The sequence below is a fragment of the Daphnia pulex genome, chromosome 7, assembly GCF_021134715.1.
Source record: "Daphnia pulex isolate KAP4 chromosome 7, ASM2113471v1".
In the NCBI taxonomy this organism is placed as follows: Eukaryota; Metazoa; Arthropoda; class Branchiopoda; order Diplostraca; family Daphniidae; genus Daphnia; species Daphnia pulex.
The window spans coordinates 6,606,214-6,676,763 of record NC_060023.1 but is presented as its reverse complement, the minus strand read 5'-3'; the positions used below and the strand labels follow the sequence as shown (position 1 = coordinate 6,676,763).

At 39.2% G+C, this 70,550-nt stretch overlaps 8 protein-coding genes across 8 annotated transcripts; 6 read left to right on the top strand and 2 right to left on the bottom strand.

Annotated features, from left to right (window-relative positions):
* The first annotated feature begins 26,108 nt into the window (after window positions 1-26,108).
* LOC124196671 (germinal-center associated nuclear protein-like) lies at window positions 26,109-27,633 on the top strand. Its single transcript, XM_046591827.1, has 5 exons — window positions 26,109-26,335; window positions 26,387-26,451; window positions 26,521-26,676; window positions 26,739-26,921; window positions 26,985-27,633. Exons 2-5 carry the CDS (start codon window positions 26,387-26,389, stop codon window positions 27,631-27,633), a joined length of 1,053 nt encoding a protein of 350 aa, XP_046447783.1. The 5' UTR covers window positions 26,109-26,335.
* LOC124196673 (tRNA-specific adenosine deaminase 2-like) lies at window positions 27,553-28,278 on the top strand. The gene is made up of 2 exons (XM_046591829.1): window positions 27,553-27,695; window positions 27,795-28,278. The coding sequence occupies exons 1-2, from the start codon at window positions 27,593-27,595 to the stop codon at window positions 28,205-28,207; spliced, it is 516 nt and encodes a 171-aa protein (XP_046447785.1). The 5' UTR covers window positions 27,553-27,592; the 3' UTR covers window positions 28,208-28,278.
* Window positions 28,279-28,345: 67 nt separating this feature from the next.
* LOC124196672 (39S ribosomal protein L19, mitochondrial-like) lies at window positions 28,346-29,635 on the top strand. Its single transcript, XM_046591828.1, has 5 exons — window positions 28,346-28,453; window positions 28,518-28,808; window positions 28,879-29,201; window positions 29,267-29,415; window positions 29,477-29,635. The coding sequence occupies exons 1-5, from the start codon at window positions 28,417-28,419 to the stop codon at window positions 29,592-29,594; spliced, it is 918 nt and encodes a 305-aa protein (XP_046447784.1). The 5' UTR covers window positions 28,346-28,416; the 3' UTR covers window positions 29,595-29,635.
* Window positions 29,636-29,965: 330 nt separating this feature from the next.
* On the bottom strand, window positions 29,966-31,142 carry LOC124196674 (60S ribosomal protein L12-like). Its single transcript, XM_046591830.1, has 6 exons — window positions 30,959-31,142; window positions 30,759-30,832; window positions 30,514-30,694; window positions 30,340-30,458; window positions 30,168-30,280; window positions 29,966-29,993 (listed from the first exon to the last, which is right to left on the bottom strand). Exons 1-5 carry the CDS (start codon window positions 30,993-30,995, stop codon window positions 30,194-30,196), a joined length of 498 nt encoding a protein of 165 aa, XP_046447786.1. The 5' UTR covers window positions 30,996-31,142; the 3' UTR covers window positions 29,966-29,993; window positions 30,168-30,193.
* Window positions 31,143-33,627: 2,485 nt separating this feature from the next.
* Window positions 33,628-34,773, top strand: LOC124197387. Its single transcript, XM_046592827.1, has 2 exons — window positions 33,628-33,810; window positions 33,936-34,773. Exons 1-2 carry the CDS (start codon window positions 33,733-33,735, stop codon window positions 34,593-34,595), a joined length of 738 nt encoding a protein of 245 aa, XP_046448783.1. The 5' UTR covers window positions 33,628-33,732; the 3' UTR covers window positions 34,596-34,773.
* A 290-nt stretch (window positions 34,774-35,063) lies between these two features.
* LOC124197388 lies at window positions 35,064-36,334 on the top strand. The gene is made up of 3 exons (XM_046592828.1): window positions 35,064-35,276; window positions 35,353-35,473; window positions 35,545-36,334. The coding sequence occupies exons 2-3, from the start codon at window positions 35,363-35,365 to the stop codon at window positions 36,151-36,153; spliced, it is 720 nt and encodes a 239-aa protein (XP_046448784.1). The 5' UTR covers window positions 35,064-35,276; window positions 35,353-35,362; the 3' UTR covers window positions 36,154-36,334.
* Window positions 36,335-36,808: 474 nt separating this feature from the next.
* Window positions 36,809-38,064, top strand: LOC124197781 (integumentary mucin C.1-like). Its single transcript, XM_046593326.1, has 2 exons — window positions 36,809-36,946; window positions 37,020-38,064. Exon 2 carries the CDS (start codon window positions 37,065-37,067, stop codon window positions 37,911-37,913), a length of 849 nt encoding a protein of 282 aa, XP_046449282.1. The 5' UTR covers window positions 36,809-36,946; window positions 37,020-37,064; the 3' UTR covers window positions 37,914-38,064.
* A 28,274-nt stretch (window positions 38,065-66,338) lies between these two features.
* On the bottom strand, window positions 66,339-67,241 carry LOC124198379. Its single transcript, XM_046594211.1, has one exon. It carries the CDS (start codon window positions 67,239-67,241, stop codon window positions 66,339-66,341), a length of 903 nt encoding a protein of 300 aa, XP_046450167.1.
* Window positions 67,242-70,550: the final 3,309 nt, after the last annotated feature.

Here is a 70,550-nt window from a genome sequence, read left to right as displayed (position 1 = left end):
TTCCTGAATCATGTCTGACCAAGAATTTTCTGGTACCAGCGAAATTTCTCTATTGAAAAAAACTGGTCAAGTAACTTACGATATACTTGAAAGTTAAAAATATTTTCATCTTTTCTTAGAATTGAACCTCCGATCTTTTGACTGCTGTGCAAGAGCCTTACCACTGAGCTATAACAAAAACATATTTAACCCTAGCTCAGCTAGTTTTTTAACTAAGTCACAACGGTTTGGGAGTATGAATACATTTCCACCTTCTGAAAGTGGTAAGTAGATTTTTTAATTTTTTAATATTCCTATTGTAAACTATTCCTTAATTTTTGGTTAAAGACCCACCCTTCAGTCGTGTTGGATCTAGTACAGCTGCTACCCTAAATGTGCCCAATGTTCTTACACCTGGCGTAAGAATTGTTTGTTTTTTGTATATTTGTCTAACTTAATAATTGTTAACTTATACATTGCAGATGACAAGATCCCGCTCATTCATTTCCATGATCCCGACCAGGGTGATCCCGACGGGGCTGTCTGATCAGGTATGCTTTTTATCCCTGCGTATGAATCCACAAGCTTGATTGTCATTTTCCATTTTCCTTCTAGGTGCACACTCAATGCAATAAAAAGCTCGCAGACCTGGAAAAGAAGCTTCGAGAAGAAACATCGAGGCAAAAAAAATTTCGTATTGTCACCCCCTAATTCTTTCCCTAAAAAATGATTTGAAATTCCACCGTGATTCAATCGACTCCACCCCTCGAGGCGAGATAGAGTTGACTTTGCCGATTTCGGTTCAGACAGCTACAACCTCCATCAAACATAATGGTGTTATATCAGATGACGGAACTATGATTCTGGTTGCCCACTTAATGGCATATCAGAACTCATACACAGTCAAACAAAAATGTACAACAGTTGAATTTAAGAACAGTTAGTTTTTTTTGTTTGTATTCTTTTGTTTCGTTTCTTTGACTGGGGCTTTTGGGGTGTATTACACACTTTTTTTTCATTTCTTTTATTGCCATTAATTAATTTACTTTTCATCAAAATGTGGTTTTTACAGCAGCTCCCAGAGTTGAAAGATTATTATAAGATGATGAATTCCATACAAAAATATCTGAGGAAGTTTCTCCATATATGCCGTACTTAATTTTCAATTATATCCATTTTTAATTCCATATTTCACAGGGTCTTCAGTTTGACATCCATAAACTCGTTGTATCTCGAGGGGGAAACATACTTCTGCACTCCACACCAATGAAGAATGGCAGAGGATGGGGGAGCGAGTTCGTGAGTTGGAGGAAGAAGTTCGTTTTTAGCGGATTAAAAATGAAGGTATCTATAAAGGAAAATCATTTTGTATGAATTTCAAGGAAAGACATGTAACACGGAAAAAATGCATTTCAATCTATCACAAAGAAAACCTCAAAGTGGTATTCCGTGCCCTGTCTACATGAGCCATCACTTCCCACGAACTCTTCTACTTCGATTTCTGGTAAAAGTTAAAATGATATGATGTAATTTTTATTTGAAGCGTAACATGGAAAAACAAAAAAAAAGAAAATAATTCGGACTCACATACTGCACAAACGAAAACTCTAGTTACGTTAGGGTTTTCCTCGCTTTTCTTCTCCAACATTGCACACGTGTTCTGGACAATGTCGCAAATACACGCCGATCTGACCAGACTGATGACGTTGAGTGATTGGCGATTATGCAGACGTCGTCGTCGTCGTTTTCTAGGCGGTTTCCGTCCTAGCCGTCACCCCAACGACCGAAAAGAAACCAGAATCCAACAGTATATCAAGTCGCAGATGGCGTTGTTCGCATTCATTGGGAATTTTCGTCGACGGCCAATTCAAACGGCATCTTTGAGGACGTGTTCTACGTGAACTGTTTTCCGGTCGATATTGAAAATGCCACCACACTCTTTTTTCCGGCGTTCAAACCCTGATCTTCACTTTCACAACTATTTCCGTTTGACGTGCTCTGCCTCGTCGGTTGGTGCGGAACGAGCCGTTCCCAATGTCATACCGCGCACCGTCTCACTGGAGATGGGAGGCCAACAGCTGCTCGACATACGCCCCATGGTCACCGGACAAGTTGGGGGTTTGTCGCCTGCCCTTCAAGGACTTTTTTAGGTAATTTGTAGTAAGCAGAATACAAAACATGCAATGCTATTTTTTATTTATGATCTACGAATGAAATAAAGCAGGCACATAAGCTGAAAGATTGCTCAGCTATAATTTTTTCTTGTCGACAAAAAATAAAATGTTATTTTACTATACGAGGCAAAGGATTTTCACAAAAAATTAATGAGAAAATAATAATCCTTCATGGCGATTACAATTTCACCAGTTATCCCTATATATTACTTTGAATGTTTCTATTTTCCCCCTATTATTCCTTCAGATATTGATTTTAGTGCAAATATTTTAAGTTTTAAATATTTGTGAAGTTTCATAAGCAGTAGTAACACATGCGTATGAGTAGACCCGAAAGGTAAATATATAAAGAGTACATAAGATATTTTTGACATCTTTTCCTCTGAAGTTATTTCTGATTATCTTATTTAATAAAAAGCAAATAAGTTAAACGGATCTTGTTCCCGTCGCCATTTGAGTTCTCTTACTTTCGTCAACAAGAAATGAAAAGAAAACGGCACTACTCAATCTCAAAGGAGGGAAAAAGCGACGTTGCCAAGTTAAAACAATGCCCAAAACGAATTGGGCTTCTAGCAATTTCACAAAGTCGTCAGTAAGCCTATTCCGATTTTTGTTTACTTGCCACCGTTGCTCCAAGTGATTTCCACCCTGAATTTCAAAAATATTTCAAATTAATTGTTTCTTTATTACCTTCAATAGCATTTGCTTACATTATGTAAACAAATGTAAATTACATCACGCTGAGCAGAGGTGCGTTAAATTATAAAACCTTATTTGCCAAAAGTCACTTGACTCAGCTTATTGACCAATGAAAACTTCTTTTGAATACGCCAGAATGAACTTACTTTTTTTGGAATAAGTAGATAAATCGAAATGACTTATTTAAACAATTCGCAACGTGTTCTCCTTTGTCTTGTTTTCCTTGGTTGGAGGGATATCGTCTTTGTTCTAGTAGGAGATATTTACTCGTCCTCCAAAAGAAAAAGAAGGATAAATCTGAACAACCCACGGGATGGGAAAGAAGGGGGAATGGTAAAAAAAATAATCTCAAATAATTAATTAATTATTTAAAAAGGATCTCCAAAATTTATTTATCTCCTTTCCTGAATACTTTTAATATAATAACCGTTTATCACTGGGGAAGTTGTGGGACTTAATTATTAGGACGATTTAAAAGATATTGCAAAACAAAACAAAATCATCATCATCGTGAATTATCGCTGATGATTTCAATGAAATTTTAAAATATATAATTAAGGCCCAATAAAGTGAGCCTGACGCGGACCTGGATGACTTGGCCTAAACGTCGCTCATCCTCTCCTTCAAACATTTAGACCAAAATCCTCGTGACGGATTGAATCCTATAATTGATTTCATTTACATTTTCTATGGTCAAACTTTAATCTTAATCATGTAGTATAAAGCATTGTTTGCCCATCTTTCTGACGGAAACATCTCTAGATTAATGAAAAACTGAGAAACTTTACCATCGGTCTCGTTGGAACAGAACTTTTTAAGAACATCAATCGTTTGAATTATCTAAGTACATCATTTGCGGCCTTTTAAGTGAAGTTAAAAACTTAAGCAGTTCTAGCAGAGTATAATAATTTGTGTCCAATAAACTGCTGTCACAAGTCTAGTCTAGTCAAAAGTTTTATTCAGTAATTTGTTTTTCTTTATCAATTGTCTCTTGTATTACTTCTTGCTTTATCAGCATCTTTCACATGTCCTAATCGACATTCTATTTTTTAAAATACTTGGGCCATTATAATCCTTAAACCTGAAATTAGGGTTCCCACGCGACCAAAACCGATTGAAAAATGGACCAATCAATTGGAAAATTTTGTAAAAAAATCCTAATTGATTCCCAATCGGCTAAAATATTTTACCATAGATTATAATAATTTGATTAATTTTTGTTAACAATTATAATCGATTTAAATCGATTTAAAGAAATTTTAAAAAAAGTGTTAAAATTCGATTATAATCGATCACAATCGATTAAAATCGACTTAAATCGATAAAATCGTGATAAAAAAAATGAATTTATTTCTTATAACAATTGATCTAGGATTAGCTATTTTTCATATATTTTGAATCTTTTTTTTCAAAACTTCATGAAAGCTGCCAATATAGACAACTTCTATCTTATCCCGGGAAAAATTATGGAAAACGATGTCAATGAAATTTTAAATGACGCTGAGGCTACTACTGAGACTAATATCTTAAAAATAGTGAAAAACGTAACAATCTACTTTATTCAATTTTACATGATATGTCCTTTTTTTGTGTAGCTTCGTAACCTGATAAATTTCATTCGAGGCTCAGGGTAACGTCGCGAGTTTTTCTAAAACATGTTTGGCGATTTAAATGTTCCCCACTCGGAGCTTATTATTGATGTCGTTACTCGCTGGAATTCGTCGTTTGGAATTAAAGAAAGCAAATGAATTGCAAATGAGAAAGGTCAGAATCAGTTCAAAGAGTTACAGTTAGTCAGTTGAATGAATTTATTAATTTCCAGTAATTTTATAAGGTAATTAATCTATTTATGCAGAAAACATCCAACAGGACTGTCAAAATCTTAAATCTGTCAGAATTTGAATGGGAATTCCTGGTGGAAATGAATGAACTATTAAATGTATCTAAATAATAGTTTAGAACTTATTTTATTGAACAGGATTTCAAAATGGCCAGGAGACGACAATTGCACTGTCCGTTTTATTCGCTCATTCAACGCCTAAATGGCTATTTAGATATAAAAAATCTAGATAAAATCCCATATTTCAACGAATTGGAAAAACAAGGAAAATCCATTTGTCACTAAAAAGATGGCATGGTTAGAAAAAAAAGGTTTTTAAAGAATTTTTACCTTTCGACCTTTCGCCATTCATTCACTCGCCACAAGTATAAGATACATGACATATACAGTGGGTACCTAAAGTATCCGTACGGCTGAGAGGAGCAGTACGGAAAACGCGTTTTTCAAAACGCTCCCATAAATTGAATTCTCGTTGGAATGCAATAAAATTTTTTTGTAAGGTTAAGATTAGGGTGGGGTTTCATCTGATTTTTTTTGGGAATTTTTCATCACCAGTGTTGCCATATCAAAAAATATTTACCCTTTCTCTTTCTCCCTCTTCCGTCCAAGGGAAGAAAGAGATTTTGGGATATGGCAACACTGGTGATGGGGAATCGAGGGGAAGAAAACGGAAAACTTATAATTCGTGTTTTCATTTTTGATTTCATTACTATAAATGAAACTTAAAAAATGTGATCTTATGACCACATATAGAGCTAATGCAGCTCTTTTTTTAAGAACTTTCCCACCCTTTAATGTTACTTATTTACCGAATAAGAGGCCTCCAAAGTAAGCCCATTTCCCTACTAGGCCTCTCGGCCGTACGGATACTTTCGCAACGCGATAAAAACCACATATCGCGTTGTTGAAAAATTCCCAAAAAAAATCAGATGAAACCCCACCCTAATCTTAACCTTACAAAAAAATTTTATTGCATTCCAACGAGAATTCAATTTATGGGAGCGTTTTGAAAAACGCGTTTTCCGTACTGCTCCTCTCAGCCGTACGGATACTTTAGGTACCCACTGTATAAAATATGTATTGTATACGTAAAATTTCTTTATTTATAGTGTTCGACCCGCGTTGTAAGCTCCAATAATTCAAACAAGCTGAGTGCCTGTCAGTCATGTTGACAAATTAAACGTAAAGCCACCACAGCCAGAATCCTCTTTAGTCGTTGATATGCTTTGGTCCGTTTTCTCATCAGCATCACAGTCAGCCAACGTAAATGAAATTTTTTACATAGACGAATTTCAATTATTATTAGAAAAACCATTGGTTCTCAAAAGCAATCTAAATTTCTCCCTTCCAGAACGGTGGAAGGAGAAAGAAGAAAAATCCCCATGTTTGTCGGACATGGCAAATGATATTATCGCTTTCCCTGCAACATTGGTTGACATTGGTTCCCAGTAGAGCGATCATTTTCTGGAATGGTTGACATTGTAACACCTGTTCAAGTCTCATTACATGCCAAGAAAATTCAAATGTTGCGTGAGGTGGAAGAATATTTTAAATTGGCGGGGGGGGGGGGGGGATTGCAGGAACTCATTTTGAATCAATGATTTAAAAATTCAAAGAAATAAATTCAAAATCCATTTCATACAGTACCTACCAGAAGTTTGGAAACGCGCGAGAGGAGCGGAGAGAAGCTTATGTAAAAAACCGATTTTCGCCGCGTTCCCAAAAAATCGGGTTTTTTACGGAGGGTGTTTAAATTTTTTTTTAAGTAGCCATAATAGTTGGCTACTTCCTGAATTTTTTTCAGATTTTTATATCTAAGGAGAGGGCAGCTTAGCTGTCAGCGCAAGTCACGCGCTGCCCTGACTCCGTTCCCGTTTCAACGGCAATGCCGTAAAAAAAAGAGGAACAGCCATCACAGGGCCGTCCATCGGGTGGAGTACTAGGGAAAAATTTTTTACAACTCTTGTAAAGAGTGTTGGACAGCGCATGTCACGCGCTGCCCCCACTCCGCTCCCGTTTCAACGGCAATGCCGTAAAAAAAACAGCCATCACAGGACCGTCCATCGGGCTGAGTACTAGGGAAAAAATGTTCACCACTCTTATAAAGAGTGTCGGACAGTACAAGTCACGCGCTGCCCCGACTCTGCTCCCGTTTCAAACGCAATGCCTTTCAAGTCCATTTACTTGAAACTTGAAACTTGATCGAGATCGTGAAACAAAATTATCCACAGTATTTACTTGAGGAAGCGGTCTTTGGTGATTTTCGCGATTGCTTCAGGTGATCAGGGAAACCACAAAGAGTGATTGAACACAAGTTTCCAGTACCCAAAAATGCTAAAAATGTCGTGTTGACATGTTTATAACTATCAGCCAGAAACAAACATTACCAATTCAACATCATTTATTCTCACATTTGGTTTTCTTTTTGCTTTTATACCTCATTAAAAAAATTTTGCTCGGTAAACACTTCGAACAGTCCAAGGATTCTGCATAAGTCATGTTAGCCTTGAAAGAACGTTTGAAAGTTGGATTTTTAACCGAACAGTTTACGAACAAAAACAAGTGATGCTTCACCATGTCAATGTCAACTTGCAAGCAGTTCTTGTTCTCCCTCTTTTTTTTCTTATTCTGCTTTTGAAATGTTTCAGAATACGTGATTTTACCATTTTGGTCACATAAGTCACATGACGGCCGCCTTGGGTTGTTGCAAACTTATTGACAAAGGAGACTTGCTTAAAACCTGTGTGTATAGCAACTACCACTATCTCCCAGCTATCACTGTCTGACTCAAACACACATTTTAGCTGGCCACCATTGATGTCTTCTGAACCCTAAATTGAAAAAAAATAGTTTATTTCGTTTTATAATAGATTAGATGGAAAATGATTCAAAACTACCCTCAGACAGACTTTGAAAGTATTGATGGGCACAAGATTTCAATTTAGGTAAACGTTCACCCCACGAGTAGTGGCAGGAAGATAAAATGCACGGCGGTTTAAACGAGCTACAATGTCGCTATCCAATTAATTGTTGACATGTTCATAACTATTAGCCAGAAACAAACATTACAAAAACAACATAATCTATACTCACATTTTAATTTCTTCATTCTAAACTAAAGCTCAGCCTTAAATGAAAGGTGTAAAAAACTTTGATTGCACATATTGCAAAGGCAGATAATTTGTCTTAGCTTTTTTTGTGTTAGTTGTTTGGTGTCACTTTCATCACCTCGGATTCCCCTCTGAAATTGAAAATATTAAGGACAAAGAAACTTTTTAGCCAATTGTTTATTTAATTTATCGTTATTTTATCCCTTCTTCCTTATTGACTTACGTTGGACTCCTTTTATCTTCTACCGTTCCGACATATTTTTGAAAACAGTTGGTAACAACTTTTCGCACTATATGAGGCCCTGTTCAGTAGATTCAAAATTGATTATAAGTGAGATAAGCATAAGCTGGATAACACACGAATTTTAGCTATGTGAACAAACCTAAGCGTCCAGACACTCAGGGAATAAGCGATTACCTTCACCCAGGGAGGAATTCTGATACGGTTGTTGGAATCTTTCCCAGACGGACAATCAGGAAACCACAAGGGTCTTCCAGCACAACGTGCGAAACATGGTCGGGATGTTGTATAGCATAATCCTAGGCGATAAAACCTTACAAACTATACAGTGAAATACAATTAATATAGTACTATTTGATTGAATTACTGCATCAATATTGATTTATACCTATGACCAAGCAGAACAAATTTTTACAATCCTACTTGCTCTCTCCACTCTTCAATGATGGATTTTACAACTGTTTTCAGTGTTTCATTTCCTGTACTGTTTTCAGTTTTTTCGTCGGCGCGGGTGCTAAAATTAATTTATTTTTTATTTTTTTTTTACATAACGTATTTTTTTAAGTTACACACAAGATATCCTAAGCGTCCCCCGCAAAATAAAAAAAAATGTAAAATGAAACAGCCTAGGGTAACACCTATAGTTAATCTTGCATAAAAACCATGTTCGAATGAATTTCTTGATAACCAATCGATAGTTCAAGAAAACTATGGACGCTCTTCAATGACATCAAACGACATCATCCGATTGCCCTTTTCTCTACAAATTCCGTATTTGATACACTGCTGATTCGGCAGAACAATTACCTATGAAATTTAAAAAAATTATAATTAAAAGAAAAAATACAATTTTAATTTACACATACCGTACTGCATTTCAAACAACACAAATGAGAACAAGGCAATCGTTTGCTTCGTTAAGAGTCACCGTCAAATGGTAATTAACACACAGGACACAAAGTTGTCAAAAATGATTTTATTTCTTTTCTTTCAATTCTTTCTTCCCACGCTGTATTTCTCCCTTTCTGCTGACTCAGACCTTTTTTTACATCTTCATTTCTTTCTCACCTACAACTACCACATTTCATCACCATGATGTCTTTTTTTGCTCACCCTCTTTCTCCAACTTCATTGTCTCAATTTCACCTTCACTCATTTTACCAATACAAAATCTTCCAATTTCTATAGCCAAATCAAGCTCTTCCAACCTTCCCAAGTTCGATTTTCCAGAATTTGACAGCAGTGTTCTTCATTATTGGCGTGCCTTTTGGGACTAAATTGAATTTGAGGTTCTCAAAACGCTACCTTTACTGGAGCCACGGAATTCAACTTCCTTAACTCTCGACAGAAGGGCGCACCCAAAGCAGCCCTGTCAGGCCTCACTCTAAAACAACGAAAGATTGATTCGGTCAAAATAAGAGGATCAGAGCTACCCACACGCGAGAGATTTAAAACATGGTGAAGCTTTAACTGTTTGTGCAAGTTTACACATCTTTGCTGACCAGTTGGAATCGCACATCAGAGGCTTAGATGCTCTTGGCAAAACGGCTGACTCATTTGGTTATATTCTCGTTTGTATTCTCTTTAATAAGTTCTTGTCTGAACTACGTCGCAACTTGGCTCGACCACATGGGATACAGAATGGACTCTAGAGGATTTGAAAGTGGTGATAAAATGAGAACTCGAAGTTTTGTACTACATTCCATTCGTACAGCATTCCAACCAGAATTCAACATGTTTTAAAAAGAACAGTATGCTTTTCGCGGAGCGTCTCAATCTACAAAGAAGAATCAACGCTATGCCTACTGCCTAGATGAATACACTTAAACTTGTATCGGGAAAGCAACAAAGCTCTGCTTAAACTGCTTATACGGGCCACACATTAATTTTAAAGAATGTTCTTTCAAGATTCGTTAATACTGCTATAAGGCTCATCACTCCAGTTTGCACCCAGACAACTCAGAGGAAGTCTACGAGAACCCAACCGTGCCCTCCATGTCCGTTTCTATGTCTCCATCCACAACCTTGGTGGCCGCTATTCACCATTCGAATTCGTTCGGATCGTTCTCACAGCCGTGCATCTTTCTTATACCAAGTCCAAGACGAGAAACGTTGAAATTTGTATCGATCCGCCTGAATATTCTTTCTCGGTTGGTGATGACGAGGCCTGCTGGCAGCCTCTCATAACTTAATCAAGTATACGTCGTTAACTAGGCTATTTAGAAAAGGAGAGAGACCGGGAAAATTAAAAATGGAACTTCCACCAACTCGACGGGGTGTAATCTAATAAAAAACAACAACTCTATACTCTTTCGCTATATACCCGCGCCGCCTACGCACTCACGCAAAGAGCTTCCAGCCATTTTCTCTCTCTCTCGTCGATGATGACGTACTGAACATCTCTAAAGCGCTTTCATAGGGGGAAAACTTTTGGAGATTATATAGAGCAAACAAAACAGGCTAGAGAGAGAGAGAGAGAGAGGCCAGACCACAACGTTTGTTTACAAATTGATATGACAAATATCGTTGCCGAATAAGTTTCATTTTGGCTAGCTCCACATTTCTTTTCTTTCTTTTGTGCGTGTTGACTTGACATCATTATTCCTTTTTCTTTTTCTGTTTGGGATCTCTTCGTATCCGGTTCGTTTTTTTCCATCGGGAATTTACTTCATCCGGATCGTCTTGATTTAGCAATGCCCTCCGGTTCTGTAGATCTACAAGCTTGGATGTACTGTGCGTATAGAGTAACTTGCATGTTTTGTTTTTTTATCGTCTAAAAGGGGTTGAGAGGAGATAAAAAGACGTAGCCTGTATTTATATTTCACGTTTTGTATAATACGTTTCTCTCTCTTGGATTGTTGCACCGCTTGAAAACAACAGTTTACGTCTCATTTTTTATTTTCTGGGAAATAACAAGGACCGTTGCTTGAGATGGGCAAACGAATATAAAAATATAAGAAGATGGAAGGAGAAAATATTCATGCAAGGAGATGGGGGAACGGGCGCATTTTTCTATCTCTCTCTTTCCCCCCAAGTTATAATAACATATCCCCGTCTTCTTATTTTTCTTCTTCCCATTTTCTATTCTTTCTCCCATACATAAATTGGTACTCTACGCTTATACATTTAGACTTGCCTTGAATATTTCACCGAGAAACGGACACTGGAGTCTGGGCAATCTCATTGCTGGGTTATAGAGTATGTATATATACACACACTTGGCTAAAGTCTGTTTTCCTATACTATTTCTACCCTTTATCTGGACGTGTATACCTCTCTGTGTTTTGATGCCAGTTGCTGCGCAGGCTGTACTGCATCACACATTCAGATGTAACCGACAACAATAAAACCATCTCCCACTGCTTGCCTACATTGCAACAACAGAAAATGGTCTGCACCTCTTCCAGCAAATGAAATGGAAACACGATATCAGATAGGGCAGCCCATAAAAAGATGTCCAGAGTGGAATAAGAATGTTTTTCATCAAGCGGCCGAAACTCTCTCATTTTCGTGAGTTGCGCGTCTATCCTTTTGTTTGCCGCTGGGCTCTACGTGATATAGTCTAAACAAATGATTCATTCGCAAGCGCAACATCTATTTGCGTAAGAACGTTTTGACGAGGTACGACTGCAACTTATAAGCGTTACAAAATGACACTTCGTTTTCATTACATTTCATGCCTTGTTAATCCTTTCAAGTTCCAAACACTAAAAATATTTCAAAAAGATAAACTTCGTCGGATAGACTGTTCCATGTCGCCCCCGATTAAGATGTTTGGCCAGATTTTCAAGTTATTAGGAATCTTTATGTATATTTTATTAATGAGCATAATTAATTAGTTTACGGTGCGTGATTGAGTTGTCCAACGTTTGAAACTTGAACTAAATTATAAGAATCTAACGAATAGACGTTTTGATAGGATGCAATAGTAGGTTCTAATCCCGCCAAGTTTATTGTTAGCCAGAATGCTGACTTTAATTCATGTTATCAGAGCAGAAGCATCAACAAGTTAAAGAACTATTTTTGGTTTCCTAGTATCTTCGCTTGCTGGCTCAGCTGACTGTGCTGACTCCGGACAATCACGCTCTGATATCTGACTCTAAATAATTAAAATCAATAGCCTGCTTATATTCATGTCGTTCAAATGATGGATTTGGTAATATTGTGAAATAGTTTTCATGTATAGTATGTTGAGTAAGTGCAAATAACACCATTTATTCAACACATATCACTCCATGGAAGATGCCAATTAAGACTCATAAATTGAAATTTTCATGCGTGAATTGCAAACGGGAAACAATTTGAAATTATGTGACTCCCGACCTCTTTCGTAGTTCTACCATTTGCATCCCAAATTTTCAGCGCAGACCAGTGCCAACACTGCTTGTAACACAACCGCACGTGGGGCAATTGTAATACCGATTAAAATTGCTTTCATGCTGACAGAAATTTTGTATTCCTTGCAACCTTTGTTGTTTTTCGAGAAAAAATATTTCACAATAGATCCACGCGTAGCTTCATAAAAATTTCAAAGTGTGAGTTGAACAGCCATCAGTCTTGGGTTTTAAGGTGCATCATAATGTTCGCTAATTATTAATTGTGGCCGTAATTAATGTACATGTGTAGGCCGCACACTGAACAACCATAGTTTAATGAGTCTTGATAATAAATACAGTATTTTTCTATTGGTTCAAATAAGGAGGTAACAGTACATGAAACATTGTCACCAATTTTATCTTTAATATAGTCTTGTAGTGAGAGTCCACAACAAATCCACAACAAACTAAATATAAGGCGAATTGGGTAGTTAATTTTCACGTTGAGCCGACTCTGACTGTCTTCTGATTGAAATAAAAATAATTCAGTGTATAATGGGAGTTGCAGGAACTCTTGAGGTAGTGATAATGCAGGTTTTCAACCCGTGTTGATCCCATACAATAACGGCTGTTGTAATAAAAAATTTATTCACTTGGACATTGGGATAATATGGATATCGTTCATTGTCAACAATCACAAAATTGCAACAGTAGCGTCAGTCACAGCGAGAATTCACCTGCGCGCTTGAGAGACCGTGCCCTCCATGTCCGTTTCTATGTCTCCATCCACAACCTTGGTGGCCGCTATTCACCATTCGAATTCGTTCGGATCGTTTTCACAGCCGTGCATCTTTCTCAAAACAGCGGTTTTTGAGGCACACTTCAAGGGCTTTAATAAGAACGTGCTTACATACTCATAGATGAGGGATCGCAAGCTATCTTTATTACATTACGTCTGGCTAAATTATTGCGCCTAAAGCAATTTTGGGGCGAAAATATCATGTCTTCTAGTTTCTCCATGAATCCAATATATTTTTCTAGGCGGCATGACACAGGACTTGTGAAATTTTTCTATAGCACAACCTATATTTGCACAAATAACTTTGTCTTCCTTGTCTTTAAACACATTTTGGCAACATGGCAAGTAATTTGAATGACTAGTTGTTAAGTATCCTGGTGTATTACTTGGTTCACTCTGCATAAGCTGTTCACTCAGCCTCGACTCGACACACACTGACCCTGAAGCCCTTACATCCCAACCTGGGCGGGCTCTAGCGGTCATCATACAAGACATGTATCAAGATCTAACACTAGTTACTGCACACTCTAGTACCTCTGATTCGCCAGCACAGCATTAACTTTATATATCACAATCTCCAAAGACATAACAGAGCATCAGCTCTGGTATGTAATATCACTCTAATCACACTAATCACTCTTTACGAAATACTCGGAAATCAACTGTGATAACATAACTTTGAACATGTACGAATTGATTTTTGACTTGATTTCACAACAAACTTCCTTGTCAACAGAAACATATACTTCAGCAATAGCAAATTCAATTAAAACAATAAGTACGCCAAATAAAGAACCAGTCACGATCATCTGCTGTTGAATTTGATAGTAATAAAGATGTTTTTTTTTACAAAAAAGCATCACCTTCTCGGTTGAATGATAAGAAGAAATCACTTTCGAGATTCTATAACTTCACTTAATTTATTACTGTCACGGTATTTCCACGCGCAATTTACCTAAAAAAATCAGTTCCGTGACATTTGCAATGAAAAAGTTTATCATGGGAAGCTCCTATTCCTAAATATTATGGTGATATAATCAAGCTACACTTCGTAATTGGAAATAAATCATGTAATTTTTCTTTTTTCATTTTCGCTTAACCTTTTCTGGTACACTTTGATTCATTTTGGATGCCATACCTAACACAGTTCATTTAAATCATTATTTAAAAATGTAGAGAACATGTGTTTAACAATAAACATACCGTGTTGCTTCTGTAGAAAACGTACTTCCAGCAGGGTACCTTTTCAATAGCGACATAGAAGGATTTTTTGTGTAAGTGTGAAAAATTTGATATGATTGTGAGGCAGTATACATAAGCTAGAACGGTAACGGTTCCAAATTTGTGACTTAAACTGATTTATTGCTGCTTTTGCAACTGCTTCTGATTGTGCTTTGGTGATTATAGAAAAAAAATTATTTTTGTAGTTGAGCACATTCCAATAGTATGTCTTCAAATGGTTTGCCTAAAATTTTTCAATATGATTTTACTCATTTTATTAACCAATTCTGCAATTAAATTCATTTGTATTTCTTTGATTTTTTTAAGATTAATGGAGCCATCAAAAGAGGGAAACAGACTAGAAGAAAACTGCCACCGTCTTTTTTATGGAAATACTGTTAACTGTGAAACTTTGCTGTATCGGGGGGTGAACGACTTTTATCAAGGAAGTTTTAATAAGAGAACTGATAAAACCGAAGAAGTCGCAGTTAGAAGAATTAAAATAAGAGACTGCAATTAAAACTGCATAAGAATGGTTTCCCAACCAGGAATCTCTGAATTCGTTAACGTTCTCGAGATTTAGGGTAACGCAGAAGTTCCTGTAAACTATGCTAGGTTAGTGATTATTTATTACTCTATCAATAAATTTTAATGAAAAATAATTGTTTTCCTCTGAGATATTTAGCCTTTTAACTATTTGATGCCACTTTAGACTAATTCTGTAATGGAAAGTAAACCGGGCTGATGTTATCCGATACCCAAGTTCTGTTTCAAATTTCAAATGGGATTAATTATCTTCATACTAGAAAGATTGCTCATTAACATTTGAATCCTTCTTCAATTCTTATTTCTCCGTCCCTGCCAATTCGAATTAACATTTCAGAGTCTAGATTGCTAAGTAAAGTTGTTCATTTGAAGCCAAGCCCTCGCGTGAATCAGGAGGTATAGAAATAATTGCCCCGAGTCATCATCCAACATGCTGTATGCTTCTCGGATCTTGGTTTACATCTACCGATGAATACGGAAACGAAATAATTACACCAAAGCCAACGACTCATGGTGACGAATTTTCAACTGGATGCATTCTCTTTTATTTTTTGAAAATAGGATTACATCCATTAGGGTCTCAAGATAAAGACTCCATCATAACCAACATCAAGGAAACGGATTCAGTGAACTTAAAAGGTACACCTCATAGTTTGGCTGAGCCCAATTCATTTTCTCAGTTAAGAATAATTTTTTCGTTCATTTAAAACTAGACGAATCCCATTTCGCATTTCTAACAATTAAGTATTTATTAGGAAAACCACTACAAGACGGGACTCAATTTTTACAAAATACCCGCTCTTGTTTTTCAAAACGTTCTCCTGTGTAAGTTAATTGGAATGATGTTTTAACATTTATCTTGGACATCGCTATCTCTATAAATAAGAAACGTAAGGTAGGCTTTAATTATAGCCTATATAATTATAACTTAAGTCTCTGTAAATTCTTCTTCATTTTTTCTAGTTATGATAACTACAAAAGTTCTTGGCAATGGAAGTTTCAGAAACGTGTTTCCTGGAGTTGACGAAGGAATAAAAGTTGCTGTCAAGAAAATTGAGGTTTCTTCTATAAATTCTGACAATCTAAGAAGAGAATGCGAACACTTACAGTTTAACCAAGAAAATGTAGTAAAGCGACAACACAAGTAGAGGATGACGATGGCTAGGATGACGATGGCAGCAATATAAGGTAATATTCATGAGTTCTTAAATTATTCAAACAAAATCAATTATAAGTTTGGTTTACATTTTAGATACTTGGTTCTAGAACTAAAAACCGGCACTCTAGAAGGTTTCTGCTGTGTAAAAAAAAATACCTCGAACCTATGCTGTCCACTACCTTGGTACTCTTACAAATTGCGAATGGGTTGCAATATATATTCACACCAAGAAATTTGTGTATCAAGATGTCAAGCCTGAAAACGTTCTTACATCCATGTCGAAGCCCGTTCAAATGAAGTTGTCTGATTTTTATTAGCTAAAAAACAAGGGCAGTGGCCTAGAGTGGCACGGAATCTCCAATCTAATCAAACTTAACGCCATTCGATAGAGATTTTAAGATTTAATTTCGTTAAGCCGATTCGAATGGTATATGGGAAAGTTTGTGCAAATGAACGCATCTCTGAGTAAATCGTCTTTAAAGTTTTTGGTTTACCGGGCAGCCGTAGCTAAAGAATCAAGTGAAAAGTCGCAAACATTAGAATAAAGTAATTTTAAAATTTCCCGTGGATCTATTCAGAGTGACCATTTTGATGCAGGATGGATGTTTTTTTTACTTTATAACACGTGGACTACATCCATTTGGACGTCTTTTTGAAGTTCAAAAGAACGTTATGGAAAAAAATCATGTGGAGCTCAACAGTTTCATAAAAGGTAGTGAGATTCTTTCATTTATTTTTTAAAATATAATTGCTACTTAACTAGAATTTAATTCAAGTAACAGAATAAAAAGGAAATGAACAACTGGATTTTTATTTTGTGATCTAATTGGGAAAATGTTGAAAAAAAAGAAGAAAAGAGAGGAATTTCTTTGCCAGAGGTAGAGTTGACTAAAGTCGCTAAAGTATCTGACTATCTACGACATTGAAGTTCAAAGAACGTTATGGAAAAAAATCATGTGGAGCTCAACAGTTTCATAAAAGGTAGTGAGAATCTTTCATTTATTTTTTAAAATATAATTGCTACTTAACTACAATTGAATTCAAGTAACAGAATAAAAAGGAAATGAACTTCTGGATTTTTATTTTGTGATCTAATTGGGAAAATGTTGAAAAAAAAGAAGAAAAGAGAGGAATTTCTTTGCCAGAGGTAGAGTTGACTAAAGTCGCTAAAGTATCAGACTATCTACGACATTGAATTGAATCTGTCATAAAAATTTATCTTGAAAAAATAATCTTGCAAGCCGAGGCGATGAGAACAATTTATTTTAACCATTTTTATCAATATAGTAAAAAAAATCTATTTTAAAGTTAAAGTTTCCTCTATTTTTTTTATATGATAAGATACACCTTGGGTTAAAAGGAACTACCGCTTTAATATCCAGCAATCCATCTAGTTATTCGTGTTAGTTAAATTTCTTCCTCGTTACCTACCGTTTCCCAATGTTGCTCTCATGTCTCATCTGGAATCAACTTCAAAATTGTTGTGAAGTGAAGATGCTGGGAATTGAAAAAGTCCATAATATCTTTTAGGCTAAAAGATATTATGGACTAAAAGTTTTAGCATAGTTTTTTTATTCTCACACATTTTTTTTAGAAACACAGAACAGTATTTCTAGTAAACACTAATTATTTTAAACTCAAAGTTCATGATCACGTGATTTTGTGATTTGCGGACGTTACAGAATAGCTCTCCCTTATTTGTAGTGCTGCCACCACGCGTAGCCTGTGTGAAGTACTGTTTTTCTCCGAAAAGGGGTTCATTACTAAATTACTTAAAAACTGTACTGACTGAAGTAGATATTCATTCTTTTTGAAAAAATTTACGTTCTTTAACCGAATGGAATTTTCATTTATACATTCGACATTTTTTCAGTATTTAAAAAGAACTCGCAAGTGAGAAGTCGATGGAACTTTTCGTCTGCTGCAGAAGAGCCTACTTGGCCTCGATAAACGTTCAATACATGTTGAACATGGCATCGTCAGCCTCGGGGCATAAGCACCATCCCCTATTCGCTAAGAAACATAACGTGAAAAACCTCTTTCTCTATGAATTGTCATCTGCATCGCCATCTTAATTTTGCAGTCAGCTGAACTTTGTGTATAGTATTCGTTTAGTAAAAATAAATAAAATAGTTTACAACTTAAATGTTCAGTAGTCACCCAAAATATGCTACACTTGGCCGTTTTTCGGCATTTTTTAGTTTTTACATGGCCTCTTATGGCCTTACGCCCCCCCCCCCTTTTTTTAACTTTACTGCTCAGCAGAAATAGTTATCATAATTTTTTTTTCATCAGCGTACTCATTAATGAGTTTGCTATCGAACCATGTATGGCGCATCTGTGTGCGTTTTATAGGGGAGAGTGGGGCGATTTGGCGTTCAGGTCGGTTGGCTCAATTGATTTCTGGATAAGTTAGAATTGCAATAAAATATTGGAAAAATTAGGAGATGTAGATGTTAGTAATGCGCATCTCAAGACCAAATTTCATGGTATTACGACGAACGATTTAGGAATGAAAAATAAAATAAATTTTTCTTCTTAAAATTGAGTCGTCCTACCTTGACTTTCGAATCAATTATCAGCTGTCCCTGATTATTATTTTTTTAATCGTAAAATACCTAACATAGATATTATTTGATCAGTTGAAAAAATACCAGGTGAATTATTCTCTTTTTTAAGACTTGATGGAACTTAATGCATTAATGCATTAAAAAATTAGAGCTAAAAGAAAATAAAGGTGAGCCAGTCGCCCCACTCTCCCCTACCCTGAACGGTATAAGTGCGTTCGGGCGAAGACAATTTCCCCCTTTTTCGCGTTTTGCGCCGCCATTTTCTTTATAAATGTACCACCCTAATAACGTCCCCCCTCCCCCCGTGCAGAACTTTTAAACAAAAAGTCGCACGTACTTCCAGTTTTTTTTCCGCGACAAGAATAAGCTCAACTTTATTCTTATTCAATTAAATTATTTTTTACCCTACATTTACTCCCAGAATTTCCCAGGTATAAAACGTTCAAGCTATAATAGCGTACAAAGATCTATTGATCGACCAATGTGTATCCAATGCAAATCCGTTGCTGGTGATAAAGAAAGCGGCACTGAGGATACGCGTAGATCACTTTCTCTATTAAACCGTATATTACGACAAGTTAGTGTAGTGTTGATAAACTGAAATTCCTTCGAAATTCTTAACTTACTTGAATTTACCTGTGAAGATTAAAAATAACTATAAGATAAAAATTGTAAAGTGATTTTAATCAACAAAAAATAGATGGAAGCCACTAAGCCAGAAAACGTTTCCCTTTACCTCAGTTAACCAAATTATAAATTTTCCATTAGATTTTTGTTGTTGTTGCCGATAATGTTGTATAGCCAATTGGCTGATGACCTTTGGCAATGAAATGCTTCTCTCTTTGCTTTACCTATCAGTTCGTAAAGAACAAGACAACCATCGTCTTTTAATGCTGTTCCCAAAATATGGAAATTAAATATAACGACTTTATGTTACGTCGTTTCAAAAAAGGAACTTTTACTTTCAATGTTGAGCTCAACTGGATTATTCTTTAAGATGTTCTGGGAAGGAAATTTGCCAAACGGATGTGAACCGCCAGTCAGGAAGTAAAAAGAGACACACCCCACCGAAAATGTGTCACTATGGTTCGTTCCATGCAAAAGCTCCTGGGATAAATCACCGCTCTTCGTTCGACTAAAAATATTCACATTCTCTAATATTTCAGGTGCCATCCATTTTAAAACTATCTTTCTTCTTAAACTGTAGAAATAACCCTTCGTAACTTCAAACTCAAAAAGGGATAATTTCATCTTAACGGGCTTTGAAAGGGATATAAGAACGCTGTCAGGACGTATATTTTGATTAGTCAAATGCTGAAAATGAATGTATTGCAATCCATTGGCAATTTGAAAGAGCACCAGGGGATTGGACGTCATAGGTCCGTTGTATTTATTTATACAATAATCATGAAGTGTTCCATCACACAATTCTACAGCAAAGTATCTTAAATAACAATTTAAAAACTTGTTTTAAAACTGTTGTAAAAAAACTTTCTGGAGCTTATAAATCCAACCTAAAATTGCCCCCTTTTTGATCATCGACGTGCAAGTTTGAATACATATACGTGGTTCAACTAGAAGAATTTTTGTAATTCGCTTTTTTGTTCTTTTATGTCAAAATTCATTGTATCGACCATAATTTTTTGACAGCAACTGGTTTTCCAACCATAAATTCTAAAAATACTGTTACAGAACTACCTTGGCCAAGTACCTTACTTTCAATCTTTACTGCATAAATTAAAATAAATTGTGTTAGATGAAAGAACATTTTGCCTTTTGTTTTATAGAAACCAAACCAAAATAAATTTTAGTTTATCAATTTTGTTTGACTTTCGCGAAAGAAAATTTTGAAATTCGACGGCGGCAAAATGTAAAAGTTGAGTCCCTTCACTTGATGGTTTCTCTATTAAATTCTTGATCAATCGAAATGCGAAATGAGATTCTTCTAATTCTAGAACTTTCAACATTATTTCAAACTGAAATATGGTCGTATAACCTATACATTTATACAAATACCTTGCAAATTCAATGGATCCAATTGTTAATGTTTGTTAAGATAGAATTTGTATCTCGAAATCCAAATGGATGCAATCCTATTTTCAAAAAAATAAAAGAAAATGCATCCGGCCGCAAATACGTCACCATAAGTTGTTGGGTTTAGTGTAATTATTTCGTTTCCGTCTTCATCTGAAGAGTTTAACCAAGATTCGGGAAGCATCCACCATGTTCGATTACTCTTGACAAACATTTCTAAATCTTGTGATCCAGTCGCGTGTTTTGCTTCGAAATGGATGATTTTGCTTAGCAACCCAACTTGCGATATTTTCATTCGCATCGGCGTGGATTGATCAACAAGAATTGAAGCCGGATTCAATTGTCCATGAGCAAGTTTTCTAGCGTGTAGAAAATTAATTCCGTTTACAATTTGAAACAGAACTTAGGCGTCGGATAACATCAGCCCAGTGTACTGTCCATTACAGAATTGTTTCAATGTGGCATCAAACAATTCAATAGCAAAATATCTAAGCGAAACACAATAGTTTTTTATTTCCGAAATAAAAAGAGTAACAAATAATCACAGACCTATGACAATTTTCTGGATTTTCTTCATAACCAAAAATCTTCTTGATATTATTTAAAATAAGAAATTATTGTGTGGTGTGTCACCCAATATGCCCCCACCTGCGATGTTATTGGCAGCTGTGCCAATCACTTTTTTCCAAGTGAACCACCTTCTCAATCAAATCACACCTCAGTGTCAAATTTTGTTTCTGATGCGATTCTGAGTCAGTCCAACAGAGCTCCTCCTCCAGTTACGTCATGGGAAGTTACGGCAGCGATTTACTCTTTGAACCCTAAGGCCGCATCCAGCCATGACGGTCTGTCCATGGCGATTGTTAAAGAATGTTACCCAGTAATCAAGATGAACCTATTATTTCTGCTTAACGCCTGTTTCAACCTCCAGTATTTTCCCTACAGCTGGAAAACATCCAAGATTGTTATCATTGGAAAGCCCAATAAGACTGATTACGGGAGCCTCAACAGCTTTCGTCCAATCAATCTTGTCAACAACCTGGCCAAAATTCTAGAGAGAGTCATTCTGTCACGACTTAAGTGGCACTCCAGTCAACTCATGTGGATCAGTGCGAATCAGCATGGTTTTTTGCCATGAAAATCAACTGAGTCCGCTGGCCATGCTCTTATTGAAAAAACGCGTGAGGCTAAACAAGTCACAGCAGTCACCTTCCTCGACATAAAGAGCCTATTTGATGCGGCGTTGCATCCCGCCACTCTTTCTTCCCTGATCAAAAAGCTGTTCTTTGTATCTTGTCCGTCTTGAATTTTTTTTCTGTCAAGTCGAACCGCTATATTGTCGCATAATGGCTCCACGAAGGCCCACACTGTCAACCTTGGATTCCCCCAAGGCGGAGTCCTTTCCCCATTTCTCTGGGTTATCCTCATCGATTATGTCCTCAGATTTTCGTTTCCGTTCTTTCACCTAAGGTCTGGCTATGCTTGACCATCACCTCCTCTCACAAGGTTCCCGATGTAGCGACGCACAACCTTAAACTAATGTGCAAATCTGTTTCTTTGTGGTGCTCTCAGTCAAAGATGAACCTCAATGCTCTCCAAACTGTCCTAATGCTTTTCCATCACCAATTCCCAAATGCTTCCCACCTCAGCATCTCTATCAACGATGTATTGATTTTACCATCAACTGAAACAGTCTTCCTAGGCTCAAACTCTCACTCTTGACTCACTGCTCAAATAACTTCCGCACTTCTACGCCAAAACTGTGGCCACCAGAAAAGCGTTTTTTGCTATGCTAAATTGCCTGCACGCCTCTTGGGGCCTGGACAGAAAACGCATTCAATTTCTCTATCTCACTGTCATTGAAACTATCCTGCTCTATGGCTGCTCTCTTTGAGCCCCACTTCTTAACTCAAAGGCAGGGATTTAAAAAGCCAGATCCTGAAAGTGTGCTTTTCTTACAACCGCAATTGGTGCTTTTAAAACAGTGTCGACCGAAGCCTTTCTTCTCTTAAATGCAGCGATTCCTATTGAATTAAGGGGGCCTAAAATCACCGCGACACGTCTCCGTACTTGCTCAAACGAATTTTCGCCCGCCTCACTCAAATGGCTTGCAAAATTCTTTCCTTGCATTGACACCCAGATCAAAGTTTATCCCACTAGCCATTTCACGGCGTCTGCGTGCCCGCCTTGGGTTACTTGGCTAGTTTCATCGGCCAATGCATTTGCTCCCTCCCTTCTAATGCTCATACTTTGCGTCTACTCTTCGGACTTAGTCGGATCGCTAACACTTTCAACTTCTGCATTCTTGATATTATCGACCACTAAGGTGTTAAGGCGATTTAGAGCGGGACTCTTGAGTCGTCCGTTGGTGAGACAACTGCAACTCAAGTTTGTGCCAAGACTGCGCTGCTTATCGCATGCTCGACTGGTCATGGCTACTCAAGCGTCGAGCTTTTCTCGCCATCTACCAACATTTTCTTCTTCATGTCAAATCTGTCCAAAATGTCTTCCTTTCACCGTCTGAATCGCGAGACTTTCTTACAATTAGCCGATAAAGCTACACTCTTTACTTGTCTTCCTTCCGCAAACAAACCCTGGTTTGGCCTGGCTAATGCAGCTGCGAAACTTGGAGGCCCATGTTGCTCTTCCTCAGTGCTTCTGCGACCGTCGAAAGAGGCCGTGAAGCTGTAAATCCGTCTGTCTGTCTCTTCCATTTGGGACCGAGAGTGGACCAGAAGCTCGCCGGCGCCAACACCAGGGTTTTCTTTCACCATTTTAAGTCGGCAGCGGCTATCCTCAACTAACACCTTTCCAAACAAGTTGTCCAAATTCTTTCTGGGCATTCTTTTCTCAACTCCCATCAACATCGCTTTAGTTTGTAGGACTCTCCTGCCTGTGGGTGTGGTTCTCCCCTCGAATCTATAGATCATTTTTTATTTGGCTGCCCTCGTTTCTCACTTCCCCGCTCTCTTTTCCGCACTGCCTGCAGTAGCTGCAATATTAGTTGGCCACCTACTCTTTCATCGATCCCGGCTGATCGCGATGTATGGGAAGCCATGTGCCTCTTTATCCATCAAACTAAACGTCTCCGCTGGGGCTTCTCTTGAGTTGCCCCGCGTACTCCACTACTCTATCCTCTCTCCTCTTGTTTCATATAGGCCTGTTTTTATATTATTCGCTGGTTGTGACCCTCGTGTGGCATTCTGGGCCCCAAGACCTTCTTAGGCGACCCCAGAACGCAGCGAGCAACTCTCAACAAAGCTTGGTGGCATATTTCTCTGCTCCCGCTCACCCGTGATCGGCAGGGTGTGAGAAACTGTATCTCCAAAAATTAATTTTTATTTCCGATCTCCCCTCCTTAGCTAGTCAAAGTTTACCCACTGCAACTGCGCCCTCTGTCTCTGCGATGGTGCTAGGCTGTAACGGGGGCCGTCGGCTGACGGCCTTGGAGGTTCAACCATGCCGAGTAGACTTAAAAAATCAGTGCCATTCGGAGCTCGCAGAGGTGCCGCCCGCCCAGTGTGGGGTTAATAGGCCCAGTTTCCCCTTCTTATGTACATTTTATTCCGTGTATCTTTTGTTCCAGAGCTGATGCTCTGTGCCTACGATGTATTTTAACTCTGTCCTCCGTATAAATGTCAATACATTCGGGGAGTACTCTGTCAAGAGTTGCGCCCAGTTTATTAAAAATATATATATCCGTCGCCAGATTGGGGTTTTAGCATCTAATGTTGCAACTTGTTCGTTCCTGCATAGATAAAGAAGACTGGTTTTGCATGTGCGATCCTTTTTTCCCTATCCCTACTGACCCCGAGTTTCTGTTTTGCTTGTCCTGCCCTTAGCAGATAAACTGCTGTACTGCACCGTGGCTACCAAGGGTGTTGCAGACGAAGATTGTTTTCCTTCTGTCTTGGTAAAATTCTTTGCTGGCGTTTAATAGTTTTAGGTAATTTTGCCTTAAAAATTTTTATTAAGAAGTCATATTGTATTTCATTTTGACGTTTCCCAATTGCAAAAGCAGGGAATTCAATTGAATCATTGCAATTGAATAGAAGTAAGCAGAGTGTAGAGAAGAAAACGTACACTAGAGGGCAGGACAAGCAAGGCAGAATCGGGAAAATCGGAGGAAGGGTAGTAGTCATTTTAGCCTTTTCACCCAAAACAAATTGTTAAAAGCGATTTTTTTAATGAGCTTTATTTATATTAATGTTCTCTTACTCTGTGTAAAACCCGTTCAAGAAAAAATAAAGGGATCATATAAAATAATGTGTTTAAATATTAACTTTTCGCTAAATGGTGTCTTTTTATTATAAAAATTTATTTAAAAAATACAGGGTTAAAGAGAATTGCAATATTAACTTAAGTTCCAATTTTTGTTTATTTACAATGTTATTTAATATTTTTAAAAAATTAAAATCTATTGAAAAATCGGTGAGCTGTCGAAAAAATCTTTGCGCGTTTTAACATGGCGCTTATGGGGAAACGAAAAGTTTTTAAATCTCTCCCATTTGTAACCTAATCTACCTAAAAATACGATCTTAGTCTCATTAAATTCGATGTTTCTTCTACTTTAAGTTGATATTTAAGGCGGGACCGATTTTTCTGTAAGTTATTCATGTTTTTATAGACCCCCCAAGGCCCCAATCGTCAATTTCAGTTTTAGTAATCAACACACCCGCTGGGGGGCTATGTCGAACAAAAGTTGCAGCGGTTATGACAAGAAGCCCCCCAGCTTGGAGTGCAGCCCCTTCTAGCGGGTAGCGGCTGTGCTCATCACCACCAAACGGGTGTGTTACTCACTAATGCAAAACACTTGGTAAAATATGCAAAATTAGGGCCTAGAATATCGGTTATAACTCCTAAACGAATGTTCCCTTTGGAAAAATACGAATGACTGTGATAGAATGATTATTTAGCTATCGAATGAACCCAAGGGGGGATTTTAATATGCTAAGATGTCATGAAAATACTGTTTAAAAAAAAACATTTTTCCCATAAGCGGCTGTGTTAAAAACGGAAACACTTTTTCGCGCGGTAAAAAAATGGGTTTTACGTTGGATTTTTTTTTTGCACACTAAATTTATACCATTTAATATTTTTTTTAATCTTTTATTTCAACCAGAAAGTATATTTACACGGATAAAAAAATTTAAAATCACGATTTAAAAACATGTTGTACACGATATTTTTCACAATTATTTTAAGCATGAGTACATTGTTATGATAAAAACAGTGCTCACGAAGAAAAATACTACTAATAATTTGTTTGGGGTTAACTCCCTTTTTGGGCACAATTTGACTAGGGTACTAATGCCCATGGTTCCTGCAGAGCTATAGAATACTATTAATAGTATATTATAATATATAGAATATTATAATAGTATTCTATAGCTCTGGCTCTGGTTCCTGTTAAAAAATTGTCCAAAAATAAAATTTCTTTAAATCGGCTTTCGTCAAATTTGGCGCCGTTGTAAAGGATAAAACTGACATTTTGAAAGCAAGACAATTACACAACTAATTAGAGGTTTAGAGCGTAGGGCTATTAAATACTAGCATACTTTTACTTTCATGCATTACTGCAATTTGTGCTTCATACAATCATATGCTACAAGACGAAAAAATAACACAATTAATTTGCAATCACTAGGTATGAATAGTTGTGATTGAACATAGTATTTTCATGAAAAGTCTTTGTTAGATGGATGCTGTAACATTTGTGCAAGGGATTTGCAAGACCATGTGCCCAGCAGATGAATACGAAATGTATTTAGTAGTCAAGTTAATCCACATTTGAAGATTTTTCTAATGTAAGTTATTGCTTCGTGTTTTTAGAAGAAAGGAACACAACTTGGTCCGTCCCTTTGAAACATCTTTCCTGTCTGCTGTCAAGTGCTACAGTAGGTCTGCTGCTGGTCAGTCATTTGCCAGAAACAGAAATATAAGAGATCTCTCCACACTAGACAACACAGTCCAATACCTCTTCCAACAGTAGGAATCAAATAACTGGTTATAGCCGATGTTGCTAACAATAACCCATTGATTTATTATAGGATTCTTGATAAAAGAAAAACACACTTACCACTGTTGTATGATTTTGTATTTGATCGCCTTAGAGCTGTTCGCCAAGACCTGGTTGTTCAGGGGTATTTGGAAGGATATAGTGGATTAAAAACAGTGGTTGTTGTAAAAATTCTTGAGTATTGTGTCAGGTTTTATGTCTACTTTCAATTCAGGTACCTGCTTGACAAGTGTCCTTAATTTTTTTTTTATTAACTCGTAATGAAATTTTTCTGTAGGTTGTCTCATCTTCCTCCATCTGCATTTAGCAGTCATATTAATCAAAATCATATTGATGAGTGCTTAAGTCAATTACTTCATCTCTACTCTGAAATTGAAGTGAAGAATTCTGAGTTGCTTCATCAAACAAATTATATTGAAATCGAAGCCCTTCATTTGCTGTTATCGAAAGGCCCAAATGGTCTTCACCGTGCAATTCAACTACCCTACAGGACGAAAACGCACACCATAGTTAAAAAATCTATTGAAATCAGCATCTCTCTCTGGCTTGGAAATTTTGTCAGAGCAAATCGAATCGCACAAGGTTTACCGTTGAGCCTTTTATTGGCTTACCGTGCAAACTTTGCATTTCTTCGATCGAGAGTTTTAGAAGTTTACGAACGCGGCCATCGGTCACCACAAGGATCCAAGTTTCCTCTTGATAAACTGTCACGTTATTTATTGTTTGATACTACACAGGAAACCGCCGATTATTGCGCTGAGCATGGTCTTTTGCTGGATGAAACGGGTTCTTTCGTAATCTTCAAAACCGGGACCACATTAAAATCAAGCGCATCTTCTCAGTCAAACAACGTTTGCGACAGAGCAATTGAAGAACAATTGAAAAATGTCCGAATTAGCAACTTGCTATATGGACAGAGCATTTGAATTGGCCAGAGAAGCTTTATCAGTCGGAGAAGTTCCCGTTGGTTGTGTTTTGCATCTTGAAGGTGAGTTCTTGGTCTTGTGACGTTTTACTAGGTTTACTAGCTATGATGTTTTACTGAAGTCTTTTTTTTTTTGTTTTTTTGTTTTGTGTTTATGATCAGGTTATGGTATAATCGGTGAAGGAAGAAATCGTGTGAACGAGACGAAAAATGCTACGAGACATGCTGAATTAGAAGCAATCGATAGTGCTTTATTGTGGATAGAAAAGAATGCTAGTGAAAGTTACTCTCAAGTGTTTGGAAAAACAGAAGTTTGGGTGAACGTGGAACCTTGTATTCAGTGTGCTGGAGCTTTACAAATATTAGGCTTCGCCCGTGTGTATTATGGTTGCTCTAACGAACGGTTCGGCGGATGCGGTTCAGTACTCGACGTCTGCGAAAAGGACAAACGCTTTCAACGTCTTCAAATACAGGGTGGAATACGTGCGAATGAAGCTATTGAGTTGCTAAAGGATTTTTATCGCTGTGAAAATCCAAATGCGCCCAATCCTAAGTCGAAAGAAGGGAGAAAATAATGAAATTGTTTCTTGTCACTGTGTATCCATATATTTCTAATTCTAAGTAAAATAAAAGTTTTGGTTACAAATCTTTCTTTTCCATTTCTTTGCGTTTTATTATTTTCCGCTTATGTCCTAGAGGAAATTGGCACTGTCGCCCTTATGTGAATATGGGACATGGGATCGTCTGCACTAGTCAAGACAACAGAGTGTAGTCTATTTTCACCATGCTGAGAAGAGTAGTTTTACAAACATTTCGCCAAGGTTCACTAATCTTTTATTTGATTTAATTTCATAAATTAAATAATGAAGAAAATTTTTTATGTAGGATTAGCTCAATCTTTCTTCAAAAGAAATGCGGCTTCTTTAAGCGAAAGTGCTGTAACTCAGCACCCTATTGAGACGTCAGAAGAAGCCGGCGCAAAATCGGGATCTAAACAAAAGAACGGAGATGAATCTGGAAATACTGTGGTTGTCGCACCACCAGAATTTAGATTCATGTATCCTGAATTTCTCCCTGATCCAACTATGGAACGTAGAAATAAATTAAAAGAGAAACTTGAAAGAATGGACATGCTGCAAAGAAGATCAATTATAGAAATTCCAGAATTCTACACTGGTATGTTAACTACTTCATTTTTTTTTTCCGGAAATAGTATTGACATCTCACTTATGCCATATTCTTCTAGGATCCATTATGGCTGTTACAGTGGCTGATTCAAATTCTCCCAATAAATTTGCATGCTTCGTAGGCATTTGCATTCAGAGAGGAGGCAGTGGGCTACAAGCATGGTTCATTCTTCGTAATGTTGTTGACAGACAAGGCGTGGAAATTCTGTATGAAATGTACTGCCCTCTCATACAGAAGATTGAAGTGCTTAGGTTAGAAAGGCGTTTGGATGAATCATTGCTCTACCTGAGGGATGCATTACCAGAGTATAGTACTTTCCCATTTGAAATGGAAGCAGAGAGACGATTAAATAACTCTGTTGTACCTATTAATCCTATCAAAGTAATCAAGTTGTTGATTGGAAATCAGGATGTATCACTAATGTTTTTTGTTTGTTTTTTTACAAGGTAAAATTACGACCACGTCCTTGGCTGGAACGTTGGGAACGTCAGAACCTGCAAGGAGTAGAAGACCTTAATCTTCCGCAACGTTACTATGACAGAGCTAAAGAAGTTGCGAAACCATGGGAAAAATACGATCTCATGTTACAGTACAGGTAAATTTCAACTTTTTCTATTTGCGGTTATGTGGATTATTTTCAAATGAACATGTATTAGGAAAACTATCCCGGCCGAGGAGCAAGAGAAGATATATGCAGAAGTGCATTCTCAACTTCAACAACAGGACTTAAAACGAAAAATAAAAAGACGTCGAGGCCCAAGTAGTGAACAATAATGTGTTTGATGTAGTAATAATACAATTTTTCAATGGACAAATTCAACTAAAGCAACTTTCATAAAATTTATTTATATATATTTTTTTTAAATATTTAACCAACAAATAGAAATATTTGAAATTAGAAATTATTATTAATCCGCTGAAATAGCAATCTAATAAATTCCTGGACCCCTATGTAATCAGTAGTTTATAACGAATTTCAATTCTTTTGAAATATCCCTTACAAATAACCATTTACTCAAAATTTCATCATTTCCTTTAATTAACCAATGCTACTTGGAACATTTGGAAACTGCTTGAAATTTCATCGGATAAAATTCATACTACTTGAAACTTATACAGTAATCAATTTCAGAACACATTATACATCGGTTTAGATCCGTTTATTGAACTCATCTGTAAATAGAATAAGTGAATTTCATTAATTTAAATTTTGGCTTGTGAATGACTCGTATTTTATACGAGTTGGACGGGATGCCAACCCCAACCAAACCAGGCTTTCGGGTAACATTCCCACCTGCTGTAACTTAAAATTCAGCAGATGACATGACCTTCTACCTGGGGACTTACCATCATTATGACAAGCAGGCGCGGATCTACTCTTCTGGGACTTCCAGCTCTCCGTTGGCGACAGCATCGGTAACATCACGAGGAGTTCGGCCATCGATCGTGCAACCCACAGACTAGAAGATATGGGCCTTAAGTTTCAGAAAAATGATAAAACAGAATAATTTTAAATTACCATGCAGGTTCCCAAAATTTCCTTAACAGTTCCGATGAGGTATCTGGATTGAGACCTGGTCCTCATGATTCGAGCAATTGCAATGACCTCATCAAAAGTAATGTTGCCGTTGTGCTTGACTAAACAAAAAGAATAATTAACCACTGCAAAAGTCAAATTTTGAAGTGCTATTACTGTTCTTTTGCTTCTTGCGATCACGAGGGGGCTCCTTGAGTGCCTTGATGACTAAGGAAGAAGCTGATGGAACAACTGAAACAGCAGCTTGACGATTCTGGATTGTCAGCTGGACAGTAATCTTCAAACCTTTCCAGTCCTGGGTTCCCTTGGCAATATCTTCACCAACCTTCTTGGGAGACTGTAGACAGAAAGCATAGGCAAGTCAGTACAAACATCGAATTTGAACGAATATTCCAACTCACCAAACCCAATGGACCAATCTTGGGGGCCAAAGATGAAGTGGCACCAATTTCACCACCAACAGCACGAAGGTAGACTTTAAAAAGAAACAAAGTGTAAAATATTATCAGCGTGTGGTGAGAAGCTTGAAAAGTGACGGGCAGACGGTTCCATTTAGCAACATACAACACTAAAATTTAACTTGAAATTTGGCAAAACTTACTGATTTTCACTTCTGAGGGATCGAATTTAGGAGGCATGTTGTTCGATGGATATTAGGTCCGACGAAATTAATGGATGCAACAAAACCTCGACAGTGTCGTATGGCGACTTGATATCGGAGTGAATGGGAAAGAGGCCGGCCTCAGCTAAATTGAAGTAAGCTGTTGCCAACTCGTTTTAAACACGAAACAAGCCTTAAACACTTCAGTCGCTACTCGCTGTAGAGTTGCTAGTCCCTAAATACTTCAATCGCGATATGTATATCAGTGTATCGAATATGATTTCACGAATTATTTGTGGATAATTGCATATTAACAGAGTAGTAAATTTAATATTATTAATTATTTTCATAGTCCTATTTTAAGATATTTAGTTTAATCAATCATATATTTAGATGCGATGCGGCTGTGTGACGCGGGCTACTACAAATATTTCGCGACATGACGTCATGTTGAAATGAATCCCTAGTTGCCTAGATTTCTTTTGCAAAAGTGGCGTGAAATTAATATTCTACTTTTATTCATTCTACTGATCTGTTTGTTGCGGGTTTAAAAAGTTTTATGGCTATAAAGCGGCGAACAACAACCTTTCTCGCCGTACGGCAAGAGATTGACAGACGTTTCCATAAATAACAAACATAGCAACGATTAAAAAAGAAAAGCTGCATTCCGCATTTCTCTCCGTTATCGATTTCACGATTGCTTCGGTGCAAAACATTTAAGTCGAAATTTCCGACTATGAAAAGAATTCAACAACGTAAAGGTTAAGAGCGTGAAAGATTGATGATAGTTGAAGGCAAGCGATGTCGTAACCAGCTGTCTGACACGAACGCGAATTTTCATCTCCCGAGACGAGATACCAGAATGAACTTGACCTCGACTCTCCTGTAAGGCTATGCCGGTGGACATAATTCTCCAGCGCGAGCAATAAAGTGAATGAACGTAGTTCAGCAATTTAGTCAAATTGTCATTCATGCTGGATAATAACGAAAGATAAACTCCTGCGTCTGGAGTATACCGCCTTGTATAGTCTACGGCGTCTTGCTAAATAATGATCGCGTTAAGAAAACCATGTAGGGATGCCACTTGTTCTAGCGTCCAAAAAGTCGTGAGTCTCATCGTGGATATTGTGTTCACAAAGAAATGAGAGAGATGGAAGACAGATTGTGTAACTGTAAGGTAGACATACATCTCAGACTCTAGGATATACGTTGCAAAGCTATTTTTCGTGGAGGAAACGATGGGGCAATGACCGGCCACATTGGGTGACCTTGGCCAGGTTAAAAAGTAAATTACATGCAGTCTGTTGGGAGTGGGATGTTGGAAGAACGCTATGGCCAAATAAGAGTATCGGCCCATCGTCAAAATGTTTCTCTTTTCCGGGTCAGGTAATGAATTGTTTTTTCTTTTCTTCTTTTTATATTGCCCATCCGCCTCCTTTCGCCTTCCAACAACCATGCGATGGTCATCTTTTTTCTCCTTCTTCATCAAATTGACTTTTCTTATATCTTTTTCTTTTTTTAAAATAAATAGTTTTGGGCAGCGCCCAAGCTTAAGACGTCAAGCGGAGATGAACGACCTTTTCTACGTGTGGTTATCTTTTTTTCTTAAAAAAAAACTTTCTCTCTTCTTATCTGTTATTCGCTTTTCTTGATGTAGCGATTGGATTTTTTTTTACCTGTCGTTGGGTGCGAAAGATGCATCAGACAAAAACAGCTGCACACGAATTTCTGTTTCAAGCTCATCAATGACGCAAGCGGACAAATAACAGGAAATGACACGTTACTCGCCCCAAACAATTCAGAATGACCAACATAGTATATATCGCTAAATCGACAAAAAAAATGAACAAAATAATAGCCAAGCTGTTTCCAATAGCGGCCGAAATATGCTCCTAAATAAACCGCATTCGCTTGGGTCTATTGAAAAAAAAAGAAAAAGAACTGGAACGGTGACACTGTTTCGCGTTCCAACTATATGTACTCGCCTCAGTTTCTAGTTCACGAAAAATGTGTGTAAACGATCTCAAACTTTTTATTTTTCTACTATGTACCTCTCCGGAAACGGAAGACTGATACTACTCGATAAAGTATTAAGTGCTTGGTTTTTTTTTTTTTTTTTCTCTCCTTTTTTTACATGTGGCTGATCACGTGAAAACTTGGTATGGTATACACCGTACTAGGGGCCATTCAACTCTGTATAATAATTGCCGAGGTACTCCAATTTTCCGAAAGAAAGAGATCATAGTATATTTCCGCGACACGGAATATAACAAAAGGTGAGTGACACATTGAGCAACGTAGAGGTAGAAAAACCCATCTTCATTCTCTCTTTAGTTTTCTTTCTTCTTTATTGCAAGTGATGATCGTGACCGTTGATGACTGGTACATCGGTCACCTGTTGAAGACATTCTTTAGTTTCTATTCTTCACGACTTCAGGAAAAAAAAGTAATTTTTATATTTTACAGGTCTATAAATCATCTCTTCCTCTCTTTGTGTGTGTTGAAATCCCGTACGTTCGTTGGCTAGTAATGAGCCGTGGCAAAGTTGTTTTTTTTTTCTTCTTTTATCAAAATATTTTTCCTTTTTTTTTTCTTTCGGTCGCGAAGCCGTTGGCAGGACACCCGCTGATTGGCCCACACGTATGCACGCGGGAGCCCTTAAATAGCAGAGAACCGTGAGCATATGCGGCCTTGTCAGGCAAGTCTTCTCCAAGTGTGCGGATCGCAGTCACGGAACTACTCTCAGAAATTGACTTGGAAATTCAGAATTTAAGATGAAGTTACTCGTTGTGTTGGGCCTTATTGTGGCCATCGCTTCAGCCACTCCCATCGATCAAGACGACAAAGTTGAGGTATAATGTTGACTTTGTTTGAATTATGTTTCGTATTTGCGCTTTTATTTGATTCGTGTCGTCATTTTTTTTCCACTGTTCGTTTTTACAAATTTCCTGTTTGGTTGTTGTGGTGACTCATTCAGGAATTGACTGTGGTGTCAATGCCCGATAAAGGTGAGCCAGCAGTGGAAGAACGCCAAGTAATCTCCAATCTTGCTAATCTGGTCGGATCTGCCAACGTCGCCGATTTGACGGCCATCATTCAGCAGCTCGTCAGAGAAGAGCTCAAGAATATTTTGGCCAATTTGCAAAATGCCCAGAATTTAACGGCCACCACTCTCAGTGGATTGATCAACGCCGACGAGTCCAACTCTGAGAAGCTCCAGCAGGTGGTTGTCAAACAAGAAGTCGACAAGCAAGCCGAGGCCAAGCCGGTGTACTTTTTGCCTCGTCGCCCGGGTTACTTCCCACCTCAGCACCCGATGTACTACGGACCGCAACAGGCCGTTCCTTATTACAACGAAGAACCTTACTTCTATCGCGGTGGCCCGCAGTGGCGTCGCATCAACCCAACCGACGAGACTCTCAGCGATATGGACGCCCTCGCCGAATTAGAGTTGCTGCTCAATGAGAAAGGAGAAATGTCCAGTGAGGCTCGTGGTCTCATGTCCAGTCTCTCGTCCACCACCAATTCGGCCAAGGCTAGTTTCAAATCGTTCGTCAACAACCTGTCGTCGGCATTGCCGTCGTTTTCTATCGTCAGGAAAACTTACTTGGTGCCCGGCTTAGCGATCAACGGCTAAATCGACACGTTTATTGAAGAGCGCAAGCTTTTCCAGTACATTTACCGACGTTTTTCCCCAGCTCAGTATTTATATTTGGTCAATTGACAGGATTATCCCCTCATTGTTCTGTTTTACTTTTTTTATTATTACGATTTAACATGCTATTCGAACCTCAAAATACAAATTGTTGCACAAATACCAATTTTTATTTATTGGAAAAATTGCAACAAAAAATTGCTGATGGACGTTCAACTTGTCTTTCGAAATATTTTTGACTACCTCTGAAAGCCGACGCCTGATGGGATAATTTAAATGGTTTTAAGTCTTATTATTTCACTCCTGGTTCAAGAACCTTCTTTCAAAAGCCCTTTACATGCAGACTGATCTTTAAATAAAGATAAGAATATACTCTAGACCTGGAATCAACCTTTCTAGAAAACTTTCTAGAAAATGATGCTAACCAACATGCAAGCTAACATGTTGTGTAGTCTGGCGATCACAGGGAATTTTACAGGGTGACCACCGACCAGATCTCTTAAATAAGAAGAGGGGTTCATCCTTCTGTAGTCGCCTTCCTTTAGACGAATTTGAGCTTTAGACTCGAACTCCAGCACACCAGGAACTCTCTTCTGAGCCCAAAGATTGGCTAAAATTTTGTTATTGACAGCAATAACCCCATAAAAGGACTGGTTCGCAAAGGTAAAATTTAAATCAAATTATAATTGAACGTGAAATCTTGAAAAAAAAATTTCACAAATGCTTTTATGTTACACAGATTAAACAGAATGATAAGAGGATTTATTTTCGTCTGTCTTTTTATGGCGGCATGGGCTCATCCGATGCTTGAAGGCACACTAGATGATTCGTCATCCGAAGTTTCGCTTGAATCGGACGAAGTAAGGTTCTAGTTGCTTCGTTTTTTTTTTTTTTTCATTTTTAATTCCACATTTTGATGTTGATTTTCTAGTCGGCAGAAAGCACTGAAGCGACCATCGTTCCATCCGGAAGCCCGTCAAATTTGACAGCCGAGATGCAGCAACTTATGCAACTTGAAATTTTTAACAAAACGAAAAACAACGAAACGGGATCTTTAACAACTCATAAAGTCGGCAGTTCATCCATAGCCCAGCAACTTCAGCCGGTCGCCATCCGCCCTTTCTTTTACCCGACAGCGTTCTCACCTTATTTCTTCCGAGCTGGTCCATACCAAACAGGCTATTATCGCCCTTATCTGATGCCCGTTTTGAATCCGTTTTATCCAACAAATCCAGCTACCGTTCAGGATGAAGAAATTTTGACGGCCAGACAGCCTTTTCCCGTTGACGACGAACTGAGTGAAGAGGATGCACTCAAAGAACTTGAAGCCATTAAAAAAGAGATGGCCGAAGATGCTGCCGCTAAACGTCACCAAGATAGGCTGCTGCTCCCCAGCATTTCGGTCAATCCAGACCATTCATCTGTAACTGTTTCGTTAAAGAGCTTCGCTTCACTTTTACGATCTTTAAACTCACGCGTGACCGTTACTTTGGCTACTAGAACGATTCTTGTACCCAATGTTTCGATTATTAACAACTGATTAAACTGTTTCGTATTTACTTGATGTGAAATTTTAAATTGATTATAGGATATATGGCACTCTTTCTCTTCTACAATAAAAAAAAGTGTTGCTAAATCGGACAGTTTTTCATTGTTGCATTTTTTTAGGTTATTTGGTTCCATTTCCACAATGAATAAAAAATATTTTTCCCTCTTTCAAATTTGTTTGTTTCCTTTGAATTGGATAGCATTGCTGAAATGCTCCAAAAAACACTGTAAGTTTTAATCACATAAAAAAAATGATAATTCAGCAGTATGTAAGACAGTTTTACATAACTGTATAACATTATACGTTCTAGTGTTGGGTTGAACCTTCTTATAGTGAGAATCTTTACTTTTAAAATTATAAATGAAAATTTTAAGAATAATGATCACAATTTTATTCTTTTGCTGCTGGTGCGGTATATCCTAGAGTGTTTCCCCTTATCAAATCTGAAACGACCGGCATATTCAGTGTTGCGAAAGGTTATTGACACCCAGTGTAGGGCGAAAAAGAGAAAACGGCGAGGGAGAGCTGACGGTGAAGGTCAACTTTACCTGGAATTCTTTGGCTGTTATTTAAAAAAAAACCTATTGCGTGTGCCGATCTCTCATAACCTACTTTAAGGTTATTGAAGTTCAAGTTAAGAAAGTAGGGGGGTGCAAAGAGGAGAATACAAGAGAGGGGGGACGCTAACTTTTCGGATAAATAGGAGGTGCGCATTTTCTAGTTGCAGCACTGAACTTTCGTCCGCCATTCAGTCCGCAACAGGATCACAGCAAGTAACCAAACGGTAACATTTTCATGGTTCATAATTTTATACGATTTCCACATTTCCTTAATATTTAAAAAAATATCATTCATAGAAGCCGAATCCCTTCTCTTGACGTGCAATAAATAACCTTATCACGATGAAGAATGCTTGCATGATCATATTCGCTGGATTGGTGGTGCTGGGTTCAGCGGAAGAGCCTTTAGACAGCAGCGAAACTTTTACCCAAGTCTATCCATTCGCCGAGCGTGCATTCTTTTATTATCCTACTGGAGCTGGAAACTTGTTCAATCGAGCGGGTAATCCGGCTCCATCAGTCGATTTCGACGACAACCCTTTTGATGCCGCCGCAGCAACCTCCTCGCAAGATATTCCCGCTGCTTATTTCGTACCGACATCCGACCTGTTGTCCATGCCCTACCCATCTAGAAGCGACCAAGAAGCGGACGAGAAAGCGGCAATGAAGCATCTGGAAATGCTGAAGGAATTGCATGACAAATTGGAGAGCAGTGAACAGAAATTTTTGAAGCCCAGTCTCTCGTTTGGTGGCAACGGAGTTACCCTCCCAATGAATGCGTTCGTGGCTATGTTGCAGAAGCTTTCGAAGACGGTCACCAAAACGGTCATTACGACTCAATTTACAACTGTATTTATGAATGTTAGCAACAGCGTTTCTGAAACGACTGATTCGGCCATTGTCGTCAGCAACACAGATACTAAGGCCACTACAACCACCACCAGCCCGGCGACTACCATCGCAGAAACAACTACTCCAACCATCTCGTCGGCATCTTCTTCTGTTCTCGAAACAACTCCCGTGATCGAATCAACACCCGTGATCGAACCAACTTCCATGGTGGAAACAACAACTTCCGCTATCGAAACAACAGCTTCCGTTATCGAAACATCAACTACTACTATCCCTGTGTCGGTCACAACTAGCACTCCTTTAGTGATTGTTACGACAATCACTACGACAATTCTCTAAATTTGTTACTGCGATAATTTCTTTCTCTGACAGATTCCTATTTCAGGTAGACTCTTCAATCGTACAATATATCTTTTGCTCAAAAATAAATGCCATGCCATAATCAATCCGAATAAATAATTAAAATCAATACAATCAATATTAACGCGAATGGATGTTTCTTTTTTAAGACATATTGGTCACATTTTTGGTTTTAAGGCAAATGGTCGCTCATGTTGCGATTGCTCCCCAGAAAGATAACCTACAACGGCAGCAGGAGATAGCTGTCGTTTTTTAAACTGTTTTGAACAAATTTTCAATTCTTTAAAAGCATAAAACTTTAAAAGGCATTGATTATGATGGGGATGACAACCGCTTATGAAATCATCGATGAACGGAAATAAATGATATTGTGTTTGAATACCTATGTGATGAAGGGAAAGTTAGTTGATTACGCCATGTTCTACTGTAGCTTTTTCGACCTTGAGATATGGCTAATTGACCATTGATGGAGTTCTTTTACAAGTCACGTACCGTAATCAGTTTATTAATTCACGCATTATGTGCATTATATGCATCGACGTGTTGACATCTAGAGTTAGAATATTCCTGCCTCACCTGGAACAGAGAGTGCGCTTAGTGTCGATGAGGTATACACATAATTTCTTACCATAATAAAGTTTGACTTAAGATATCATCCAAGCATTTTTTTCCTTCGCAATTTTTTTCTTGATTCGATTGCCCCTTCCTTGCCTTTTATATATGCCGCGATTTCCGGCGATTTCTCTTTTCTCTTGTTTTTGGAGGTGGAAAAATTTTGCCTTTGTTCTAGTAGGCGATAACTACCCTATTTACGAAAGTAAAACAAATAAGAAATCGCAACAACACCACAGGATGGGATAGAAGAGTGAGTGGGGCTTATTAATCATTTTTAATAATTATTTCTAAGTTTCCACAGGAACTCTATAATAATTTCCAATAATTTCCCAACGTTATTTTGTTGACACAATGAACGGGTTAGTAAACGAGATAATGGTCACCCTTTATATACTTGACCGCCTTGGTAGTCAGAAAGGCAAATCTGAAAAAAGGTGAGTCCAAAAAGGCAATTGCCTTTTTGGTCAGGCCAGTTGCCTTTCTCTTTTTTGGGCTCTGAAAAGAACCGAGTGGGCCGAGATCCGAGTGGGCCGAGATCCAAGTGGGCCGAGATCCAGGTGGGCCGAGATTCAGCAGACATCCGTCTCGTGGCAGCTCTCAGTGAAGAATGGTACCTCCTGGCCTACCAGAGGGCGCTTATAAAGGTCCGGACGGCTTAGGCTCCATCCAGTGGTGGGCCGAGATAACTACAACGCCATCTGCACGGCTATCTTTAGGCTCCGCCTAATTGTGGGCCGAGATTGGGGTGGGCCGAGATTCAGTCAGGTGGGCCGAGATTCGGGTGGGCCGAGATCTGACTGGGCCGAGATTCAGTCAGGTGGGCCGAGATTCAGTCAGGTGGGCCGAGATCCGGGTGGGCCGAAATTCCACCTGACTGAATCTCGGCCCAGTCGGATCTCGGCCCACCTGACTGAATCTCGGCCCACCCGACTGAATCTCTGCCCATTCAGATCTCGGCCCACCCGGATCTCGGCCCACCTGACTGAATCTCGGCCCACCCGGATCTCGGCCCATCCGGATCTCGGCCCACCTTACTGAATCTCAGCCCAGTCAGATCTCGGCCCACCCGGATATCGGCCCACCTGACTGAATCTCGGCCCAGTCGGATCTCGGCCCACCTGACTGAATCTCGGCCCAGTCAGATCTCGGCCACCTGACTGAATCTCGGCCCAGTCAGATCTTGGCCCACCCGAATCTCGGCCCACCTGACTGAATCTCGCCCACCCCAATCTCGGCCCACAATTAGGCGGAGCCTAAAGATAGCCGTGCAGATGGCGTTGTAGTTATCTCGGCCCACCACTGGGTGGAGCCTAAGGCCCTCTGGTAGGCCAAGAGGTACCATTCTTCACTGAGAGCTGCCACGAGACGGATGTCTGCTGAATCTCGGCCCACCTGGATCTCGGCCCACTTAGAGCTGGCGATTTATATCAAATATCGTTTTTCGATATATCATTAAAAAAATCGGTGTTTTCTGATTCATCGATATTTTCGATATGCAACATTGCCATGATACAAAAAATGCTAATTAAAAATACATGCAGGTAATAGGTATGTAGCCTTGTAGGAATTGTATTTTCGTCAAATTTGGCTAAGGAATGAAAAACAAACTGTGTAAGGTGACAAAAATATAAAATGGCAGAAATATTTCCTCAACATTGAAATGGAACGGAAACGAAAAGAAATCAAAACTTAAACATTTTTGTTAAAAAAAATCAGCATATCAACATTTGAGGGCTTTAAACCGTTCCTTTGTTTAGAAATAAGAAGTCCAGCCTTCGAAAATATCTGCTCCGAAGGCACAGAGGTAGCTGGTATACAAAATATCTTTTTTACAACATAGACTATAGGGGTATCATCACTCCGTCCGTCACAAACACATTTCCTCACTTTTTGAAAGTGATTCCAAACAGCACTGCCTCTCATTTCTTGGCACACAGTTTTTCTAAAACACCTAACAATAAAACTATTGATTGCATGTACGAAACAGAACTTAAAAAATTTCATTTTTTACTTACTGAAATCTGCAATTCCTGAACACTGCAACTGAAAACCACATACTGATAAAAGTCATTTTTAGTATTACTACATCGACTCCAATTGTTAAATTTTCCATTCCCATCAATTGACAGATGAAAGAAACAAAGACATATAATATATAAGGCTAAGAAAGTTCGGCGGCAAAGCACACGTTGCCATTTTGATTAAATACGATTTTAACAAATATCACAAAATATCGATATTCGATATCTTCCGATGTTAGGCCAGATATATCGCCGAGTCAGATATATCGATATTTCGCATGAATAATCGCCAGCTCTAGGCCCACTCGGTTCTTTTCAGAGCCAACCAAAAAGGCAACTGGCTTTACCAAAAAGGCAATTGCCTTTTTGGACTTGCCTTCCGGAAGAGTTGCCTTTCCGTCTATAATCCCATGAACATATTCCCTTTGATCTTAACTATAAATTTTATTTGTTACAAATGTTGTTTTCGATTTTCAACTATCGCTCATTTGAAAAATTAACAAATTTCAGTGCTTGGTTCGCCATTTTTTCTTCCGTAGCTCGTTCCCCCTTCAGCGGCTCAGCCTTGAACGCATCTCCCCCCCCCTCTACCGATGCGAATGCCCCCAGTACTCGCAGGTAAAGTAGGAAATGAAACAATGCATGAAATACTGTATTTCTTTTGCATTTAAATTCTATTTTTTATGTTAAATATTCCCCTGATCACGACCCCAATTTATAACTGTGGTCAAATTGGTTGGCCATCGATTGGCGGCGACCAATGGGGTTGGGCTGGCTTTTCCCGATTTATTTTACCTTTCCTCCTTAAAAAATTTTGATTCCAACCCATCCCCGAAAAACGCGTTGTTTAACCATTCCATTTAACGCAACGCATACCACAACTGAAAAATTCTCCTCGGGAAGGTTCTCTCGGGCGTTCGAAAACTTTTGGTAGCTACTGTATGTCTGAACACGTTTTTTCTAACTCCTTGTCAAAATTCGGATTTTGTAAAAAAAATGTGAAAAAACTCGCATTTTTTACAGAATATACTATCAATGTTGCTTTGAAAATATAATAAAGAGGAGAAAACAAAATGAGTTTGCTGATTTGAACCTAGGTACGACATCTCGAATGGGTCCCCGACGATATTCTAACTTAGCTATTACTTGTTTACCAATTTAAAAAACTTGCTAACAAAACATTTTCAAGGACTCGACGCTAACCTCGGACATTTTCATGGTAGGCGATTAGGTTTGAGGGTAGACTAGAGTCTGTGGACGGTTAGCGTTGGTTGGCCACTAGGGTGGGTACTTTTTGAATTGAAAGCCGTCATGGCCGTCAATTTAAGAAATTATGCATTGATTTATTAATAGAAAACGCTGAATAATGGCTTCAGCTGATCGTTCACATTATTTGTATTATTTTTAGAAATTTTTAAGAGCTACAAGCTTGCGGTTCACGTTTTGTTTTATTTTTTATTTGAAAATTCAAGACAAGAAAAAACTCGTTTGGTATTGTTATAGTTCTGTGCTCTGGGAAGAAAGAAACGTAGAGAAGACGAAGGCGATTCGGAGAGAAGACAAAAGCGATTCTGAAGAACTGGACGGGAGGTGGATGACGGGCGTAGGTGAAGGAGAGAAAGGGAGGAGAAAAGAAAGGCATTCGGGTTAGAGGCGAAGAGAGAGACGGACGGTCTTGCTCAGAATAAAGAAGTGTTAATTATTGATCTAATTGATTGTCTTGCGGATCGAGATTCTTGCTTGATAACTGTGTTTAATCGGCTGTAAGCGAGTTTCTCACCTTTAATACAGGCGGAATTTCAAAGGTATGTGTGTGCGTGTGTCTATTTATTTAATGACGATTAGGTGAGATATGGAAGGCAAATGTGGATCGTAACATATGGTGTCAAAAGTGGGATTCAGGCCTTAAAATGGTTGGTGATCTCGACTGCCTGAGTAACCCGGGGTGGGAATTGAATGTGAAGCTTATGAGACGTGGGACGTTGTGAGAAATGTATGTGATGATGTGATGAGCTACGTGATGAGTTGATAATTATGTGATGAGTTATGTGATGATTTTATGACTTATTTGATGAATTGGTGACTTATATGTGATGGATATGTTATGTGATGCTAATTTAAAAAAAAGGAAAGGAGAGTGAGAAAGCATGTTTAGAAGAATTGTTGGGATGTAACTGGGGCGTGACTCGCTCTGTGAAGTCTAGAAAGCCCGAGAACAGTGTGTGAATCGGTAAATTTTCCTTCCTCTCGTTCAAAGGTTTCATTCAAGTAAGATGGCGGAACAAGAGGAGCGTCGGCATTAGATAGACATTGAGGAGAAGGAACGTCTACTCCAGGAAGAAGGAGAGAATCCTCCTCAAGAGGAGCATCCGGAAGGAGGATCACCGGGTCCGGCCCATCCACCACGGTAACCGAATGTTGAAGCAAACCTGCCTGACACGAACGTGATTGCACCGAACTTCATGTTGCTCCTCACGAACTTATTAGCAGGCCAGCAAGAACAAAGATGGATCAGCGACAACTACAAGTGTTGCAAGCAGAATCGCTAGCAACGGCCTTGAATAATTTGGTGCAACGAGAAGCGATGCCGGAAATTCCGCCTTCACCGCAGATGACGGAGAAGAAATAGACAATTCGCCATGCCGTGAATGCCGAAGCCCTGGTAGGAGGGTGGAATGACAAACTTAAGTTAAACATGGCAAAAGCTGCGATGAGAGGAGCGGCAACACGATGGAGGCCGAATGGAAATGTAGAGAACGAATGGGGAGCCTGGTCACAAGCCATTGCAGAGGCCTTCCGGAAGCAGTACACCCTAGAAGAATGGTTTCAGCTGGTAAAAGCGAGACAGCAGGGACTAGGAGAATCAGCCGCCCGATATGCGTCGGAAAAATCGAAATTACTCCGGTTCTACCCGGAGCCTTTTGTGGAACAAAAATTTGTCACATACCTTATTCAAGGGATGAGACACCGACAATGCAGTACGGGATTGCTTCAAAATCCACACTGACGATTCAAGAATTTTTTGCTATAGCGAACTGGAGAAAAATGCGTCCTTTGCACCACCTTTGGCCCCGCATCACCAAGAAACGATTCGTTTCTTGACTGTGAAATTGGAGAAGCAAGCTGTAGAATTGAAAGAATTGAAAGAACATCGGAGGCAGAATCGAAGAAACCGTCCCGCGCCGAATCCGCGCCAGCGTGATCGCCAAGTTGAAGGAAACCAGCCACTTCCAAAGTGTTTCCGCTGCGGGCAAGAAGGGCATATAGTGAGAAATCGCCCTTATCCAGGTCGATGTAGTCAGTGCCGATCTTCAGAGCATGAACGGCCGGATTGTCGAAATGATAAACGGGCCTGTTTTCCGTGTGGATCGCTTGAGCATCTTGTCAATAGATGTCCAAGCATGAAAACAGCATCAGAATCCGCCACTAGATTGCCGTATAAAAAGGAGAACCGGACGACACCAGCGTCGGTGAACGAGAAAGCTGGGCCGAGGGGGACGGTTCGTCAATAATTTCATGCTTTTCAGACCCCCACTTCCGGTTACGATCGCCGGAGGTTGAAATCAGAGTATCAGAATTTGGCGGAACGGTAAAGGCGATCGTGGACACGGGAGCAACAGTAAGTGCTGTGAAGAGATCGGGTGTCCGTGACATGAATTTAGAAAAATCTGCGATTGAGCAAGTCAAACTTGTGGATGTAGCTACGGTCCGCCCGTTGGGGGAAAGTAAAGTGTTGGTCGAATGGGGCGGAGAGAAGAAAAATATTACGTTCTTAGTGTTGGAGGAGATGCCTTACTCGATGATTTTGGGTACAGACTGGATTCGTACAGCAGCACTTTTTTAGTATAGAAAATAGGAGTTGGAGGGTAGCGGACGTGTTTGTCAAAAATACAAGTACTTAGATTTTATATTATACGTTAGCTACTTACATTTCAGAAATCGCTATAATTTCTAAGCAAAGGGATGCATGCTTGAAAATGTTTCAAGTTGGAAAATGTGTGATATAAGTGTAAATTATAATTTATGATTTATAACGATTTATAAGTAGTTTGCAAATACTAATGTATAAACTTTTAATTATTAAATAGATTTAAAATGATTATACCACTGCAGCATAGTTTAGAGAGAAAACTGAACATGTCAACATGTCTCTGCCGGTTACCGACGGGATTGCCTTGCTAATAACTAAAATCTATGACCCAAGTAAGCCTATGCACTCCCAAAATGTCTGGCTTTACCCGAAAATTTCGGGGTTATTTTCCCCAAATATTTTCAGTTAAATTTGAAAAAAAAAATGAGATTTTTTAAGTAAAACCCCGAAATTGGAAAAAAGCGTCGCAATTTCGTACATTCACCTATTTTTGGTGGTTGACAACCCCCCAAAAGTGGTACCCTTTTTAACAGCGAGACGTCGTCATTTATAACAACAACGAAAAGATTCGGGCGACCAAACGAAGCAGTGATGAACTCGAAAGATTTCTGGACAATCACCCTCCTTGTGAACCTGATGAAGAAGCGGCAGTTGCCTAGAGTGGCACGGAATATCCAATATAATCAATATAAACTCAACGTCATTCGATAGAGCTCGTTGAGCCGATTCGAATGGTATAAGAGAATATTTGTGCAAATGAACGCATCCCTGAGTAAATCGACTTTAAAGTTTTTGGTTTACCGGGCTTCCGTAGCCGCCCCTGAGCCCACCCTTAGTCCCTTGAGGGATCACCCCCTTTTTTTCGCCGTATCTGAGACCTTATTTTGCTTAAAAGTTTTGCCCGATTCGATTAGATTGGAGATTCCGTGCTACTCTAGGCCACTGCCGAAGAAGCCCTTAGCATCAAACAAGCAACCGTCAATCCATCTTATTACGTCGTTTTGTGCCGATGACTCGCGCATCGCTATCGAGCGGATCAAAAAAAAAATAGTGATCGCCTAGTTCATCGTAAATATTGTGAAAATACAAAAAGAAGTTGGGTGATCCCCAACTGCATAGTATCAGGAAAAGAGGGGGAATGTACGGAGCCAGTTATGAATCCCGGCTTAAAACCCGTGCGGTTCTACCCGAAGGAAGAGCCACGTCTATACCGTTATCCGAGGCGGTTGTCTTCGGCTGTACCCCTGGGTGAGGAAGACACCGGTGAACCCAATAGCTTATATTAGTCGACGACTGACCGACGCAGAGAAAAATTATCATTCAAATGAGCTGGAATGCTTAACGTTGGTATGGGCGTTGAAGAAACTTTGTCACTACTTATTTGGTCGACGGTTTCAAGTTAAGACGGACAACAATGTGGTAAAGTTGCTGTGCAGTAAAAAAGAGCTAAAAGGAAAGTTTGCGCGTTGGATAATGGAACTGCAGGATTTCGATTTTCAAATCCACCATCTAAAGGGGACGGAGAACATCGTCGCAGACACTCTCTCTCGCTATCCCGTAGAGTGCGGAGGTTGTACTGAGATCAACGTTTGTGTGCTTAAACCGACCGGGTACTAGACGGAAGAGTTGGTCATATGGCAACAGGGAGACGACTCGGTTAAGGCGCCAGCGCTTCGCCTCCACTAATGAAGGATGGGACACTGAAGGAGCGCGAAGATGGAATATTCCGCTTGGCGGAAGGGGTTCTCTACAGGATAAATACAATGGGAAAAGATGGAAAGAATTTGTTAGTTGCCCCGTCCGTCCCAAGAAGAGACATCGTTAAAACTTGCCACGACGCGCCAACTGGCGGACATTTTGGTATCGAGAAGACCTGGGCAAAACTGAATGAACGATATTAGTGGCCGAAGGTGAAAACGAGTGTGGTAACCTATGTGTCTTCCTTTGCATTTTGTCAATTGCACAAGTGTCCACGAAACCGGTTGGAGGGAGAACTGCTCCCAATTGAGCCGCCAAAAGAGTGTTTGAGCGTATATGGAATCGATCATATTGGCTCCCGAAAGAAAACGTTGAGGGGGAGTAATATGTCTTAGTGGCCATTGATTTGCTAAGCAAATGGGTGATCGTGGCCCCAGTCTCAAGCGTTGCAACAATTCCTATAGTGTCGTTTCTGCAAGGCGGAATCATTGCTCACCACGGAGTTCCCAGACGGTTTATTTCGGACTGGGGAACGGCCTTTAAGTCGATCGAGTTGGGGAGAGCTCTCAATAAATGGGCACAGTTTTGCTTCACCCGCGTACCCAAAATCAAACGGGCAAGTTGAGCGAACCAACGCGACGATCGTCATGGCCATGAAGGCATTTCTCGACAAGGATCAATAAACTGGGATGAATTACTACCTGAAGCAGCAGTAGCTTTGAATACGGCCAAACAGTCTAGTACTGGTCTGACCCCGTTCGAGATTCTCTATGGATGGAAAGCGGAACTTCCCCATGAACGCCTCTTTCCATGGCCAGAAGAAAAGGAGAATCTAATACCGCCTTCGTGAAAAGACTCGACGATCTTAGACTAACTGTTCAAAAAAGACTGAAAGAACGACAATAGGAACACAAACGAAAGGTAGACAAGAAACGAAAAAGGGCCAGACGATATGAGCCCGGTGAACTCTTCCTGGTGGCACGTGATGTCCATAAAAAGGAAAGAGCGAAAAAGTTTCTTCCTCTTTACATAGGGCCCTATTAAATTTTCAACCAGATCCCTCCAGTAACCTATCTCATCGAGGATGTACCTGCCTGCAGGAAAAAGAAGACCTGGAGACGCTTTCCGGCCCATTTCAGCCAGCTGAAACCCTTTCCAGTCCCGCGTTACGACGAGTGGGATGCCGGACCTCAACGAACAAAAACTAGAGACCCACCTTCGCCGCCAAGAAAACGGACGACAAGTGGACGTCAAGTAAAGCTACCGGGCGTCTACGATGACTTCGAGCTAGATTCTTCCCCGTGGAGCGGGAAAAAGGCGGATTTTCGTCCCGAAAATCACGGCCAGAAAGGGCCAAGTGTTATAGTTCTGTGAAGAAAGAACCATAGAGAAGACGAAGGCGATTCTGAAGAACTGGACGACAGGTGGATCACGGGCCGGCGTAGTTGAAGGAGAGAAAGGGAGGAGAAAAGAAAGGCATTTGGGTGAGAGACGAAGAGAGAGACGGACAGTCTTGCTCAGAAAAAAGAGTGTTAATTATTTATCTAATTGATTGTCTTGCGGATCAAGATTCTTGCTCGAGAACTGTGCTTTATCAGCTGCAAGCGAGTTGCTCACCTTGAATATAGGAGGAATTTCAAAGGTATATGTGTGCGTGTGTCTATTTATTTAATGGCGATTGGGTGAGTTATGGAAGGCTAATGTGGATCGTAACAGTATAACCGCTTAGTACCACTTGATTTCATTGTGTTATTGTTTTCTTTTTCAATTTTGCCCATTTTTGAATTAAAAAAAAACCTTCTTTGCTATATTCCATAGTGAATTCAATGAAAAATGAACAGGAATTGTACCACACATCAGTCGACGAGAGTAAGTAATTATCTACAAGTGGTTGGGTGTGGAAGTACTACGTACTTTTACCAACAATTATTTTAAAATTTCTTTTCAGCTGGATCCAATCACTAAGAGTCCATCGAACAACAGGAACGACTCATCATACTTCGAGTAAACAATTCTTTTTAAAAGGCTTGCTTTTAATTCGTTTGTAACTGGTTACTCTTTTTAAGCTAGCCATCCCAGATCCCAACCTGGTCCTTTCAAGAGTTGTGTTACAAATGGCAGTGCACGTGTATTTGCTAATCCACAGGAAAGAGGAAGGTGGCTTCGAAGAAAAAACAAAAGAATTGTTTCCATTGAGAAGCAACTACAGATTGTTGAAGGGAATGGCGTCCAGTCATTCTTGGCTATTTTATCTGAAAACAATGATGACGGCAGAAAGACGTTCTATAATTTTGGTTCAAGCCGCCATGGTCTTTGACTCACCCAAAGGAATAGCATTTGTCAAAAAATGGCATGAAGTTATGAACTTGTACCAAACTATGTATGGTTTAATTATGTTTTATATTTCGGTGTTATACATTTAAATTCTTGTCTATAGAAGAACGTCGAGCAGCCTATCAAAATATTAAGGAAGGGTCATCTTTGGGGGAACAAGGTCGTGGATCGTACTCGTAATTCCAATTTGTGTTTTTTTTTTCAAATTCTTGTGAATTAAAAATTTTTCTTTTTTAGCTGAAGATGAGAATGAATCTGAAAGCATGGAAAATGAAGATGGCCGAGTCGGAGAAGATCCCGTTCCCCCGATCACCGTTCCCCCGATAATTGCTTCTACGCCGTACATTTCACCTGAAAGCCAGCCTTTATTTGAAGAAAATGCTGTGACTATCCCAACTACAACTACTCCCGCATCAATTGTTGTTGCTGCTACACAATCGAATTCAACTACACTCCCTAATATGACATCACGTGTAGGTGAGTGCTTTAGACATAAAGCTGAAATGTCGAAGAAATGAAATGAAATTATTCTTCCATTCGGAATGTTTATGCTTATAATACATTGTTATTTAACTTTAAACTATGAATCAGGATGACAGCAGAGAAGCTGAGTCTTTAGTCGAAGAAGCTGCCGAATTTAATAATCCTCCTAAACCTCCTATCACTCACATGCCAACGATTACATCCTCATGTATCATTTCTTTTTCATCACTAATACCTTCTACGTCATCGTCATCCCGTAAAGGGGTAGTTTCTCGTCGTGGAAATGCAGTCCCGAGCGGCGGAATTGGAGTTAAACATGGTAGACTATTTATCATTACGCAAGTTGGTGAGTGTGGAGGAAAATATTATTATACCAATCCGATTAGTGGCGATGTAAGTATTTCATTTGTTGCTCAATCCGAGGGATTGTTGACTCCTTGATTTCAAGAGTGCATGAAAAGTGCGAATGCCTTTCCCTGTCACTTTTGTTGTGAATTTTTGATCCAATGTAGTCTTCGATGTACGATTTGAGTCAACAACCCCTCTTCTTTCAAATAGAAAACAATAATACAAACTTTCTGATGAGCTTCGGCCATATCCAAGTCCCTACCTCTCAGCAGCTGTTAAGAATATTCGCAAACTGCAAAGGAATTAAGTTCCGATTGCTTGGCAAGAAAATGGCCCTTAAATATTAAATATTTTCAGTTGCCAGTTGTAATTTACTATAATAATGTTCCCTTTCAATAATTTTTTTTTTTTTTTAAATTTCATTATTGTTTCAGAAAGAAATCGATGATTTCAATAATGTTAAAAATATTCTTAACCTAGTCTGAATCCAAGATGCAATACAAACTCAACAAGTCACAAATTTTTAAAATTAAATACCTTTAGTCTGAATAATTTTATAATTATCACATTAAAATCGTTGAAGAAGAAAATCACGAATGAATAATTTAGTTCTGTATTTAACTATACATTGATGTAAGAAAGTTTTCTCTCTTAGAAACGATTTATTACAAACAGCATGTGCGTATTTCTGTAGTTGGTTGGATCAATTAGCCGTCTTGTTAGAAAACATCATAACAGTAAACCATCGTTTAAGGTTTCAGGCTTAATTAATGCAAAATCTATTCTGTTCCCATCCCATTTCAAGATGCGAGTGGATTTCTGACAGTGTGGGTTTGGTCGTAATAGACGTAAAGTTTTCTTGATGGATCAGCGGGATGTGTAACGCGGAAATCTTTTTCGTACATTGGTTTTATAAGGATTTTAAATAGTCTCACGTTTACTTTGGCGTTGTCGCCAACTATCTGATGAACTAGAAATGAAATTTTTCTTTTCCTTTTTTTAATGACGTAAATGGTTAGGAAATACAGCCGCCTCCCGGTTAATTTTTCTACACGCCAACTACCAACTAGCGCTGAATACTTTAAGGTGAGACCCATAACAACAAAATTGAATTAAACTGTTGGCTAGAACTATTGGTCCACTAGCCTTTACACGTTGTTCGTCTGGCGCAAAAACTGTGTGTTGTAAAATTTGGCCACCGTCCACATCTTGCCCTTCACCAACTGTTTCCTGTGCATTCATCATCCAATGATGGTTCCTCTCAGTCATCTTCAATTATTTCATTCAATTCCCTTTGATCCATTGTAACCGCGCCGAAGTTTACCTCCCTTTTACGATTTGCCAGAGTGTATCCACAGCAACAATGATTTGAACGTCATCTCATCAATTTCAACACTGACTCTGCGTTCTTGATGTTGTTTTAAAAAATCTACTAACATCATTAAATGAGCTAAGTTTACGTTAGTATTATCAACATCTCCCTTCGTTGTTCCTTTGTAGGTAATTATCGTACTATAACTGGGAACCGTAAGCAAAAGCGTGTTTTCTGATGAATCAATAAAGTGTAGGACTAGGGAGACCGAAACCATGTGGAACACCAGGCCACTTTGGACAATGCGAGTAAAAGTAGTCTTATTATTTTTTTGAAAATCGGAATTTTGAATTATAACTGAAGAAGAATAATGCTTCCTTCAAAATCATACTCAAAGTTCTGATTTTTTAATATAATTAGACTAGTTTAAATCGCATTGTCCATCCTTTTCAAGTCCATTGACAATATCTGAATTTTTAAGGAGGCTTGCTGAAGTTTAACATCTGAAATGAAAAACAATAATTAGAGTGCTGAATTTAAATGATAAATATCGCAATTAACTGACAAAATACTAAAGAAGCTTTTGCATTGCGTTCCGATTGTTTGTCGGTCTCTTCCTCGAAGACACCTACTAAATCCTGAACAGCATCCTTCATCGTCACGTTTAAATAGATTAATAGCTGGTATTATTCCAACCAAATTTCATATTTTTTAGACTACTTATGTAAGTTGACAACTTCACGGCAAAGGTTTTTAACCCACCTTCGGTTGTTTGTCAATGGATTGGATGATCACTTGTTTATTTTTTATTTGATGGGATTCCTGGAATGTGTACTATTTGCAGTGGCAGTGCGTTCATCAGTTTCCGTGATGAAGTTTTTTAAATTTGAACTGCTGTTATTGAATGAGTATTGGGTAGAAAAAGCTGAGTTATTGTGAAAATCCATGTAATGGACCAAGGAAACATTTGTCTTTTCATCATCCGGCACAAATAACACATTAGTCGTGAACATCAATAACTTAATAGCAGTAATATGAGTCACCAATTGTGAAGACGTGAAACAACATACTAAAGACTGTTGTCATTAAGTGGCTTTTCGTTTTGCAGCAATTGAACTACCACTTTGATGGTGTCCACCCGTTTCGGCACTTTTTTCGGAACTTTTGATTTTGGCGTTTTTGGCACCCATATAAAACGCTTGGTCCCCCCTTGTATTTAAAATCTCCTCGTTCATTAAAAAATCTTTCCGTTTCGGCACTAATATTCTCCGTTTCGGCACAAATTGTGTTTTTTTACGGCACCAACTTTGTCCGTTTCGGCACAAAAATCTAAGCCAGGAATTCATCGTTCAGTTTTCCTCCTCCTTTATATTTAAAATTTTAGTTTCAAATATGTAGTATAATTTAAAGTTTAATTGACTCTGCTGACATAAGATTCCAAATCTAAAATGAAATAATCTCAAATAGCGGCTTTTCACTTTGTGGTTTCGCGTGTCAATTGTTTCGATGTCCGCCATTTTTGCTGGTTGTTTATGTCATGTTTTGCGTATTCTGTACTGGCTAAAAGTTAGTTTTCCCAATAAAAAGTGTATTTTGTGAATCAACGTGTTATTTTTTATATTTTTTTGCATCAGTTAATTGCTACGTATCTGGGTTAGTATCTGTAGCAATTTGTGTTTTCAGACCATATTTCTTGTATTTTTTAACATTTTTTGTTTAGGGCTGTCTTTGGTAACACAATTTTTGAAAAACAAAATTACCGAGTGATTATGTGATCAAGATTCTTCTTGATGTACCTAGTGATGGTGAATTATAGAATTATTTGTATTTTTCTTTATGTTTCGACATTCAAAATTTCAAAAACTGATGAAATTTACCTCCTTACAAAGAAAACCAAGTATCAGTGTAATGTATCAGAAGGCGAAAAGAAAGTTGACCCATGCCTACTTTAAATCGTATGATGGCGCAAGCCAAGAAACAGTCAAAAATATAAAAAAGGGGAAAGCGGCATAATGATGCAGCTCTTATAGATTTTTCGATCAACATATGGTGGCCGCCAAACATATGAAGTTTTTCACGAAAACATGCCTGGTACACTTCCTTCTCCTTCTACCGTTCGAGACAGACTTACAAAATACAACAATGCTTGTATGCCAGGTATTGTTTTGACAGTCCTTCTATTGATTAAAAATAAATAATTAATTACATAACACTTCTGTTTTTCAGTTACCAAAAATCTGTTCTGGAGACTATTCAAATCTGAACTGGAGATATAAACATAAAACAATAACTATCCAATGTTCATTTCAATTTCAGAGGATGCCATTATTGAAAAAAGGGAGTTCAATCTGAGATGTGATTGTATCCTCGGTGGTAGCCTTCCACTAGGAGATAATAGTTTAACTGATTGCAAATATGGTGGTTCCGTTCATTAGTCAAATAATTAGTTCAGTACTTCAAGCTCCTAAAAGGCAGCCAAACTTATGATCGTCAAAATGCCCCGAACCATGGCCGATTCGTCTCCTGCTATTCGAATCGGATCTTTCGCCAATGACAACAAAAGGACATCACTAGATGTAAAAAATAGTCATGCTTAAGTAAATAGATCCAATGGTGACAGCAGAGAAATGAAGTTCATGCTCGAGCACACGGGCTTGGAAGGGAAATTTCTAGCTTCCCGAAAAACTAAGAAGCATATATATTTTTTAAGATTTTGTCCGGGGCTGTCGTTTAACATCCGGACTTGTGACTTTGCCTTAACAGATGTTACCCATAGTCCAACAAAACTTCGAACAAAGTTTCTGAATCCAGACTTGATTGCTCTTGGCAACTATGTTGCTACCTCAAACGACCTCCACTGCCTAATGGACAAGAAGTCCAGAGAAAAGCTATTTATTCAAAAAGGTAGGTTTTATTTCGTTCCATCAATGTTTAATTGTCTCAATATAGTGCATTTTAATTTTTATTCTTTTATTGGTGGTCGATCTATCTTTAGTGGACAAGATGAATTTCTACGCAGCTGAGCGAATTTCTAATCCCATAGTTCATGAAATATTGGCCAAACTTTGGAAGGTAAACTATAGCCGACAATAGACAATTTTTTATTACTAGTTAAACAGTATTTAATAATAAAAGTATTAAAAAATAGGGGATGCTGCTGGCACATCGTGTTATCTTGAGATGGTGTACAGTATCCTAAACAGAAACTAGGAAAGCGATTTTTCTATCGAAAACCACCTAGTGGCTGGTCAGAAAAATCCTAGTCTTTGTTTTTTGAAAAGGGCAATTTTTTCGATTTCCAAAGATTGTTGTTTTGGTATCATTTTTGTTTTCTGTTGACACCATTTTTGGATCTTAAATGGATACGCATATATTTTAGATGTTTTTTATGTTTTTTTGATTCATGAGATAATTGGGATTGAAATTCGTGAAATATCACGAAAACCCAAAGTCTCCCATTCCATCCACATCGTGTAAGGCCCTCTCCAGATTACGATTCGAAAACTACTTTAAAGGGGGTATTTCGGACGCCTTGACTTGGAAATCGCCTTTTAAATGTAATGCTTTGTTTATAGAAATACTGTTCAAACAGTATGTCGTCGATGGTTGTAGTCGGACTAGGGGAAGTCATCTAGACACAAGTGTTATAGCTTTTCTGTAGTGACAGAAATTGACAGAAAGGTAGTAGAGAGAAGAACACGTGTATGGGTAGAAAAAACAACACCACCGAGGAAGAACCGTTGTGTGAATTTTGATAAAAATTTTTTGCAAGGCATTGAATATTAGGTAAATTATTATTTTTTTCTGTGTTTGATAAAAACCACACTGATTACATTCATTAGGAAATCCTTGTTACTTTCGTGAAAAGACCAATCTTGTTTGGTCCCAAAATTTTTTTATAGAAAAAGAATACGTGACTCAATGTGCTAGATTTGGTTATTTCCCTTTAATAAACCTGTTAAACAGAGTCACATATTCTATTTTTTCACGAATCTCTTTTTTTTTAAATTTATTATTCTCATTATACTTGTCCATGCTTTTCCAATATCGTAGATTATTGCATGGTGACACAATTTTGAGCTTACTCGTACTTTCTCATTATTACTATTAGTATAGACGGGTTATACATGTTAAATTAATAAAATCCAGCCATCATATGTTAGTCTTCATATTCCGACACCCAGTATATATTATTGAATTGATTGTTTATACAAAATTTTAATTGAAACAGAAAAAAAATTGAACCTTAAGAACAGTGGAATTTGAGAAAGATGTTGATGAAAATAAATGAAGGGAACTTGGCTAAAAATGAGCTCCTTCGTCTGTCAGAGATGCTTGTTAAAATTGAATTTTTTTGACAAAAGTAATTAATTCTATTGTAAAAGCAATTTTAGGACTGATTATAATAAAGACTCATAAAGAGCGTCGAGGATATCATTTTGAAACAGGTCTCGCTGAAGTTATCTCGATAATCCCTGAACTTACTGCTATGGTCCAGGGTAACTCAGAAACAGCACGTGATTACCTTTATCACCTCAAAAACCAAAAATCTTGAACGCCTAGACACCACAATAACATTGTTTTATTAGTGATTGGGTTTAAAGATTTGTCCGAACAACTGTTAGTCGGTCAGAACCAAAATTTAGCTCGACGGTCCACAAAGGGTGCACAAAAACGCTTTTAAAGTTTTGGATTTTACGTGGCTGAGAAGAATTAAGGGGGGGGGGGGTGAGCAGGGGGCAGACTGAGCACACCAAATAGAGTGGAGTCAGTGAAGTGTCGGGTTTCTGAAAATTTCAAACTGACCCCACATTTAAACAGCCTTGGCGTTTTGGAAAAGTCAAGATGAATTGAAAAACTCAAACTTGTTCAGTGTAAATCCCCATATATTATCCATATATTATATATAATGTCCATTTGTTATGGTAGCAATGATCATTTTCATGATCAGCAAATATTTTATTGTAACTGCAAGCGATTATTCTGTTGATTTCATTTCTTTGATGGTTACTATCTGCTACTTCCCCTGTAGGATCTTAATTTGCTTCGTCATTAGACAATTTTACACTTTCTTTGGAATTAATTTCTTTTTTAATTCAAATAAGAGCAGCCATGAAAGGTCGACGTAACGTTTTGAGATGATTTTTTGTTGTCATGTTTTGGTTTTGAGATATCTACATTCATAAACATTGTCAGAATCCAATCAGTGTGACCCTGTTGTCCTACAGATGCAGGATTACCTTAGCAGATACAATATGTACTTGAAGGATTAGCATAGCGACTAAAATAACATTTTTCCTTGAACGAAATGAATGGTTACTTTTGGATTGGGTATACCACGAGTCACGTGCGTTGCCGTGCTCCACGAATGGCACCCTAGTGGTGTTGTACCAAAGCGCAACAGCCGCTTAGGTCCTAACCGTACTCACCCAATAAAGCAGTGAAAAAATTCGATACACCAAAAATAGACCGATTCCAACCGCAACTTACCAAGTGTTTTGAATCTTATATACCCCACAATCACTTACTTTCTTAACTTGTATTAATTCACGACCACCAGATGTCGTTATTTATTTTAATATATTGTGGTGTGAGGCGGAGGCAGGGAGCCCACAAAGAAAAGCGAGGTCTCCCTCTTCTTTTCGATACGACGAGCTTAGAGGGCTGTTAAGAGAATAATCTGGTCTTGATAATCTGGTTATTCCTTGTGATATTTATGAGTGGAAATAAATATTGTTTGAACTTTCCTTTATTTTTTTTTACAGTTTTTGAATTATTCTTTTATATCTCCGAGAGGAGATGTGGTGACAAGAAGAGTAATAAAGAACCAGAAAAAGGTTCAGGGGGGCTTATAGTTTTAATTTTCCATCCCCCCAAAGAGATGTTAACCTAGAGGACCTAATGGTAGGCTGATGACCTAGTTTGAAATCAAAAACAAATGTTTGGCTTCAGGCATATTTATTAAGGAATAACAAAATATGAAAATGATCGGCACTAAGTCTGCTTCTTTGATCCCTAATAAAATCGCCATCTGCAGATAAAGCATTTACGATGGGACGGAAGTGGCGGGAAGACAAAAAAGTTGACAACATCAATAAAGAGTCGGATATTACAGGAAATTTTACTGAAAGCCAATAATTGAACGAATCTTTTGACAATGGAAGGTGGCTTTTCAGGTAATCCCAGATTTTTACAGCAAAACAAGTGGTCGTGTCTGAAGCCTCTCCAGTTCGTTCGGCATTTACTTCCTCGATCATGGTGGTGTCGTGAAAAGATTTACAAGACTTTTGAATCGTTGTAAGTGAGGAAGCTCCAAAATTCCTGTTGGATGCGGACCGCAAGTTGATTGCTCGCCTCAACCCTACTTTTACCCTTCATCTCGGCCACCTCCCCTCTGTAAATAGATCCCATTTTTCTTGATCCTTTATGACATTTTTTAATTACAAGTAAATCTCCCGGGAAAATCTGTATAACCTTGGATCCAGAAAAGTAGAAACAAGTGGGCTCTTTTTCATGATAACATGAAATCGATCCGTAATATTTCTTAAAAGGTCAAATTTCATTTCGAAAATTGTCAAAATGGGCAATTAGCCTCGATATTCTCTATCGCTTCTAAACCATGTTGAATTATTTGGATCGATGAGAAGACCTTTGAAATGGATGAATAATATTTTGGACTGAGATCTGTGGTAACTTCATCAAATGGTTTTAATATATCGGCTACTCCCGTCAAGATACTCTACTTGCTGGTGATATATAAAAGGTCGGTTCTGTCTATAGCTTTTAGTGCATCATTCACAACGTCTTTTAAAGTAAAAAGCCTTTGGGTGACCTAGAATGTTGAGTTCCATCGAATATAGACGTCTTGTGTCAGCTTACATTTCCCCCCAGTACATAGGATATTGAGTTTTGACGGTAGCGTGGTTACTTTTATGAAAGTAAGTCACGAGAACATGGCCAAATCTTTGGAAATCTTCAATTTATTTTGGAGGATTGATTCTTTTACCGCTTGGCTTAGTGCATGAGCGAAAAATGGAATATGCATCCAATTATTTAAACTCATAGCCTAAAAAAATCCGAAAAAATTGCAAATATGGGAACGTTATAAATAAATATTTATAAATTACAATTTTTATATTTATCGTATTATCGATAACTACTTTCTCGCAGTTCTTAGTAGCTGAGCGGAAAATGTTAGTGCGGTTTGGCTTTCCACTACCAGGATTGTGTTGAGCTCACGGGAAATAACTTTTTGTTTCTTCGATGGTTGTTAAGAGGTAGCTTTGATAATCTGGTTACGCGATATATGTTATTGAAAAAATAAATTGTTTGAACTGGACTTTTCTTATCATTTATATTTTATTTGGCTCAAATGAAATTTTTGTGGTCTCATCCACAACACAAGAGAAATGAAAAAAAACCACAATTTAGAAACATTCCGTTTCTTCACGATCATAGATTTATTAACTGATTTCGAAAATAAAAAGTCAAATCAAATGTGATGAAGAGCAATATTTTCCACATTAATAATCTTAAAGGCTTGCAGGGTTAAAAGGCTATGATCTTGTGAAAGAAACTTTTTCCAAAAAAACAGTCGACGGAAAAAATGACATTTGAGAAAGCCAAAACATGTAATGACTCTCGTTTAAATAAAGAAGGTTGAATCAATGGAAATTTTTCCTTTACTAGTCTTAATATTAGACGAGCAAAATTTGTCAAATGTTTTCGAGCTCTCTCTTGTTAGCTTGCGTAAAAACTGTTGAAATCATTGCAGTGATCTTTTAATATTGACGAAGAACCTGAAGCATCGTGAATGTTTTTGATTAAAGGTTGCCAGTTTGGCTTTCAGTTCTTACCAAAGTGAATATCGTCTTATCGTGTCTCGTTTCTCGTGTGCCGGGATTTCAAAAGTACGAAAAAAAAGTTCAAGTTGAGCATGGTTTCTAGTGTGACAAGGCTCCGTGAACATGGCTCTTTTACAAATTGTGGCAAGTGGTGCGTTCGGAGTTCATTAATTTTATCGTGAAAGACCTCGGTGTTTCTCTTTCTCAGTACGGTCAATTTTCGTATAAAGGTGTCAAGTACGAGAACGCTCTTCCCCTCTACGCCACCATCATATCTGATCCGATGTTTTCCGCGGACTTGATGATTGAATACCAAAGGAAAAACGCTTGGAATTTTGAATTTTTTTTCGGCAATACGGAAAATTCCTCACGAAACGAAAAAAAAGAACTGGAACTAATTAGTAATTGTTCAAGCGAGCGAAACGAGCGATGAACAATTGAGATTTTTTCGAAGAGGTGAAGACAATAACTGCTTTGTTGACCTTGTATATTCAGCTGTTTCTAGGCAAACAAAAAATAAAAGGATGGGGAGCAGCCACTTAGTGTGAACGCCCCTTTACACATTCAGATCTGTTTTAGCTAAATGGGTATTATCAGCCCTAAAAAGACAAAGAAAATAGAAATCAGGACCTTCGATTTAATAATAATTGAAATTGGGAAATTTTTTAAGGGGGGCGGTGAAAGACAAAGAGTGATCGTATGCAGGGTGTCGCGCGACGATCAAAAAATTGCCTGCGGTTTTGTATTGAAATAACAAGGATTTATACAAACATATTTTATTAAAATAATTGGATTTCTACACTGATTACACAATACGGCTTCTAGATTGTGCCCTTTAAAATGGCTTTGTTCTTTTTTTGGGTAAGAATACACACCCGGGTTAACCATCTGGCCTTTTCTTATCTAAAAAATTAAACATCTAAATTAATTAATTCACAAGTCTGAAAATGCAAAAATAATACCGTCATCGTAATTCTTCTTCTGACGACGGCGATTCAAAGTAGCTTGAATGAGAAACTCTTCATTTGTCCGTTTGCCTACTATTTCCATCGCCTCGCGTACAGACTTCAGAATAGCATCTAAATATTGGCGACAGCAAGTTAAATATTCCTCTAGAACTAAACGAAAAATGTTCATGAAGACAAGAAGCTTAATTCGTTTATCTACGGACACAAATTAGAAACCCTTATATCTTTAAGGGCTTTGATAGCTTTATTTGCATCAAAAGGCTCCATGAAAGGATACAGATAAGATAGATACAATAGATAAGATAGATACAATATAAGAATTATTATTTTATTTGAAGTTGACGGAAGGTATAGCTTAGGAAGCTTACTGTACCTCTCATTTTCGTCAATCTGGTGGGAAAGTTGAAAGACCGAAAGGAAGAGAAGAAGAGAATGGAAAAGCGCAAAATAAATCCAAAGAGGAGGAAAGGAGTGCTTCTTAGTATACCTCCCGTCAACCTAAAATAAAACCATATAGAGCAGTTTGCCTGCTAAAGAAACTTGCAGGCATGACTGTATACAGCAGTAATTTTCAAAAAGTTCATCTTGTTGACATGGCCAATTCTTTGGATTTAAAAACTAATGGCTTTGATGCTATTTTAAGAAATATCACGGGCGATATTAAAATTCACGAATCCAACAGTATTGCTGTAGAAATTAAAGACAATGGGCACATGCAAATGCAAAAAAAGTCGTATTGCAATCCGTAGATCCCAGATATAGTAGCGCCAAAAATCATACTTCCCTTGACAACAACAGTCGACATTTGCAAACATATTGACCGATATGGCGTAATTTTTACCATGGGAAACATCGTATTTATTAGCAAAGAAAATTTGAAGTTTTAATTCCGTGAAATAAAATGTATCGTCTGTGAAAATTAAAGTTACAGTCTGTTGGTACGAAAATTACAAACAGTGGGTTTCATATCATGTTAACATACCAATTGTTGCTACATCCATTTGCCTTGATTTTACAGAAATTTTTGATTATTACCCATTGGATCTTCATAACAGAATTTCTAACGGAAATGCTTTCGTGATGTTAAAATACCATGTAATATCTAACCCGCCATTAAACAAAATTGTTACGTAGTTAAATTTTCATACCGCACAGTAATTTGACCATACTCCAAAAATGTTTTTTTATTAGCAAAAAAAACTTTTTTTTTAAATTCTTTTGTCTTCACAAAAAATATTTTTTTATGAGGAAGAGTAATCTTTTTTTTGCGTAATCCGAAGGGAATAGATTCAGGGTGCACAACTAATCTTTATTTTTCATAGTTGGGCTTGCGTGAGGCGATTAGAGTGTGACTGCTGTTATGTTCAACTGTTATTTGAGTTGCAATGAGACAAGTAGCGCCATAAGAATGCACACAACACGAGGGGTATTCTTAATAGCTTGGTGGGTACTGTATTTCTTAGAGAGTATGGTCTATCTAGTTCCAAATATTGTCTCCCTATATCTACCGTCGGGACAAATTGGATGAATTGGCTAAAAATTTCTAAACCTTGTTGGGACAAATCCATATAGGGAATCTCCATGTAACCATGTTTAACGTCGGAAAACTTTTTTGGTTCCAGGCTGAAAAGAGTTATGGAGGAATACAGACAAGTGCGCCCACTCGCTTGTCTATGAACAAGCACCACAAAGAAGATGGGTATACCTTTATTACATCTGAAACCCAAATTAGTTACCTTTGTTCACTCCTATTAAAATATACCTAGTTAAAAAAGAAAGGTTACTTCCTGAGAACGATAGATTTTTCTTTTGTTTCTGCAAAACTTTGTAACACGAAATGTTTTCTAATGGTCCTATTATTGAGGATGATTTAAAAAGAACGCCGTTTGTGCCACTTTTTTAAAAATAAAATGTAACGTTGTTTTCTATATAATATCAAACCGATTTTTAATATAAACACATTTGTAATATAATGGAACCAGATTTTTAATATAAAATAAAATTTCTTTATGTAATGGAACCAGATTTTTATATAATATACCACATTTTTCACTTATAACGCAACAAAACTTTTTATATAATATTCCCGAATAATATAAAACGAACAAACGACGGCTTTTTTATTATAACGTGAGTATGTCTGTTCATATACCGGCAGTCTTGGGCAGGAGCTATTGTCTGTCCTGTGTTGTTGCTTCTGTTTCCACGTGTACATTGCTTTAGAGCTCTCTGTCCAAAAACATCTTGTGAAATAAAGAATCAGAAATTCATTTTAATTCTGAATTGATCTGAACTTAATTGTGTTTCCTCAAATGGACGTCCCAAATTCGGGAAAAAACAGATGAAAAAAAGTTCGAAGAAAAAACACGTTGATATCCACTGTAAGTCCCATGTGCAAATCGCCATTCAACAGTGACCATGCACTACCGAAACGATTTGCTTGTTCGCACATACATTTTTTTAGATGCAGCGAGGTATTTGTGTTTCGAAAGTGTAATTGTTTCTTTTATTTAAAAGTATTTTCCCATTTCAGATCATGTTAAGCCAAAAAAGGGAATGCATTTAGTGTGGAATATGTAGAGATGCCACACTAATTGAAGAAGGACAATCAGTTGATGTGTCGTTAATGTTCCGATTGGAACTTTAAAGAACACGTTGTTTAACCCAGCCGGGATAACGAGAAAATACACGAGACTTGATTTGCTTTAAACACTTTTATTCAACGTCTTTCTCTCTGCGTCTTACAGTAATCCACTCGCTGCTCTGACAGCCTCGATCCTTCCGCCCCCTTTTTGTCCGCTCCTCCGCGCCATTACATTCTCCTTCATTTACGCGTTGCCAGCTCGTTTTTATGGATCGGTTGATCCGTAACATCGTCCACCATCTCCGGCGATCCTTGTTCGTCGATGGTCTGCAGCAGGCATAATTTTGTGATCGGTCGTCGGTATTCTCCCGTCTCTGTCCGTACCTTCACGCTTCTCACCGTTTCCGCTCCTAACGTGCTAGAGGTGGTTGTTTCTATCACACGTCCGGTTGGCCATCCGCCGCGCGTAGTATTTTCGTCCACCAATAACACCAGGTCTCCTGGTCTCCCACTTGCACATTCCTCTTCCTTTCCGTCCACTTCCTTCTTTCCGTCAGGGCTGGGACGTATTCTTTCAACCATCTTCTCCAGAACGATTCAGCTAGTTCCTGAGCCGCTAGGTATCGCCGCCTAGATAAAACGTCCGCTGCTTCTATCACGTCGGGGGGAATGTGTGGATGCGCTCGTAGAAGTAAAAAATGATTTGGCGTCAACGGCGCGTTGTCTCTCGGATCTACGCTCAGGTGCGTCAGTGGCCTGGCGTTAAGCATGGATTCCACTTCGATTAAGGTGGTGTTGAGCACCTCTTCGGATACGGTTTTCGCCCGCAGAACGGCTCGTAGCGCTGTTTTGGCGGACCTAACCAAACGTTCCCACGTTCCACCGAAATGTGGAGCGTGCGGCGGGGAGTAGTGCCATTGCACACCTTCTTCCGCAAGTTTTTTTTCAATTTCTCCCTTCTCCTTCAACGTTTCCAAGGCGGAGCGCAACTCATTTTCTTCTCCCGCGACGTTGTCGGAGCTGTACAAGCTCACCGGGGGGCTGTGCAACGATGATGCTTTCTGGTAGGCCACTCTCGACGCTCCTTCTTGGATCTCTTTTCTTCCGGCGACAAAATTAGTACCATTATCACTGTAAATCTTACTTGGCGATCCCCTTCTGCTCACGAATCTGCGATAGGCCATCAGAAATGAATCGGCGTCCAGTTTCCACGCCACCTCGATATGAATTCCTCGCGTCACAAGACATGTGAATATACACCCATATCTCTTTTCAACGCGCCGTCCAACTGTCACGAACAATGGTCCAAAATAATCCACTCCTCGTACGTGAAGGGGGGGAGGTACGGCGTAGTGCGATCTGCCGGAAGCGATGCCATCTGTTGTTGGAGTGGTCGGCTATGATCTCTCTGACATTGCATACAGGACTCCACGTACGCTCGAACGGCTCGACGCCCTTTAACGATCCAGAATCTGGCCATTAGTTCACATAGCGTCCGCTCCGTCTTTCCGTGATGAACGCGTTCGTGTGCGTCTGCTATAATTAGACGCGTTAATTTTTCTTTGGGGGTAGGATCATTGGGTGTTTAGCGTCGTAATTTAGGGCAGCGAATTCTAACCTACCACCTACACGTAGCAAGCCGTCCTTTCCGAGGAATGGGCTAAGCTTTATTAGTGATGATGAACGCGGTATGGGATGGTTTGCCGTGAGTGCTGCAATTTCTTGGTGGTAATTTCTAGCTTGCACATTCTCGACGCATTTTCTCAGCGCGGTTTTAAACGGATCTTCTTCTCTTTCTCCTACTTGCGGCTCTCTCGTTTCTGTAAGCAGTTGAGTTAACGTGGTTGATCGTTCGATCAGTTCCGTAATAGAATCCAGATGGCCGGCGTTCACAACGATGTGAATTTCTTCTAACTATTCTGCAGCGGCTTTAGATTTTTTGCTGTCTGGCCACAGTCTGGAATCCTCCCTGAGAAAGGATGGCCCTTTGAACCAACGGTGAGCGCCATCCAATTTCTTCGCACCAATTCCATCGTCGGCAGGATTTAGTCTCCCAGGTACGTGTCGCCACTGGTCTGCTGTAGATCCGCTTAGGATGAGTTCTTTCCGGCTTGCGATGTAGGAGTGGTAGAACGCTGTTTCATCTTTCAACCAATGCAGGACCGTGGATGAATCCGTCCACCACGTTACCGCTGATATCTCCTCTCTTGTAGCTTCTTTTACACGTAGGGCCAATCTAAAACTTAAAACGGCTCCCAATAATTCAAGGCGAGGGATCGTCTGCTGCTTTAATGGCGCAACCTTTGTTCTGGCTGTTACCAAGTTGACGTCGACTATCCCGTCGCATTCTGAGCGTAGGTACACGACCGCCGCATACGCTCGTTCTGAGGCATCGGTAAACGTGTGTAGCTCAAACCGGGTTTTCTGGGGGTCGAATTTTGCTGGTCTTAAGCACCGTCGTATCTTCAACTCTCGTAGTAGCGTCAGTTCTTGTGCGAAGTTTTTCCATCTTTCGGTTATGCTGCTTGGAAGTTCGTCGTCCCACGACAGTCCACCCTTTTACTTTCTTCCTAGTCGCCAGATGTCTTGAATGATTATCTTCGGAATCACGGTGACGCACGCCAGAAATCCCATTGGGTCGAAAATACTGGCCACTGAGCTGACGATCTTGCGTTTAGTATCCGCATCCTTCTCGATGTTGAGCAGAAAGGTAAACGTGTCGGACTCTCCTTCCCAGATTAGTCCCAGGGTCCTTTCTACTGGCAGGTCATCTAGATCGATGTTTAACGCCGGTTTGGCTCGAAATTTTGGTGGGAATGAGAGCCATAGTTCTCTTGACGACGTCATCGCTTGAGTTAGAGGGAAACCACCTTTTTTTAAAAGTTCAATCAAACGGTGACAACAGGAAATGGCGGCGTCTGCATCATTAAATGAGTCTAGATAATTGTCCACGTAAAAGTTATTTATAACCTTGTCGGCTATGTCTGCGTATTCTGGGTGGTCATCGGCTATACGTCGTAAGACGAACGAACATGATGTGGGTGAGGAAGCGGCCCCGAAGATCTCGACCATCATTTGGTATGTCACCGGTGGCCCACTATCTCCTGGCCGTCGCCACAAGTATCGGAAGGCAGCTTGATCCTTTTCTCTCACGCGAACCTGTAAAAACATCTTTTCAATGTCCATGGAAATCGGACAGGGACGTTCCCTGAATTTGACTAGCAGGTCGTGCAGATTCGTTAGTAGCGACGGTCCATTAATGAGGCCGTCGTTGAGGCTAACTCCTTCATGTCGGCTGGCAGCGTCGAAAACTAAACGTGGTTTATTTGGCTTGTTTGGTTTGATAACTAGGAAATGCGGAAGATACCACGTTCTTCCCACCGGGCCCTCCAATTCAGATCGAGTCAGTCGCCTGGCAAATCCCGCTGCTACGTTTGCTTCGATTGCTTGCGTGTACTTGCTCGCAAAATCCGGGTCCAGTCTAAATCGATTTTTGTTGCGTTTGCGGCGAAGCGCGCTCGTTCTGTTGTTTGGTAGGCGGATGTCTTCCGTCTTCCACGGTAGTCCCACTTCGTACCTATCGCCGAGGTTTCGTATCGTTTGGGTGAGAATTTCAATCGCTCTAGCCTCTTCTGCGCTATGCCGCTTTTGTCGTTTTGTTGTGGAGTTGAACAGTTCCGTTGTCCACCAGAGCTGGACCGCTTCGTCTGCTTCATCTTCTTGCCATACGGCTGTTGCTGCGCATGTTGTATTGACCAGATCAGGATTGGTGGCTGGCTCGTATGAAATCTCACCCATTGCTGTCCATCCGAAAAGTGTTAAAACTGCGACTGGCCCACCTCTGTCCGGAATTCGGCTCTCCAGCTGTAGTAGCGCTCTTGGTGTGTTGGTCCCGACAAAACAGCCAATCTGTTTGGAGTCGACCGCCGGTAAATCAAGGTCTCGTAAGTGGCTCCATTTCTGCTTCTCCTTTTCCCAATTCACGTAGAAATCGGCTCCTTTTAGCTCGGGAACTACGAGGGCGCGTTCCACATCAAAGAGTGGCTTTCTTGTTTTACACGGTGTAATTTGGCAACGTACGATACTTATCGGCAAGGAAGGTGCTGCTCCGAAAAATGCTCCGATCCTGCGTGGTATCGTCTTCCCTTTAAGCCCCAGCACGTCCGCGACTCTTCGAGTGATGAGTGTGGTGTTACAACCGGTATCTAACAGCGCCAGCACTGTTATGCTCCGAGGGCCGTTATGTATTTGGATCCAGACATACAGCGGTAGATCGATGGTTTTCTTCACGACTCCGAGGCAGGCCGTGTCTGGATTCAGGTCTAGTCATTTTCGCGCTACTCGGTCTGCTCCGTGAAGCAGTGTATGATGATGCTGGCCGCAATTGGCTACACCACACGTCGCATCTGTTTTCCGGCATTCGTTACTGTTGTGGTTCCTCCCCAAACATCGGAAACAATTTTTAAGATCGTATACAGCTTGTGCTCGTTGAGTAGGTTCCATGCTGATAAACTTGGGGCATAATGCTAATCGGTGACCGGGTTCTAATTTACACAGGCCGCATTTATTATTTCCGGGATGTTGATCTGCATCCTTTTCAGTTGGCTTTTGGTCAATGAAATTCACCGTCGGTTGAAACATTCCAAGGCGTGGTTTCGGTGCTGGGATCGGATTTCGCCTCAGCTGCCGGGTCATGTCTCGTACGTTTCTGGTGCTCATCAATTCTTCTTCTATCCAAATATCTAGGTCGCGGAGCGTAGGTACCTTTGGTAGCAGTTTATGCATTTTTCTTCCCCAGCGTGTTATCATTGATGGTGGTAGCTTATGGACTATCTCGGCCAATGCCACGCTTGAATTAAGCTCGTGACCGTATCCAGCTGCTTCGAGCGTCGTTACCGCCCCGTGCAATTTTGCCGCAAACTCGTCGACTTCTTCGCTTTCTCTTAGTGACGGGAGCTCCATGAGACTTCGTATGTAGCTTCTAACCACAAGGTGCGGATGTCCGTATTTCCGATGCAGTTCTTGGAGGGCATCACGGTAAGCCATCGGCGTCGTCAGTACTTGGCTCATCCCTATTCGTAATCGATTTTCTAGTCTTGAATGCAGCATTGCCAGGCGTTGGGCGTCAGAAGTGAAGACGTCGTGCACCATGCTCTTGAATGCTTGTATGAACATGGGCCAGTCTTTTGGGTCGCCTCCGAATAGTGGTAGGTTGGGTAGCATGGCCATGGTTACTAACTGCTGATTTTCTGCACCGGTGCTGACTTGGTTGAATGGCTGGTAGATCCAGGCATCGATTAGTACTCCTGAGTGTCTTCCTTCTGATGTCGATTGGTCGGGTGGATAGCTCAGTGGCGTGATGTTCAACGGCGGCCCTGGGTTACTATTTTGTCCCGTCTTGGGCGTCGAATTTAGCGGTCTTCCGGCTGCCCGCTTTCATCCGTCCGTTTACGCGCTATGGCCAACTCGGTCTCGATTGCTTGTTGTTCTCGTTGCGACCGTCTGCGAATATCCTCAACACGCCTGGCTTCTTCTATCCGGGAGTCTTCGAGATCGTCTTCCAGTTTTCTTTTCTTAGCGCGAAGCGTCGCTTCCAGCGTCCTTGGGCTCCTCGGGTTCACGATCGGCTCCTCATCTCCGCCGCCAGTCTGGTCGTTCTCGTTTATTAGCCGCGTCATCTCGGCCAATTTTCTTCTATAGGCGGTGTCTAGATCTTGGGCCCATTTAGTCGCCTTTTCGTTCTCGTCTCCTTCGAAGGCCATCTTGTTGACGTACGTGGTGTGGTGTCGCATACACTCTTCGTATATTTCGGTCATATTCTCTCTGTGTACCATTAGCGCGGCTGACGGTCCTCTTCTTTCCACATGGGTGTCGATGGTTCTCAATAGTCGTGTGAACCTAGCCTTCGTTATCATTCACAGCTTCTTAATTACCTCTGGTTCTTGGCTTTCCTCTTCTAAATCTGACATGGTGTCGTTCCTGTTGATTTGAAACGTTTAGTAAATTTGTTTGCCTTAAGGCCTTACGATGATTGCGATTACCACTTTGGTTACTGACGACGAAGTGCTAGTTATCTCAATAGCGTTTCTGGTACGACTGAGTTTCTCCGTTCAATGTTTAGTCTTGTGGTTTGGACCTTTCTGCCTTTCTCTATGATCGTTCATTTTAATTTGATTAGCCGATTACGATTTTTTTTTTCACGATTTGCTTTACCTTCGATTATTGTTGGTTTGTTTTGTACGTCGATACTTCAGTAAGGCGACTTGAGTCCGTACGAGGGTGTTTTATCTCTCAATTCGCGCTTGGTTTACACGCTGTAGAAAGGTTTAGAATTATAACTACATGAATTTGATAAATTTGTGTGATGGCACTGAATTATGCGACGCTAGGGTTTGATTTGATGTAATAGAAATTTGACGAAATATCAGTTCAAGGTTTTTTTTTTTACATGACAGAAATATGGGTTTGGGTAAGTTACCAGCAAGGCAAGATAATTTCCCTGTGACGCGAGAAACAACAAGGGGCCAAGAAGGTATGGGAATACGGGCCAGAGGTATTAGGGAGGTATTAGGGGCAAGATAAGGGCGGCTGGTGGGATCATTTTAGAGGAAGCCGTTTCTGACCCGGCAGAGAATTTGGTTACCCATCACATATTCACTTTAAGGAATAATGATATTCAATTCAGTTTCAGTTTTCCCGTAGAGCCCGAAATGTTTATGTCTACTTAATATCGTGATTGCTAATTGCCTAGTGCGAGTTCTGCACTACGCGTACAAGCCTTATACGTGTAGTCCCTTGCCCAGCCTCCATGTGCTAATGGCTTCGCCTTTACCCTTAGCGCTTCCTTTAAGTATAGTTTATAAAGTTTCTCTGTGGAGCAATCCCAAATGTCAAGGCTATTTAAGTTATTACAAAAACTACATTCCCAGTACTCTAGTACTTTACATGCCCGTCATTATGTGTACTAAGCTCTAGAATGATACAAGTTTATTACAGTCGCACAGTACCTTTGCTTGCCTTGCTGTCGGCGTTTTGGGGCGTATCGTCTCTAATCTTGTATTTCGGGTTTGCTCGGCTCCCGGGTTTCGGCACCAAATGTTCCGATTGGAACTTTAAAGAACACGTTGTTTAACCCAGCCGGGATAACGAGAAAATACACGAGACTTGATTTGCTTTAAACACTTTTATTCAACGTCTTTCTCTCTGCGTCTGACAGTAATCCACTCGCTGCTCTGACAGCCTCGATCCTTCCGCCCCTTTTTGTCCGCTCCTCCGCGCCATTACCTCTCCTTCATTTACGCGTTGCCAGCTCGTTTTTATGGATCGGTTGATCCGTAACACGTTAAAAAGTGATCATACTTTTCTAGATTTCTCCATGGAGTTTCGAGCAATTCACTTGGAAATTGTTTCAGTTCAAGATCAACTACGTGTCGTACGTCAATAATGTAACGAATTTTTACAGAAAAGAAACTATCTTATAGACCAGCAGCTCAGTCAATGGAGGATTCATCAGTCATCGAAAAAAACAAACAGATAGTAGCTGCTGCTAAGGCTGTGGAAAGTGAGAGCAGGCATCTACCAGTGGATTAAAAAAAAACTAGCGTGGATGTTCCAAGCAGTAGTGACGACAGCGATAACGAATCACCACTAAAAAAGGAAGCCAAGATAATTCTGCTGCTGAAATTTTTCCTTTTTTTTTCTACACCTTTCAGTTCTGCAAAGAGTGAGCTATAGTACAGAATGAAGAAAAACATGTAAGTATAAATTTTATAGTCCGTTAATATTTGTTTCTGGATATAGTTGAAAATTGTCAACACAATATTTTCAGCATTACTGCCTGCTGGAAATTTGTACACAATTACCTTTGTGGGGTCCCTAATTTACTAAAGAAACCGACAAAACAAGAGCTTGGATTTTTGACACTTCTGGAACTTGGGAAAAAGAACGGGACCCATATTCCTGATGGAAAATCAGCGGAGGAATCAGCAGAAAAGGTGAATATGGTATGGAAAGTGACGTTGTTGGTCAATGTTCATTATAAGGTCGTAAACAACCTCTCGAACCCCATTCTGACTTCTGAGAACTCCGGCTTAACCTTCAGCAAAACAAAGCGAAACAAGGTAAAGGGGCAAGACTGAGGGCGACTCACTTTGTTGTTGTAAATTAATCCATGTAATTTACATGCTTTAAATTATAACGCAACGCATTTATTAATGCGTTGCGTTTTCCAAAAATATGTTTTACTATTAAAAAGTTTTAAAAACTATTCATCTGTAATGAACTAATGATACGAAATTTTATCAAATATGGTCCTCCAGAATTAATATACCTTAGCTTACTTTAATGAAACACTAGTTTTGTTGGATAAAAACATGAAAAAATAAAAAAAACGAGATATTATTTTCGTGTAAACTAATTTCAAATTGAGGTTTATATTATTACGAAAACAAATAAAAACAAATTCTGTGATAACTTAAAATAACGTTCCATATTATAACTTACAAGGTAGTTAATTGTACATAACATTCATATGGATTC

Coding starts and splice junctions, on each gene's coding strand:
- LOC124197781 (XM_046593326.1), top strand. CDS start 37,065: ATGAAGAATGCTTGCATGATCATATTCGCTGGATTGGTGGTGCTGGGT.
- LOC124196671 (XM_046591827.1), top strand. CDS start 26,387: ATGGATGCTGTAACATTTGTGCAAGGGATTTGCAAGACCATGTGCCCA. Junction 26,677..26,738: donor GTCCAATACCTCTTCCAACA/GTAGGAATCAAA, acceptor GATTTATTATAG/GATTCTTGATAAAAGAAAAA. Junction 26,922..26,984: donor TATGTCTACTTTCAATTCAG/GTACCTGCTTGA, acceptor ATTTTTCTGTAG/GTTGTCTCATCTTCCTCCAT.
- LOC124196672 (XM_046591828.1), top strand. CDS start 28,417: ATGCTGAGAAGAGTAGTTTTACAAACATTTCGCCAAG. Junction 28,454..28,517: donor TTTACAAACATTTCGCCAAG/GTTCACTAATCT, acceptor TTTTTTATGTAG/GATTAGCTCAATCTTTCTTC. Junction 29,202..29,266: donor TACCTATTAATCCTATCAAA/GTAATCAAGTTG, acceptor TTTTTTTACAAG/GTAAAATTACGACCACGTCC.
- LOC124196673 (XM_046591829.1), top strand. CDS start 27,593: ATGTCCGAATTAGCAACTTGCTATATGGACAGAGCATTTGAATTGGCC. Junction 27,696..27,794: donor TTGTGTTTTGCATCTTGAAG/GTGAGTTCTTGG, acceptor GTTTATGATCAG/GTTATGGTATAATCGGTGAA.
- LOC124197387 (XM_046592827.1), top strand. CDS start 33,733: ATGAAGTTACTCGTTGTGTTGGGCCTTATTGTGGCCATCGCTTCAGCC. Junction 33,811..33,935: donor ATCAAGACGACAAAGTTGAG/GTATAATGTTGA, acceptor TGACTCATTCAG/GAATTGACTGTGGTGTCAAT.
- LOC124197388 (XM_046592828.1), top strand. CDS start 35,363: ATGATAAGAGGATTTATTTTCGTCTGTCTTTTTATGGCGGCATGGGCT. Junction 35,474..35,544: donor TTTCGCTTGAATCGGACGAA/GTAAGGTTCTAG, acceptor TTGATTTTCTAG/TCGGCAGAAAGCACTGAAGC.
- LOC124196674 (XM_046591830.1), bottom strand. CDS start 30,995: ATGCCTCCTAAATTCGATCCCTCAGAAGTGAAAATCA. Junction 30,833..30,958: donor TCCCTCAGAAGTGAAAATCA/GTAAGTTTTGCC, acceptor TTCTTTTTAAAG/TCTACCTTCGTGCTGTTGGT. Junction 30,695..30,758: donor AGATTGGTCCATTGGGTTTG/GTGAGTTGGAAT, acceptor TTCTGTCTACAG/TCTCCCAAGAAGGTTGGTGA.
- LOC124198379 (XM_046594211.1), bottom strand. CDS start 67,241: ATGGCCATGCTACCCAACCTACCACTATTCGGAGGCGACCCAAAAGAC.